This window comes from Pelmatolapia mariae, linkage group LG7 (genome assembly GCF_036321145.2).
Source record: "Pelmatolapia mariae isolate MD_Pm_ZW linkage group LG7, Pm_UMD_F_2, whole genome shotgun sequence".
NCBI classification, from domain to species: domain Eukaryota; kingdom Metazoa; phylum Chordata; class Actinopteri; order Cichliformes; family Cichlidae; genus Pelmatolapia; species Pelmatolapia mariae.
Window position 1 is genome coordinate 13,219,690 of NC_086233.1, and position 65,101 is coordinate 13,284,790.

A 65,101-nucleotide genomic window follows, 5' to 3' on the forward strand; every position below is an offset into this window, starting at 1 on the left:
TTAAAGTTTTGAGTTACAGCCCAAAATATGTTTTTTTAAGTTACAGGGGCCTTGACCTTTGACCAACAAATTCCCTCTAGTTGTGATAACTGGACAGATGAATGGACGGACAGACAGCCAGGTAAGAAAATACTTCCAGCCATGGATGTTGCGACCACAAACATATAAAACCATACTTCTAAAATTGTTATTTGTCACTTATACCATGTACAGAGGGGGTTTTTTTGTGGTTTTTTTAATGCCAAAGCATATAAAAACTTAAGAGCGTATTTTTCCTCCTTATTTTTCAGTATGGTAAACTGAATATTTGAGTTAGAAACTGTTACTCAGACAAAAATAAGTAACTTAAAAAAAAACTAGTTATTAAATGATTCCGCCAAGTGATATCAACTAGCATGGCTCCAAGGATGGTCAATGTCCCCCATGTGTTAGTTTAATATTCTAAACCCCTCTAACTTTAGTTAGTTAGCAACATTCGTTATTACATATAAGAACATAAAATTAAAATAAAATTAAAATAATAAAAAATCTGCAATGTTACCATACTTAGAACGTTAACTAGAGCCTGACCAAGCCAATATTACCAGACTATATTACCTAAAGGTTGCAAACATCTTGTTGTCACTGTCACTGAATTGCTCTTAACAAGAGCCTGGCCACAGGAAGGCCTTGGGGTGGCACACACCACCTAAACAGTAATTGCCCAATCGCCACCTCCAAACCTCTCCCTACACCCAATGCGACCCCACCTATGACTGTTATTCTGCAGTGCCAACGGCACTGCATGCGACCTTCAATAGAACAAGTGGCCCTGTCAGGGTTCATTTGTGGAATTGTTGTCTTTTTTTAAGTATATTTTTTTGCCTTTTTTTTTAAAAGGTACAGTGAAGAAATGACAGGAAAGAGAGAGAGAGAGGGAAGACATGCAGCAAAGGGCTGAGGGTCAGATTCAAACCTGGGCCGGCTATTCTCATCCTTGTTGCATATGGTTGCCTGCTCATCCCAGTGAGCTAAACCAGCAACCAGGAATTTCTGGTGTTCTTCATGGGGTTGAGACCATCAGTTGTGCTATGCAGAAGTGAGGTTGGTACACAACTGATGGTGCTATGCTGGTGACACTGTTGGGGATTTATTCAAAACTGAAGGCACACTGAACCAGCATGGCTACCACAGCATCCTGTAGCAACATGCCATCCCATCCAGTTTACGTTTAGTTGGACCATCATTTACTTTCCAACATGACAAGGACCCCACACAAACCTCTAGGCTGTGTAAGGACTATCTGACCAAGAAGGAGAGTGATGGAGTGCTCCACCAGATGGCCTGGCATCCATAGCCACCTGACCTAAACCCAGTCGAGATAGTTCAGGATGAGATGGATCGCAGAGTGAAGGCAAAAGGGCCAACAAATGTTGAGCATCTCTGGGAACTCCTGCAAGACTGTTGGAAAACCATTTCAGGTGACTATGTCATCAAGCTTATCAAGAGAATGCCAAGAGTGTGCAAAGTAGTAATCAAGGCAAAGGATGGCTATTTTGAAGAATCTAAACTAGTTAGGCATGTTTTAAGTTATTTCACACTTTTTAGTTTACTACATAATTACATATGTGTTCAGTCTACAATGTAAATAGTCATGAAAATAAAGAAAAAACATTAAATGAGAAGGTGTGTCCAAACTTTTGACTGGTAGTCTTATTATTATAGATCAATCTACCCAGCTGTTTATAAGTAATTAAAACATTTTCCAGCTGCAACATTAGTTTTAATTAATAAATCAATAGTTCATTACTATGATGTGTATAATACAGCATAGTCTATTTTGACTTTTCTTTCTGCTTTTGTGAAATAGTTATTCAGCACAAACACAAAATGAGTTAACAATTTAAAGCTGTTCTACAGCCATGGAGGTTGATCCAGCCTTGAAAGCTCGTGCTACTAATTCCTACAGGTGTTCCAACTTTTCTGAATTACTTCCAACCCCCTCTGTCTGTATAAAAGCAGTGATGGAACACACTGTGGTACCATAGCCTCGTGAGCATCAGTTGTACTGTACTGCAGAAAGTAGTGCGTTGCTACAAAAATGGTGAAAAAGGGCAATTAACAATGGAAGAAAGACAGACCATCATAATACTTAAAAACATAGGTCTTTCCCACAGATAAATTGTTAAGAAAGTCAAGGTGTGAGTGAGTACAGTTTCCTTCACCATCAAAAGGCACTCAGAAGCTCAAGCAAACTCTGACAGGAAGAGGTCTGGCAGACCCAAATCCACAACTGAATCAGAGGACAAGTTTCTGAGAGTTAACAGCTAGCATGATAAGCTGCTCACAGAAGAACAGCTTCAAGCACAGCCTAATTGTGGTCGTAGTAAACAAATCCCAGTTTCAACTGTGAAGAGAAGACTTCGAGCTGCAGATTTGACAGAACGAGTTAAAGCAAGAAAACCATTGCTAAGATGTCAGAATAAGAGAAACAGGTTTGCCTGGGCCATAAAACACCGCCAATGCTTTCATTGTGCAATGAGATATTAAACTGCATAATTTTCAATAAAAATCTGGAAAAATTGGGGTGTTCTGTAACTTTTGACTGGTAGTGTAGGTATATTATATTTACCTACACTACTTATATTTAAACTCAAATATGCAAATATGCTGTGTGCCAAACATGCCTGACATATAGACTTTAAATTACAAAAGAATACAACAATAAACACAACTAACTTTGTGTGACTTGTTTAATAGGTTTCTCTTGAAATTTCTGCTGTAATTTCTGTGTTTAAATAGTGACGGAATTATTTTACTAACTAAAACTGCTATACATAATTCTTACTAATGGTTTGTATGTTTTTATAAGCACTGTAAATGTTTGTATTTATTTAGTTAGTTAGTTAGTCAGTCAGTAAAGTTAATAACTAACATTAATGACGGTGTGTGAATGTGTGGATGGATGGGTGGATGACTGGATGTGTAAAGCGCTTTGGGGTCCTTAGGGACTAGTAAAGCGCTATACAAATACAGGCCATTTACCATTTACCATTTACGGTGTCCTTTCCTAACTTTTACTAAGTAATTCTTGTGAATGATGGTGTAACTTTTCATACCTAAAAATACTCACCATTTAATAGTGTTGCATATTATTATAAGTATAGTTGAGCAACTGCCAGTTTTAAGACAAAACCAGAAGCTAATTATTTTATAAGTATATTTAAATGTAAACGTGTATGTACTGAGTACAAAGGAGACACAGCTTCGAATGAAAATACTTTTTAAGTATAATTAGGACATAACACTTCATTTTAAGCGCAAAAAATTTAAACCTAAATTCATCAAAATTACCTGGTGGGATATTCCACCATAAGTTACAGGTTGTATCATGAAGGATGTCTAATTACCTTCTGAATTCCTGATAGCTAGAGTTTTGGGAGGGAAAATAAAGAAACACTGAGCAAGACTCATGACACCGTGTATGTGTGGTGAGGACTTTTTAAAGGGACTCAAGAAAGACAGAAATGAAAGAGCAAAGAAAATTGACGGTTTTTCACGCTAAAAGCGCGTTTACCGTGGGACGCACCTGCTGCTTCTCAATAGCATCCTTGCTGATGGCGGACACTTTGGACGCCGGTGCCCTCTCGCATGTGCATCCCTCCAGCAGGTATATACCTGAGGGCCGTGCGCTCTGGTCGTTCTCGAAGTAGAAGAGCACATTCTGGTAGAGGGCGAAGTACTTCTCAGCCCAGCGACTGTTCTCTGTGGTCTTCTTGCTCAGGTAGCCGCGCTTGGTCCCCTCTTTGCGCGCAACCACTGACAGATACAGAGCGTGGCCCTCATTGTACCGCACGCTCTTCTGCATTATGTTTACACTGAGTCCTGTCCTTATTTTGGTCCCAACTTCAAAGAGCAAACATATGTATCACATCACGCATCCTCGATATCGCTACCGTTATCTCTACCGGATGGATACTGAAGAGAAAGTGGCTAACATCTCATCTGCAGAAAAAGGTAATCCGGGTTTACGATGGCATAAAAAAGTTGGAGAGTGCATCACTCTTACCAGACTGTCAAATACAGGCTCCAGTGTGATCTGCCCCGTCAAGCTGAACCGTTGAAAAGCAGCACCGCTTCAACACATCTCCATGCTGCAAAGTTCGGACATGACCTAGAAAGCCAGTGTGTTTCTGTCCTGGTGGTTAAAAAAATGAGGAAAACGACGGAGTGTGTAGTACCGCCAACAACAGCACATAGAAATAGACTCAGTGAACAGACGGTGAAAACAGAATCACGACGGACATCAGCGCTAATCGGCTTTGACACCAACTTAAAGAGACAGATCGCCGCAGCCCGCGCGCTGCTCTCTGAGCGCGGAGCCTCGCAAAAACGCCCCGAGCCGGCAGGACGCGTGCACCAAAGTTTACACACCCACAGTTTTACACAGCACACGTTTCGCTGTAAAAAAAAAAAAAAAAAAAAAGTCCCTGCTGAGGAGGGCTGGTTCCCGCTTTGCTCAGGTCCAGTTTGTTGGTTCTCTCAGGTGGATAGTGATATTTTTCATGAAATCTGCCTCCTTTAGAGGTTTGGTATAAAATGTTCGCAGGTTTGTTGACATCAGCTGACAGGTTTGTTGTTTAGAGGAAACTTGGGGAATTTTTTTTACTCAGCAGTTTGGACATTGGTGCCCATATTAAACCGGATAAATCTTGTACTTTTTTTTCCAAATGCCTCTTTTTGGTTTTTGATGACCAACAGCAAGCAATTTTATTAAAACAAGCTAACAAAATATATGTAAGGTGTATTGCTATTAATTGTGTGTGTGTGTGTGTGTGTGTGTGTGTGTGTGTGTGTGTGTGTGTGTGTGTGTGTGTGTGTGTGTGTGTGTGTGTTGGGGGGGAGGTGGGGGTCCATTACCAGCAATTTCAGCCTAATTGTGTTACGTTTACATGAGCATTATTCCCTGACCTCTGAAATCAGCAAAGCATTTTTGCTCTAACCCTAGCGTTGGTTGTGCAAAAAGATTCCAGCAGATCAACAGTTTCAAACCAGGCTGTATTGGGGTTTTTGAGACAAACAGCACATGTTAAAAACCCATGTCAGTTTGAACTTCAGTTCATTTTGACCATGTCTGTGGTTCCTACCTAAACTAGTGCCATGTGTGGCTGATTGATATTTATGTTAGGAGCAGTTGATCAGGTATACCTAACAAAGTGGCCAGAGAAATGGATATGTGCAAATCACAATAGCATGACAGGCCTTCTTAAACAACTCTGGTGATTTATTTCAACTTAGTCATGTGGCTCTATGAGTAATGTTAATTGCAGTCCTCCAAAACATTTGGTGAAATTTGTTCCATGAAATAGCAAATATTGCTGTGACTTTTCAAAGGTCTGACTGATAGTCTGACTGATATACATTTCAGACTCCAAATCACCTAAATCAAAACCAAACCTACTTACTTATTTCTCAGATTATTTATTTTACAAAATAAGTTGTTATGCTAAGTGATGTCTAAGCATAAGTGTATTTGTATCAAGATTTGACCTTTAAAATCAACATATAACATTGAGCACTTGTGTTCTCAAGGAGTCTTAAAATATAACAAAAAAAATATTTATCACACTTATGGTAGTTCCCTTTAGAGTAGATATGCCTTCAGCACTAATAAGTGTGTGTGTGTCTCTGTGTGTCCATTTCTAACACACATTTGTAAGGTGGACAAAAGCAGAAGTTTCTATTTTTATAAAGTGGTTATTTGCATCAAAAGATGGCTGTTGAAAGTCCCATCCAGCCTGAAACAGATGTTGTAATGCTTTAGTAGTCAGTGTTTGTGTTTGTATGTGTCGCACACATGCAGAGACAAATGACTGACAGAGCTCAAGTGCCACAAACTTTGCATTTCACTTGTGTGCGTAGATCTCTGTTCAAAACCTCTTAGGAAACCTCTTTTTTATGTCAGACTGACAAAAAGTAAAAAGCAGTTCCTGTATTTTATTTTTTTATTTCTTTTATTTAGGATAGTTTTGTAACCACACTGTATAATTTCAGCTAGCTCTTGTCTATTTTTTATTTTTATTTCATCCATCTTCTTCTGGTTTCAGGGGTGCTGGTGCCATGGGGCAAGAGGCAGGGTACACCCAGGACAGGGCTAACACAGAGAGACAGACAACCATTCGCACTAACATTCATACCTAAACCCAATTTAAAATCACAAATTTACCTTACTCCACTTACTGCATATCTCAGGACTGTGGGAGCAGTCACAGTACCTGTAGAGAACCCACACAGACATAAAAAGAACATGCAAACTCCATGCAGAAAGGCCCCCCAGAAAAGAAAGAAAGAAAGAAAGGCCCCAGTCAGATTGTAAATTTGGACCCAAGACATAGTTGCTGTAAGGGAAAAGTGCCAAACACTGCACCACCTCCGCCCTTGTTAGCTTGATTTGTTTGTTAGTTTAAAGTTAAATAATATACTTTTTATACCTAGTTTTAGTTTAATCATCTATGTCTACTTTCAGTTATTACAGATTATTTTACCAAAAGGCACAGTGAAACAGAGCCAATGCCTGTGTAATCTGTTAGGCAGCTTAGTATCAGTTACCATGATGAAGTCTAACTCCACTCCACTCTGCATTGACCTGTTAAAAAAGGTTATATTCTGAGAGCTGGGGGTCAAAATAGTACTGTAATATAATAGAAATTTGAATAACATCATGGAGCAGCTATGGTTAGCACTGTTGCCTCACAGCAAGGTCCTGACTTCAATTTTACCATCAGATCAGGGACTTTCTATGTGGAGTTTGCATGTTCTCCCGTGGTCCCCGTGTTCTCTCTGGGTACTTCAGCTTCCTCCCACAGTCCAAAGACATGGAGTGGGGGGGAGGTGAGGTTAGGTTAATTGATAATTCTAAATCGTCCATAGGTGTGAATGTGAGTGTGAAAAGTAGAAAAACACTGCCACTGTTTGATTTTTTTTATTAAAAATCTAATTTAATCCATATTTGTTCTATTAAAATTACATACAACCCACATAAACTGTCAGCAAGACTCTGTTCAAGGTGCTTTATATTATAAAGCTAAGACCTTACAATATTAGAAAGAAACTCCATCAAGCACATGGAACCCCACAACCAAGCTACTGGCAATAGAATGAATGAAAAACTCCCTTTTAACAGAGAAAAAATCTCAGGCAGAAGCAGCCTCACAAAGGGGCGGCCATTCCCCACAACCAGTCAGGGGTGAGGGGAAAGAGAGAGAGAGCAGAAAGAAACAGGACAAAAGACACACTATGGAAGAAATAGCTTAGTTTAATAGTTTAATAAGTATTTATGATTAAATATAGTAGAGGTTTATAAATACATAGAAGCGAAAAGAAATGAATGAAAAAGAAACAGTATATCATGGGAGGCCTCCCAACAGCCTAAGCTCAATGCAGCATAACTGAGTGAGGGTTTTGAAAATTCTAGTAACCACAAGTAAACCTACAATGTGAGAATGAAGTCCTCTTTTAGGATAGTAAGATACTACAAGGTCTTTAAGATATAATGGGTCCTGATTATTCAAGATATAGTATATGAGGAGATGGATTGTAAATGCAGTTCTGAATGAAGCCAATAATGAGAAGCTAATAAGGGAAAAATGTAACTGGAAAAACTGTAGAAAGTATTTTCTATGTATTTGCACCTGTGTGTGTATGTGTTTGTGTAATTTCTCCTAGTTGTATTGCCTTTTAACTCTTTCTTAAATCTAAGTTTATAATGATCAACTGGTAATGCTGAAGTGTTTTAGTAAGCACTTTGTAAGCACATTCTTTTCCTCCTAAAAAGGTAAAAAGTGAGAATTAATGAATGTGTTAAGACTGAAAGTAAGGCATTGATATTGCACATACATAATCCCCGCTTTTGTAAACAGCCTACTATGAAGTCCTGGTGAGCTAGCCCATTAACTCCTGAGGTAGATTAACCTCATCCTGTCATGTCTGATCAGTTTCAGAGCATTAAAAGGCACATCTGACCACTGTGTCCACAGGCAGACAGTGGCAATGCTGACAATTGGGGGAAAAAGTCCCTTTGCAGCTTAATATCAAGAGCAGAGCTACAAGGGGAGGAGCAAATAGAAAAACAAACCCTGTGAGGTTAAAGGAGTGGACAAGGACACGCACATGTTGCATCAGCGCCTGCCGTTAGACACATAGTGCTCAGTTTAAATTGTATTTAGCTTGGAGGGGAACGCTGCTTATTCTGAGAATTTGTAAGCTTAAAAGCAGTATAATCATCCCACCAACTGTCAGCACACACCTTTGTTATACACTGTAGCAGTATACTGTAATAAATGTACAATTTTGAATGTACATCAGTGAAGCTTTTCCTCTACTAAATGCCTAAGAACCTGTATCATTTAGAATGAAAAGCTAAACATTATACAGCAAAGACTATGTGGACAAGCTAACAAATTATTTTTATGCACTGTGTGTACCTTAATAACTAACAAATGTACTGAAAGTGTTCTTTTATCTTTACACAACATCTGCTGTTGGATAATTCATATTGTACATTGTTTACACCTTCCATCAGCAAAGGAGAGTGAAACAGGTAGCAAGACTGTATAATCCATTGCATGTCTCTTTGTGTTCATGTACAATGTAAACAGAGGCATTTATGTACTCATAAAGACAAGGTTTTACAGCGTTATCTTAAAATAATAAAACAGTAATAATTGTTTACTTTTATTATGGCTGTTTTGTTTGGGGGTTTATGCATGGAAGTTGTTCATTGTTAGAAAAGAGTTACTTTATTACACATCTAACAGATGTCTAGAGTTCAGAGGTGGGTTTTTGTAGTGATGATAATAATGATGATGACAAACAGAAAAAAATAAAGCTGTTAAAGTGCTGTTAAAATAGTCTTCACCACAAGTAACTCTCTTTTTAATTTCTCTTTTGAAGTTATGAAAACTGTTGAGTATGTATACAGAGCCATGTGTAGGCTCATTTGTGGTAAAAATGAGTCAGCCAAAATTATTTCTTAATTTCAGCTTTCCCTTCATCAAAACTGTAAGAGCACTGTAAAGACCCTCTGCATGCACCTCCTTCACTATATCCATAAATCTTCTGTGTGCCATTCCTTCTTTCCTTCTGCCTGTCAAAATAAAGTAAAATATTTTTTACATTTTAGGCAGTAAAATAGATGAAGTACTTTAGCATTTTAAACTGAATCTTGTTTTATTTGTTGTGCAAGCAGCAGTGCATGGTGGGTGGTCCTTAGTGGGGCCATACAGAGTTTTAATACTCTCTGTAGATCTCCATCTGACAACTTTAGATATAGCCAGCAAAGGATTAAGGAGGATTACTATTTACTACATGCCTACCACTATGCCTGAAACATATACTATACATCTCTAAACATTACTGACCATAATCTGTATCATATGTTATTGGGAAAAAGTGTAATAACTTCCAGTTTTGCAGAATATATATTACTGTTTTCTTATTTCATAGCTAAACTTAGCACAGAAGTTAGGAAATTTATGCTTGATCAATGTATTAAGTGTTGTAACAGTGCTTCTTGGCAATAAATCATATACTGTTGGAAAGCCTGTTTACTTTCCCTTAAATGGTGCCACATTTGTAATGAAAATGCATTTGTGTGTTGAGCAGCAGAAGGGTGGTTTGTACCCATGAAAAAACTGCCAACTGTTCCCTGCCAATGCCAAACAACTTATTCTGTTATTCACTCTTGTTTTGAGCTGCTGACACCCAGATACAGCCAATCTAGCTGTGTACCCAGGCAATCCAGAACAGACTGCACACAACTAGTCTCACAGGACTGCTAGTTAGTAGGCCTGCTATTAGTGCCTTTCACAATCAAGAATGTTTGGACTGGTGTCAACAACTTGTGCACTGGAATCTGAAGGTTGTTTTCAGCGATGAGTCCAGGTTCTGCCTATAGCAGTTGGATCATAGGGTCGATGGATGGAGAAGAGGGTGAGAAGGCTATTCTGACTGCTGGACCATTAGGGTAAAAGGTTTTTGTTTAGACAGTGTGATGATGTGGAGCAGCGTCTCCTTTCTGGAAAAACAAGTCTCATTATCATCAAAGGCAATCATAAGCCAAACAGATATTAAGATAAGATTCTTCCACCAGTGTAATATTATGTAATGAATTAACTCCATAGTTTGGGACTGATCCATCAACAGTTTCTGACCAAGCTGACAATGATTTATATGGCTCATTCTTATACTACATAACACAAACAAAGGGAATCAGTGAAAGAGAGGTTCTGGTGTTGAGCCTTGTTAGCCACATGAATTGGATATCCTCACCTTTTTTTGTCTCTGAATATGTAATATGTAATTTTGTAATGCATTTTAATTACAAATGAACAAGCGAGTTGCGCTAATGTAAAAAGATACATGTACACCTCCATAATTTCTTTGTTCTTTTCTCTTCCAAAGCAGAGTGTCAGTAATAGACCTGCTATTCAGTGAACTGCTTGAAAGTTAGCTATAAAAAAAATCTCAAAAGTGTGTTCTTTCCCTTAAAGGGAAATCAAGCAGGTGCCTGGTTAGTCATGATGGCTAAACATACAGTGCTGTGGGTGTCTCTTGCTTCCAGCTGAGAGTACTTGTTCAGAGTGGTGATTTTCATCAGAACAGGGTAGAGAAAGAGCAGGTAATAGGCACTTGTTTTTGCTGCTGTGCAGGGCTCAAACACTCCATATGGCTATATCAGGCAGCAGTTTTGTGGTTTTTGAACCACAGAGGATCCTCGCATAGGCATGCATGATAAACAGCATTTACTACTGATACTGTAGAGTTAGACTGAAATAAAATAAAAAAAAATGACACATTGATAAAAGAATATAAATCATGTGTTTCCTAAACACTAGTTTGGCCCAGATGAAAAAAACACTTTTACACCAATGATAAAGGAAGAGAGGGTATTATTTCCTTTATCTTAACTGTTCACATCAGAGGGGGGCACAAAGAAGTACTTTTCTTTCTTATTCTCATTTAAAATATCTAGCTTTTAAAAAATAATTATCTGAATCTTACAACAAACAATTTATAGATTGATACATATATACAATCAAAACAGTGTACATCACTGTCACACCAGTGTTTGTTTTCATTCAAAGGCTTTATGATTTTTCCTATAATAGTGGGCCGGTCTCTAGTCAAAATGCCCGGGCCAATTTTTTTTGTCCCAGTCCAGCCCTGTATGCAGCTCATCTGCAGTCTGGAGTTACCTACATCTTCCTATTCGGGAGGCAGAATTTCCGAGTTCTGAGTACAATCGAAAGCACCACGACTGCAGTTTTCGTGTTGGATGTAAAAAGCGTACATGACGCTGTGACGTGGGCTAGAATCATGGTGGCAGTCAACGATGGTCCAGGCGTGGGATTTCTGTCGTGGAAATATGTACATTATTTTTTCCTTTCTGTTGGTAGGTGGCACAGTGCACTTGTGGCAAGTAAGCAAGCTAGAAGACTGGCAATCCTGCTGGGGAAGTTAGGGAAGCAACACATTAACAAGAGAATTCTGAGTAAAACCAAAGTTACTTTCCCTAGTAACTAGTTACTTTGAAAGTAACGAGTAACTTGAAGTAACTGAGTTACTTTTGATAGAAGTAACTAGTAATTTAACTAAGTTACTAATTTAAAGTAACTTACCCAACACTGATGACCAGTATGGATTTCATACAAAAGTCTGCTGTTAAAATATCTAATGCAGTTGTTGTCGCTGGGATAACACAGGTATCTGAAAAAGATGAACAGTTCATTGACTTTCTGAAACAGTATGGTAAAATTGGAAGAGTCCTTTTTGTTGATGATTCACTGTCCGACTTCTACCAAAACCTGATCGTTGAATATTCTAGCAGTTCAGCCTTAGAAGGTTTAGAACCTTGCTTACCTTACACGTACACAGCACAAGCTGACCCCAGCATTGTCTATGAAATTAAGACACTTAGCAGCGTGTACACTACCAAGGTTGGGAGTAATGTTACGAAGACCTACTTAGCTGAGCTCAAGGAACTAGCTAAGCTGAGTAGCAAAGACTATGGTGAGGTGCTGAAGGAGATGATGTGTCATATTGGGGGGGATGTGGAAGCCATGCCACCAACCACTGAAGATCCTTCCCCCACATATGTCGAGACCACTGTCGTATCTCTGCCTGCTCCTAAAGTGCAACAGTGTCACACCTCCCATTCAGATGTTACACCAAGTGATATTGGTGCCACTGATCATGCTCCCCTCACTAATGGAAGGAGAGCAGCGTCCCTTTTAGTAAGTGACTTGAACCCACCTGACATTCAGAAGGTCGTGGTAGAGCATATCGTACGAAGGCAAGATGTCCCACACATCCAGTCCCAGGTGAGACTCCATTCCTTCTCCGGTAAGGTTCCCAGACCTAACAATGAAACTGATTATGACACATGGCGCACACACATTGAACTGCTCCAAAATGATCCCAGCATGTCCCCTCTGCAAATATCCAGAAAGATCCATGAGAGCTTTCTCCCACCAGCAGCTGATATAGTTAAGAGCTTACGGCCTGAGTCACCGCCTGCGACCTACTTACAGCTTTTAGATTCAGCCTTTGGTACTGTAGAAGATGGGGAGGAATGTTTTGCTCAATTCCTGAACACCCTCCAAGATCCAGGTGAGAAATCATCCACTTACCTTCACCGGCCACAGCTAGCATTAAACAGAGCCACGAAGAGGGGGGGAGTCGCACGTGAAGAAGTGGACAAACATCTCCTTAAACAGTTCTGCAGGGGATGTTGGGACAACACCATACTCAGCGCCCTGCAACTGAACAAAAGAAGAGCAGCACACCCCAATTCTCAGACTTCTTGTTAGTGATTCACACTGAGGAAGATCAACTGCAAGCAAAAACTAGTCGTATGAGAAAACACATTGGCACCACAAAGCAAAGAACTCAGTTACAGTTCCAGGGTGCACAAGTTTTTTAACCAGAGGAGAAACATGAGAGTAGCATTATTGCTATTGAGGATCTGAGAAACCACGTGGCGAGGCTGCACAGTCAACTAACTACATTCATGTCACAGAAAAAAAAAACAAAGTTGGCTAACAGCAAGGGATCTGCAGGGAAGCCGCAGAGTAATATGTCAAAGCCACGTGATGTAGATGGACGTATGCAAAGACAGACTACAAAGAAACTGACCCAAGCCCTGGAATTGTTTCAACTGCGGTGAAGATGGGCACATCGTCCCATGCTGTGTTGACCCTGCTAACCCCAACCTAGTGGCAGAAAAAAAGAAGCAGTTGGAGGCAAAACAGTGCCAGTGGGAAGCGCAAGATGGTTCAGACTCACCTTTAAATAGCTAACAGTTCCTGTTGTGGGACAAACAGGAGCTGAGGAGAGTCAACAACGTCCTTCAGACATAAACAATGAAGACAAAATCACAGCTGAGGTTAACAAAGTAAGTACACCAGCAAAGAACGTCAAAGCACAAGCATGTTCTGGCTTAAAACATTCAGAGCAGAAACAATCTTTCCAACTCCCTAAACAGTTGATTTGTGCCAAGATTACAGCTCAAGTGACTGTGAGAGGTGAAGAAGTCAACTGCCTTCTTGACTCAGGCTCCCAAGTTACCACCGTTCCTGAGTCATTTTACAAGCAGCACCTTTCAGAGCAGAAGATCAAGCCACTACATGACCTCTTAGAAGTGGAAGGTGCTAATGGCCAGCTAGTGACCTACTTTGGCTATATAGAAATGACCATAACTTTTCCAAAGGACTTTATAGGTGTTCCAGTAGATGTAAACACAGTTGCTTTAATCGTCCCTGACACTTCACAATCCCTCGTGCTCATAGGCACAAACACTCTAGATTACTGTTCGACATCTACTGAGAGACTGACTTAGCCGGTCATCAACCCCTTCCACATGGCTACAAAGTAGTCTTTAAAATCATGGAGTTGAGACGGAAGCAGACAAGTGACAACCATCAGGGGGTAGTGAAGCTGCAAGGCAAGATGCCTCAAGTCATTCCAGCTGGTTCAACCGTAGTGGTGGAGGGAGTCGCCCTTGGCAGGGGCTTTCAGGATGAAAATTCCGTTGTCATTGAGTATCCATTGTCGTCCCCCTTGCCTGGTGGCCTGCTACTTAAAGCCTGTCTGGTTGACTTCCCCCAACGAGTCTGACCACGAGATTGTCATCCCTGCCAAGTGTACTATTGCAGAGGTTAGTGCTTATCAGACCATCCTATTAAAGGAGCACAACAAGACCAAGTAGTCAGAACCACCACAGAGAACGCCAGAGACTCCATCCTCCCAAGAGCCCACTATAACTTTCAATTTTGGTGACTCCACTGTTCCACTGGAATGGAAACAATGCATCACACAGCAACTCAACAGCATGCCTGAGGTGTTTGCACAGCATGACCTGAATTTTGGCCGGACAGACCAGGTGCAACATCGTATAAAACTTTCGGATGACATGCTCGATGCAGGAGTTATCAGAGAGTCAGAGTCTCCATTTGCGTCACCTATAGTGGTAGTGCGGAAAAAGAACGGCCAAGTCCGGTTGTGCATTGATTATAGGCGTCTAAACCTCTAGACTATAAAGGATGCGTACAGCCTTCCAAAGCTAGAGGACAGCCCTCAATGGTTCTCAGTGGTTCTCTGTTCTTGATCTTAAATCAGGATACTATCAGATCGAGGTCGAAGAAGCAGACAACTGAAGACAACCTTCGTGTGTCCTCAGGGTGTGACAAACGCCCCCAGCACATTCCAGAGGTTAATGGAGCGGTGCATGGGGGATATGCATTTGAAGGATGCGTTGGTCTTCCTTGATGACGTGATAGTATTCTCCCGAACCCTTGAGGAACACGAAGAAAGACTCATGAAAGTTCTCACTCTTCTGAAAGAGTTTCGGTTAAAGCTGTCACCAGAGAAATGTGTCTTCTTCCAGACTTAAGTCCGTTATCTGGGACATGTGGTCTCCAGAAATGGTGTTCAGACTGACCCTGAGAAGATTTCGGCTCTTAAAACATGGCCTGTCCCCCAGACTCTGCGAGCGTTAAAGTCGTTTCTTGGTTTTGGTGGGTACTATAGAAGGTTTGTTAAGGGGTATTCCAACATATTGAAACCTCTCCACAACTTAACCTCGGGGTACCCACCTAGCCACAAGAAATTAAAAGCAAACTCAAGACAAAATGCACATCAGTACCATGACCCAAAGGAGTCCTTTGGAGGTCGCTGGACGCCAGCTTGCCAGCAAGCCTTCAAGTCAGTCATCAAAAGTCTCACCACAGCCCCTGTACTTGCCTTCGCTGATCCCCAGAAACCCTATATACTGCACACCGACGCCAGTACCACCGGGCTCAGTGCTGTGTTGTATCAGGAGCAAGAAGGCCAACTTAGAGTCATAGGCTACGGAAGTAGAGGGCTACCACGGAGCGAAAATCGCTATCCAGCGCACAAGTTGGAGTTTTTGGCGCTCAAGTTGTCAGTTACAGAAAAGTTCAGTCACTATCTCTACGGCAACCACTTCACCGTGGTAACGGATAGTAATCCGCTGACTTACATTCTGACTTCAGCAAAACTTGGCGCAACTAGCTATAGGTGGCTAGCACCACTGTCCACATTCTCTTTCAAACTCCTCTATCGTCCAGGGAAGCAGAATGGAGATGCAGATGGATTATCACGCAGACCACATGGAGGGCTAGCAGATGATCTGAAATCACAAAAAGAGATTGAACGCATACAGCAGTTCACTCAAGATCACCTTTGTGATCCAGACAACATCAATGCAGTCAATCAGTCTGTTGTGAAAGCAATCTGTGAGAGGCAGTTCACCTACAGCATCAGTCATGACGATGAAAGAGGGGCAGATGCAGATTGTGTTGCCTTGGTGGAGGTTCTTGCAATGTCTCCTAGCGCTGTACCTGATAGCTATGGGCAAGAGGAACAGTTTGGAGGTCTGCCAACCATTCCCCATCTAACTGAGGCAGAGCTGGCAGACGCGCAAAGTGCCGATCAGTGTATAAAGCATGTTATTTCCCAGATCCAACATGGGGACACACCACCTCCAACCATGCGTACACAGCTCCCCGAACTTCCACTCCTCCTCTGAGAGCTAACCGTCTCGAGCTCCGCAACAATGTCTTGTACAGGCAACGCCAAGAAGGGTCCCAGACAACCTACCAGCTTGTACTTCCAGCTGAGCTTCGCAACATAGTCCTCACCAGCCTGCATGACCATATCGGTCACACTGGACCTTGTAAGGACCAGATTTTATTGGCCAAGGATGGCTTTGGACGTGGAAAGGAAAGTGAAGACATGTGGCAGGTGCGTGCGGAGGAAGGCACAACCTGAAAGAGCGGCTCCCTTGGTCAACATTACCACAACACGACCTCTTGAACTCTTGTGCATGGACTTCTTGTCCCTGGAAGCTGAAAAAAGTGTAACCAAGGATATATTGGTGATCACAGATCACTTCAATAAATTTGCCGTTGCTATCCCAATACCTAATAAAAAGGCCCGCACAGTGGCAAAGTGTCTGTGGGAGAACTTTATGTTGCACTATGGCATCCCAGAAAAGTTGCATAGTGACCAGGGCAGTGGCGGAGCGGGGGGGTGAGCTTCCTTGAGCTCTTACTGGGCTTAAGCCCGGGTTGTTTTTTCAGAAGCCCGGGGTCTTTTGGAGTGTAATTTTTTCATAGTTAGATGCCTGGCTGACAACTGTATAAAACAAAAACTACACACAATATTCGAAGCACATAGTGCACACTGTGGGAATTTACGACTGTGCGTAAATCCCCCCTAATATTGGTATGATCCGAGCTCAGACACTAAGCGACTGAGCGAGGGGGCGGGGGGAGCTGCTGCCTGCGAGTGCGCTGTTGGAGAAGCGCAGCCAGGCAGACAGAGGAGAACTGAAGTTTGACCAGGTACCAAAGCAAATCATTCGTACTGCACAAATAATGTAAATATGACGGTGTATCACGAAAGATTGATATCAAACTGATCACTTGACCCATATTACGTTACTTGTTCTTCAAGTGAATCAACAAATGGCGAAATGAAAAGCCGAACAACAATCCTGTTTCTTTAGAGAGTCTTAGCTTACATGTATGTTTATTTCATATTTTCAGTTGTTACCCTCCACGGCTAAATAAATCCGTTTCAGTAATGTACTGATATACAAGAATGGACATAATGGGCTTCTTTCAAAGAAAAAACTCAGGTAGATGTTATTTTATATATTATACTTTGTATGTTGTTCAGTATATTTCTATGCAAAACAAGAGGAATTTCAATACACAGCAGTATATTCACAGTTTAAACCAGATATTTACATACACTTTATAGAAAACACAAGAACATTTTTTTACTGTACAACATCAATTTGGAGTAAACTTGTTTTGTTTTGGATAAATAAATATTGAAATATCTTTTGAATTAGTTAAATGTCAGAATAAAGAGAGACAGAGCTGTCTATTTTTTATTACTTTCATCAAATGTAGGAGTACATATACACTAAGTTTATTGTTAATTAATAAGAAAACTCCAGACGATTCCATTCTGAGCTGAAGAAGCTTCTGATAGGTTAGTAGAGTCCATGTGAGTAAATTAGTGGCACACCTGTGGATGCATATAAGGCAAAACACAGTATGGAACGCAAGGACTGCAATAATGAATTAATTAAATACACCATTAAATAATTAATTAAATGTGGCAATAATTAATTAAAATTGGAAATAATTAATTACATAAATATTTATGACACATGTAATTAATTAATTATTGCCACATTTAATTAATTATTTAATGGTGTATTTAATTAATTCATTATGGCAGTCCTGGCTTTCCATAACACAGAGCCTGTTTCTTTGAAATGGGAAAATCAAGAGATATCAACCAAAACACCAGGAAAAGAATTGTGGAGCTCCATAAGTGTGGCTCAATTTTGAATACAATTTGGTGCCATTTGCAATTAAGAAATACAGATAGTTTCTCTCTTTACTCTCAAAGTTAACAAATATGTTTTTTTTTATATTTATCAACCTAAAAAAATAAACATTTAGTCTGATTTGATGTTACAATTAAAAAAGTGTTTGTGTTTTTATCTGAAGAGTTTGTAAATATCTGGTTTCAACTGTATATTTGATGATGTTGGTGTTTGGCTTGATTGTCAGCACAAAGAGGGAGAGAGAGGAACAGAGATGGAGATGGAGAATGAGGACAGAACAGAGATGGAACAAGAGCCAGGTGAGACAGACATGTTAGTCAAATGGTTGTTTACCAAAAGTATCACCGTATCATAGGTACTCATGTATCTAGTACCTAGTGTTTCTTTTTAGGTTTGTTATTTTTCAAATTCTATATTTATTAAGTTATGCAGGCTTGTTTGCACAACAAGGCTAAATAATTATATAAACTTTTCTCAATCTAAATAGTGTACTTTGGTAGAATTAAAAAATGCGTGTAGTGCAGGTCTATGATGATTTTTAGTGCAACTATCATCTAGTTCTGATTCTGGTTCTGTCTTGGTTAAATCCTAAGTAGTCCTGATTTTGAATTGTTGTAGTCCTGTTTTAATTCCGGATCAGTTCTGGGTTTGGTTGAATTGGGGTTTAGTCCTCGTGTCTTGATACAGCCCTGATTTTGTTCTGCCTTGCTGCTTAATTAAAAAACTAGTTTAAGGTGTCCCGCATATGTGATATATATTTTTCCCTATTCCCCCCCCCCCCAAATCCCACATGCATACTACCCTTTAGGGCTAAGCCCCAGGTGTATCAAATGTCTGCCTCCGCCTCTGGACCAGGGTCCAGATTTCGAGTCCCACACAATCAAGGAACTCTGTCAGGTGGCTGGTATCCACAAGATGAGGACAACCCAATGCCATCCTAGGGGCAACCCTGTGGAACGATTTAATCGTACCTTGCTTGACATGTTGGGCACTCTCCGTGATCAAAATAAGTCCTGTTGACATGACCATGTAAGACCCCTGGTCCACGCTTATAACTGCACCAGGAATGAGGTGACTGGTTTCACCCCATACGAACTGATGTTCGGACGCCAACATTGGTTACCAGTTGACCTTGCGTTCAAGAGGAACAGCACTCGTCTCACTCTGAATATGTGCAAAAACTCAAGTCACGTCTCAAAGAAAGCTACAGGCTAGCTATGGACATGGCTGCAAAGATAGCTCACAAGAACAAAATGAGGTTTGACAGATATGTAACTGCCTCAGACTTGGAGCTGGAGATCGGGTATTGGTCAGGAATGTCCGCATCTGGGGGAAACATAAGATTTCAGACAAATGGGAACACACTGTGCATGTAGTGGTGGGTAGAGCAGGCAACCTCCCAGTATACAGTGGCTTGCAAAAGTATTCGGCCCCCTTGAACTTTTCCATATTTTGTCACATTACAGCCACAAACATGAATCAATTTTATTGGAATTCCACGTGAAAGACCAATACAAAGTGGTGTACACGTGAGAAGTGGAACGAAAATCAGACATGATTCCAAACATTTTTTACAAATAAATAACTGCAAAGTGGGGTGTGCGTAATTATTCAGCCCCCTGAGTCAATACTTTGTAGAACCACCTTTTGCTGCAATTACAGCTGCCAGTCTTTTAGGGTCTGTCTCTACCAGCTTTGCACATCTAGAGACTGAAATCCTTGCCCATTCTTCTTTGCAAAACAGCTCCAGCTCAGTCAGATTAGATGGACAGCGTTTGTGAACAGCAGTTTTCAGATCTTGCCACAGATTCTTGATTGGATTTAGACACCAGACAGGTCAGGGATAAAGTTATTGAGAAATTTAAAGCAGGCTTAGGCTACAAAAAGATTTCCCAAGCCTTGAATATCCCACAGAGCACTGTTCAAGTGATCATTCAGAAATGGAAGGAGTATGGCACAACTGTAAACCTACCAAGACAAGGCCGTCCACCTAAACTCACAGGCCGAACAAGGAGAGCGCTGATCAGAAATGCAGCCAAGAGGCCCATGGTGACTCTGGACGAGCTGCAGAGATCTACAGCTCAGGTGGGGGAATCTGTCCATAGGACAACTATTAGTGGTGCACTGCACAAAGTTGGCCTTTATGGAAGAGTGGCAAGAAGAAAGCCATTGTTAACAGAAAACCATAAGAAGTCCTGTTCACAGTTTGCCACAAGCCATGTGGGGGACACAGCAAACATGTGGAAGAAGGTGCTCTGGTCAGATGAGACCAAAATGGAACTTTTTGGCCAAAATGCAAAACGCTATGTGTGGTGGAAACTAACACTGCACATCACTCTGAACACACCATCCCCACTGTCAAATATGGTGGTGGCAGCATCATGCTCTGGGGGTGCTTCTCTTCAGCAGGGACAGAGAAGCTGGTCAGAGTTGATGGGAAGATGGATGGAGCCAAATACAGGGCAATCTTGGAAGAAAACCTCTTGGAGTCTGCAAAAGACTTGAGACTGGGGCGGAGGTTCACCTTCCAGCAGGACAACGAGCCTAAACATAAAGCCAGGGCAACAATGGAATGGTTTAAAACAAAACATATCCATGTGTTAGAATGGCCCAGTCAAAGTCCAGATCTAAATCCAATCCAGAATCTGTGGCAAGATCTGAAAACTGCTGTTCACAAACGCCGTCCATCTAATCTGACTGAGCTGGAGCTGTTTTGCAAAGAAGAATGGGCAAGGATTTCAGTCTCTAGATGTGCAAAGCTGGTAGAGACATACCCTAAAAGACTGGCAGCTGTAATTGCAGCAACAGGTGGTTCTACAAAGTATTGACTCAGGGGGCTGAATAATTACGCACACCCCACTTTGCAGTTATTTATTTGTAAAAAATGTTTGGAATCATGTATGATTTTCGTTCCACTTCTCACGTGTACACCACTTTGTATTGGTCTTTCACGTGGAATTCCAATAAAACTGATTCATGTTTGTGGCTGTAATGTGACAAAATGTGGAAAAGTTCAAGGGGGCCGAATACTTTTGCAAGCCACTGTATACAGTTAAGCCTGAAAGCAAAGATGGTCCCCTAAGGACACTACACCGGGATCTGTTGCTATCATGTGGCTACCTACCTGTGGAGGAAACCAGTGAGCATGTACAGAAACCAGTGTCAGCAGGCCAAGAACCCATGCAAGTCCCGTGCTAGAGGAAGAGAACTCCTCAGATGAAAAAGATGATCTGCTCATCCCAGTTTGGTTGAGCCCCCCTGTCCCCACGGTCAGTGAGAGTCCTCTAAATGTCCCTGATATTGACAACCCACCTGATTTTGACAGCCAATCTCATTTTGGCAACATACCTGATATGCCAGCCAGTACTACAGATAATACTGAGTACTTACCCACCGATGGAGTCACATCAATCGAACAAGTGGATGAAACAGCCTCGACTGAAAATGACTCACCCGTTGATGATCCAGACGTCTAAGAAAAGCAACTTCCAGTTCAGGAGGCTGGCACCAGAGGTGCGAATCCTGAGGAGAGAATGGAGGAAAGGGTCCCAATGGATACAGGGGAAACCACAGATACAAATGATTCTGTCAGGAGATCTGAGAGAAACCGTCGGCCGCCACGACAGCTTGATTATACAGAGTTAGGCAATCCCCTGATCACAGCAGCAAAATCATTCTTGCAAGGACTGTCTTTAGCTTGGGCAGAGGTCATCAGTGATGGTGAAGAGCCTGTTCCCACCCCCTTCCTTGACCCCCTGAATAATCATCATTTAACACAGGGACGTGCATGAGTTCAGGAGGGGAGGGTGTAGCCCAGATGAAAAAAAAAACACATTTACACCAATGATAAAGGAAGAGGAGGTATTATTTCCTTTATCTTAACTGTTCACATCAACAAAGCATCATAAGTCCTATGACAATTAAATGCACCTCTCAGTTCACCCCACGTGGGGGTACCTAGCACTTGGGGACCAATCAGAGCCTATGCAGGCCGCATTCACCTTGTCAGCCAGGAAGTGAGGTGAAGGTGCATGGTCCTCCCGGGTTTTTCTCATCTCAGGAACAGGAGTGGAGGCATCTGCTACTTAAACTGAGAAACGCAGGGACGAAAGAGAGCAAAAACCCAGAATTGAGAGGAAGGAAAGCAAGAATACTTACCTGCTGGAAGTCCACAGTTGAGTGGCTGGATGAAGGAGAGAAGCAACGTTGGTAAGACGAGTGTTATTCTGAAGAAAAAAACTTGTAGAAACACGCTAATGCTAGCTCGGTCTCTCACAGGCTAACCACTCACCTTTCATCCGGAGAGCTGCTGCAATTCCGACATCAGTGTGTGTCCGGCTTTGTGAAACAGAGCAACTGTGAGCAACATGTTTCTTAGCTGCTCTGAAGCTAATTTTTGTTGTCAGTTCCCTGGGAGTTTAAAGTAACCTAGAGGGTAATTTTTGGTGCATTTCTCTCTCACAAATAGGCCTACAGTGTGGAGAAATTAAGCACACTGCTTTAATACCTCTGAACTGAACTCACATGTGTATTCTGTTGCTTATTTGCGCATAGTTCTGACATTGTTATGGTGTACTGTATTTTGAATGTCAATGGTTACTTACCATAAATATTTTTTAATTAATGTTTACATGAATGGAGAAATATTTGAGTGACGTAGATGTGTAGTTCTCGTATTTGATACACTTGAAAATTTAATGTTGTACAACAAGAATTGTTTGATTTGATAAGATTTAAGATGTTGATGCAATGAAGACGAGGTTGATGCAATATTTTGATTTTACATTTAAACCTTAAGCAATGCATCTGGAAAAAACTGATTAGGATTTACATTTTATGACCTGGGTTATAGGTCAGGTTTTTTGGAGAGGACAGGAAAGTCAGAGGACCAGGACGAGATTCCGGTCGTGATAGATGGCGAGTAGGGCTGGGCCATATCATACCGTTCACAGTAATACCGGTATAATGTTGGGCAATGATAAGAAAATGAAATATTGCGATAGAATATGGATAAAACGCGCATGCGCAGTGCCTTTGTTTTCATACGCACATGGCGGAAAAAGTATGGCGGCAACGGAGAATGAGAAGGGCGAAAGCGGATCGTTGAATGAAACGGATGAACCAGAATTGGTTTGTAAAAATGCTGCAACTTCAGTGGTGTGGAACTGGTTTAGCTTTCGTCTGTCAGATACACAACAAAGCACTATTTTTGGTAGAGCATGCTAGCGGGCCGTCGTTATTACCGTGTTTTTTGGAAAATACGGCACAAATACGTCACATTTTCAGAAAAATCCTTTGATTTTTCTGAAAATCGACAGTGCCCCTTATAATCCCGTGTGCCTTATGTATGAATTCTGGTTGTGTTTACTGACCTCGAAACGATTTTATGTGGTACACGGCGCTCGAAAATCTGTCAAATGTTTTAGTACGACTTTGCTAAGCTACGAACCCGCACCGCTTGATGGATTGTCGGAGCATTACGGCTATCGTAGGCAGGAGCCTCGCAGAGTGATACGTACTGTGCTTCAACATAATATTACTGTATTGTGTGTGTATAACCTCTTTTTAAGTTTTGTGGATATTATACATGGTTATGCTGAGGATATGTTGGCCAATTTCCACTGAAAATACCTTTTGGTTAAACTGTCAGCAAGGAATTTGCATTTGCACTGTTAAATTTTTATATAACTTTAATGCACATAAAAAACAGCTGCTTGTTTAAGTGAAAATACATTGATGGGTGTTTTTGGGGTTTATTTTGCACTGATAAAGTTGTAAAGTATTTTGTCAAGTGTCAATTATATCGTCAGTTATATCGTTATCGCAAATTTTCAAATGTATATCGTGATAAATATTTTTGGTCATATCGCCCTGCTCTAATGGCTAGCCAACCATTTTGAGGACAATTCACCCCGAAGAAGATACACACCCACACACTCATACTTATATTCCAATTACACTCAAAAGGACCTTTGAAGTTGGCTGTTGTCAACATAACTTGAATTGTTAAAGGGCCCCAACAAGTACTTTTATTTTGTTTAAGTGTGCACACTATTTATTGTATTTTATACTCTTTTTTTTCCCCCCTGTACAAATTGGACACTGTTTTTTTACACTTTGTAACAATACAAGAGTGGCTACTCAAAAGTTAATTCTGTGTCCGAGTCATTATTGCTGCTCAATACTTTGGCCCCTCACGAATTTGGTGTCTTCTGATTCTGGCCAGGGTTTTATTACGAGTCCAAGTAGTTATTGCGCTGTAATTCACCTTTACATCTCTAAAGTTGGTTACACTAGGATTTACTGGTTAAACTTGGGAATGCAACATAATTCATACTCGGGTGCCCAGTACTACTGCTTTCAAGCAGATAGGGCAAAGGTTGTCGAAAAACAAAGAACAGTCACACTCACATACACACCAAAAACGCTGGGTGAAAAATAACCCAATTTGTAACAGGGCTGGGTTATTGGTTTGACCCAGCACACTGGGGTAGGATATTTATCCAAAAATGGGTTAAACTGACCAAAAATTGGGTTGAAACTCATAACCCTCCACGAGGGTTAATCTTCTATTTGCTGGGTGCCGGTTTAGCTCAGTTGGATGAGCAGCTAACCATATGCTGCATGGCTGAAAGCAGTTCGGCCTGGGTTCAAGTCCAACCTGTTCCCCTTTGCCGCATGTCTCCCCCTCTTACTTTTCTGTCAGTCTTCACTGTATCTGTCTAATAAGGCCAAGAAAAAAAATTCAGCATACAAAAACTAGATTCAAAGCAGATTGTTTTTTTGTTACCCCAACGCGCATGACTTTGAAATTGTTAGAATTCACTTTGCGTTTACCATGTTTTATTTCATAGTAGAGGAGAAGTCCAGTGATATCTGATCAGGTCACAGTGTAGTTGAAAATGGCAGTTTGTGAAGAATGATGTTGCTTCTTCTGAGGATTCTCTTCAATGCAAACAATTGGGTAAAATTTTAACCCAATACTTGATCAAAGCTGCCCAACTTAATTATTCAAACCGGGGAGTTAATTAAAGAACCCAGCATATTGCCAACCCAACTCCTGAGTCATGACTTTTGAACCAATATTTTGTCAAACTAACCCAACTTACCCATGACTTTTCCCCAGAAGTTGAGTTATGAAAATAACTCAGCATTTTTTAGTGTGTATATACACACATACAAAGATCTCAAGATTTTATAGAAATTTCTGTTTCAAGTACAATAAAAAATATCAATAACTTACAAGTGTGTATTTATCATTTTCTTTTAATCATGGGTGGAATGTTTAATCTTTTACTAACTAAAACGAGAAAAAAAAGCAATTAAAAAATAATAAATATGAGCTGCATGAGTTAATATAAAGTGCTCGTTTAAGGATTCTTTTTACATATACTTTGAATTTTTTTTTTAGTTTTTTTAAACTAAATATAAGTATTTTAAAGGACCATAATTTGACATAACCTTTACAAGAGACTTAGTAGCACAGAAAGAAAATTGCATTTTACTCGAATAATTTGCTTTATTTATATTCTTATTTCTTATTTTTATGTGGGTGGCTGTAGCTCAGGTGGCAGAGCAGGTCAGCCGCTAATCAGAAGGTCGGTGGTTCGATCCCAGGCTGCCTCCTGGCTGCATGCCAAATATCCTTGGGCAAGATACTAACCCCATGTTTGTCAGAGGGCCCGGTGGCGCCAGTGTCCGGCAGCCTCGCCTCTGTCAGTGCGCCCCAGGGCACCTGTGGCTACAATGTAGCTTGCCATTGCTGGTGTGTGAATGACTGAATGTGGTGTGAAGTGCTTTGGGGTCCTTAGGGACTGAGTAAAGCGCTATACAAATGCAGGCCATTTACCGTTCTTAGTCAAAAACTGAATAATAAAAGTATTTGATTTACCATACAAACAAAAGGCGTGTTTACATTTTTTGCTTTTATTACGGATAAATAAAATCCAAATGACCATAAAATATCAATAAGACCTCATATGGAAAAACGCTGTCCGATGCTAACATCTTGTGGAGGGATTATATATTGCACTCTTAGTTGCACTCTTAGTTCCTCTTTCCGAGTTCCCACTTGGGATTTCAAACTGGAATACCCCTTTACAGCCTACCTAACAATCCAAGATATAAGACTGGGCTTGCAAATATAAGTAAAACTTGCAATGGATACTGTCACTAATGTGTGGGTGTGGCTTGCTAAATAACAATAGAATTAAAAAAGAAAGGTAGAGGAAAAAATACCTATTACGAGTAATCCATGAATGGCTCTACACTGTTACTGTAAGCAGCAAAACCCTGTTTTCTTTGCTCAACTCAGAAGTGACATCACTTCTAGCTCAGACTTCAGAGGTGACCTCACACTTGTTTCTATGACTACAGCAAAGTGATAAAAACCATGTACCATTGTTTGGACAATTACTGTAACAGCTGGGTTACAAACAGCCTTAGCAGAATGTGCAAAGAATATAAAAAAGTCAGAAGCATGGCAGTTTTTATAAATACTGCGCTCTAATGGTTTTGCATTTATTTATGGCCATTCATTTCATTATAATCTGTTAATTTTTTCCCCATCTCTGGCATGATGTTTATTGAACCATTTAAAACTATTGTTTTTGATTAAAAGTAGCCAGTGAGTGAATTAAGGATGATCCAACCCAGTCACCTTGAAATGGCATATTTATCTGCACTTGCTGATTTGTTTAAGTGTGCATAGACTGTATATGTAAGATGGACGTGGCCACAGTGATATCACCTGATGGTTTTTGGACTTCACATTTTCAAGCCTCAAACTCATTCTGGCCACCTTCATGGTATTTTTTGGAGCCAGAAGTGACTATATTTGGCAGTAGCGGCACTGGGCAGGGGTGGACAATCTCAGTCCACGAGGGCCGGTGTCCCTGCAGGTTTTAGATGTGTCCTCGAACCAACACAGCTGATTTAAATGGCTAAATTAGCTCCTCAACATGTCCTGAAGTTCTCCAGAGGCCTGGTAACGAACTAATCATGTGATTCAGGTGTGTTGACCCAGGGTGAGATCTAAAACCTGCAGGGACACCGGCCCTCGTGGACTGAGATTGCCCACCCCTGGGCACTGGGTCACAGACCCAGTGCCATGACATCCCACAGTCGTAACTTTAGGCTTTAAAAACTAAACTAAAAGAAAGAACGAAAGAAAGTATGTTATAAAACCAATTTATAATTTGTAAATTAGTTTTAAATGAGGGAACTATTCACTGACACTGAAACAATTTTTTTCTACCAGCATTTAAAGCTTTTAACCCGGAGAACCCATGGGGTCAAATTTGACCCCATGGTTTCCCTAGAAAACCCATGGGGTCAGAGCCGACCCCATGGGTTTTCTAGGGTTAATTAGTTAATTTAGCTTTAGCATTTTACTATGAGAGTTCTGGAGCCAGCCTAAGGTAGCCACAAGAGAAACTGCAGCTTTTGAAAACTGTTATGAGGCTACTGACAGCTTCCTGCTGAGCATATTTTCCTACTGGGTGGATCACAGTAAAATAGATATAAAACATACACAACCACAAACAGCTTTTACATACTATATGGAGAACTGAACATTTGGTCCAGCTGGGCTGGACAGCACAAAGTAAATATGATCTATAGAGCCACATTAGTTGCATTAATGGGAAACACATCAGACTTAAAATAATAAGGATAATTATTTGTTAAGAACTACAAGTCTTTTTATGGTGAATAAATTGTAAGTAATCCTTGTCTTTCTTGAGTCCCTGTTACAAGCCTTCACATTCAAGCATTCATATTACAAAAAATAAGGTACATGCAAAGAATCTGGTTCTCACAGAGGTGTGTACACACTCTCCCCCCACACACATTCATACAGACAAAGAACAGTTCCTCCAGCACAATTACAATGTGTGCCGTCATTCAGCCTTCTTGATGGTTGTCATGGAGATGTCATTGATAAGGTGGAGAAAATGCAGTTTCCTTTCTGCACATAAGTAAAAAAAAAAAAAACGTCCTCTGTGGCTAATTTCACAATTAATAAGCCTTTGCTGAATCAGACCCCCTTTGATGAAAGAACATGCTGTTGCTATAGTGCTTCACCTTGTGCGTTCATCTTTGTCAACCTTCCTTGTTTTCTCTCTCTCTGCAACTGCTGCTGCTCCTGTAGCGATGGATTAACCATTTCTTAGACCTCCCTGAAATCAAGTCTGTATCACTCGCGCTCATAACACATTTTGTCTGAGAAGCAGACTCATTCTGGAAAACCTTGGTTGCTGCAGTTTCTTTCTCCTCTCAGTTATTGTGACACAATCCTTCCAGCATTACGCCAGTCGCAGCTCTGCAACAGGAGAGTGAATGTCTGCAGGAGAGGACTAATCTTAACTGACTGGAGGCTGGTGAGTCACACAGATACACAGTAGCGATTCTTCAACTTTGCAACTTAATTTTATTATTTTGCTTATCTTACAACCAGTTGATAACTCTGAATGGAATTTAATGCACAAAAGATGTTAATCTTTGAAGTAACAAAGATAGCATTGTAATTATATGGCTCTAGGATCCTCACCATGAACAACACACTTGCAGTAAACATATATCTACACACACAAACACACACACAGTGGTCTTCCACAGGATAAATGTTGAGCTAATACTGTTCAGGTGAGGTGGATTTTTTTGATATTCAATGTGCAGAACTGTTAGAGATCTGCAGAGAGGAAGACAAAAGGTGTAATGTTTGCACTGCAGTTAGTAAGCATTTGAAGGGAAAATAAGGACGCATAAGGGTAGAGTGAAGATTTTAAGCTACATTGTAGATTGTCATCCCAAATTGTTATCCCAAAGCTGTTGTATGCTAGTTTCATGCTACATTAGACATCCACATTAATAATGTGCACACTATAAATTATATATGTCAGTGTCACATCTGGGCTTGTGAGATACTTCTCATATTCCTCTGCTAATACTGTAATAATGTGGCTGAAAAGGTTATGAAGACACAAATGCCAGAGGCCAGAACCCAAGAGATGCATGTATAGTTCAGTAACCAAGTGATTGACCTGGGCACCAGCAAAGAGGTTTTGACCAAATACGGAACAAGTTAACTGAATGCATACCACCTACACCTCATCTGTCAAACATGGTGCAGGTGGTGTTTTTTTTTCTGATGGGTAATAGCTGCCAGCAGACAGACTTTACTGCTGACAGCAGTTGCAAGATGAAAACATGTTGCCTGCTCATATTAAAGGTAATGCAATCAAGAAGTAAGGTTCATTATATGCATAAGTGGCACAACATCTCTGATTCCCACCCAGCACAGCTGATGTCTGTTTTCTCATGCAAAACCACAATAACTATATTCTGTAGTTCAAATCCAGAAAAACTAGACAACAGCAGTAATGTTTTCCTGTGATATGTGTGTGTGTGTGTGTGTGTGTGTGTGTGTGTGTGTGTGTGTGTGTGTGTGTGTGTGTGTGTGTGTGTGTACGGGTTCGTACTATCCTGGTGGGGACCAAAATCTGACTTTTACTATCCTGGTGGGGACTTTCTGCACCGTGGGGACCAAAATCCAGGTCCCCTCGGGGTTGAAAGCAATTTTCACACTCAAAATGCGGTTTTACTGTCAGGGTTACAATTAGGTTATGGTTAGGTTTAGGGTAAGGGTTAGGGTTAGGCATTCATTTTTAATGGTTAGGGTTAGGGTAAGGGGCTAGGGAAAGCATTATGTCAATGGGATGTCCCCACGAGGATAGCAAACCAGACATGCATGTGTGTGTGTGTGTGTGTGCGTGTTTTCACTGTCATCACAGCTCTAATATGACTGGTAAAGCAGGTATCTATATGTCCCACATAAACACCCACTGTTGCTACTTTACATACAAAAAGCAGAAAAATTACCAAAAAAAACAGTCTAGGAATGTTTTTCATTGTAGTGTTTTGGTTTCTGTGACTAACTGAAGAAAATGTTGTGTTACTGTCTGAGACGTTGCTAACTGCAGCCTTTTCTGGCCTGATAGAAAAAGGCAAGGACAAATAGCACAAAGGCGGATAGAAAGAGGCTGGCTCTGCTTGTGCTGAAGACATAGAACTGGGGAAAATGAAGATGACAATTATCAGTTTCTTGCTTTTCCTGACTATTTGTTTCACACTTTGGTAAAGAAACTGTAATATATGCAATTCATTTGAAATTATCACTTATAAACAGAATAGATTAAATTAAAAATTAATTAATTAAAAAGCAAATTGTAAAGTAAGACTAAAGATAACAAATACATTAGCACATACATATAATATTATAACATGCGACACCTGGCAATTTTTTTTTTCAACTTTTCTAACAACAGCCAGAAGACTGGAATTTTAACCCACACCATGACACTTATCTAGGCTCTAACTGTGTCCTTTTGCACCTTGACGTAACTAAACAAGAATCATATTGGTATCAAATTAAGGAAGATTTCTAGAGTTGCATGTGTGGGTTGCTACTGTTTTTTGACAGGTTTCCTGTTGATATCGTCATCATGGCAAGTGCGGCAAGTGTTGCACTGATAAATACAGTGTACTGGATTTGTATTTAAAATCCAGAACATTTTAGTACATTTAACACGGAAAATGTGTACTCTATATGTATTTGACTTGAGAATACTACTTATTTCTATTAAAATTGCTTGTGTGCAACTGCTCTTCTTCTGCAGAACCTTAAATAGTTTTGTTATTTTCCACAGAAATCTGTCTTTCTACATCTTCAAAATCACCATCTGTGACCAAGAAGCATGGAGGCAGAAGGCTGTAATCCTGGTGTAACCATAGATTCAGGTAATCCACTACTAAAAGCAGTGTTTCTCCGTCGCCTGCGGCTCACACGACTGCTCCTGGAAGGGGGAGCCTACATTAATGAGAGTGACAGCCAAGGCCAGACCCCACTGATGGTGGCCTGCCGTACCCAGCATGTTGATGCCCAGAGTGCCAGTCGAGTCAAGCTGATCCAGTTTCTTCTAGAGAAGGGAGCAGACCCCAACATCCAGGACAAAGAAGGTTGCTCTGCACTGATGCATGCCTGCCGGGAGCAGGCTGGCCCAGAGGTGGTTTCTCTGCTTTTGGCCAGTGGGGCAGACATCAGTCTGGAGGATCAGTCTGGGACATCAGCATTGGTTTACGCAGTCATGACTGGAGACCTAAAGGTGCTGAACTTGTTGCTTGATGCATGCAAAGACAAGGGAAAGGAGGTGATCATCATAACAACTGACAAATTCCCATGTGGTAAACTGCAAACCAAGCAGTACCTCAGCATGCCTCCCCTTCGTCCTCTTGACCAGGCAGAAAAAATGACATTACCAGCTCCTGCATCTCCATCTGAAATCCAGCTCATCACATCTCCCCAGTGCACCTCCTCTACCTTGTGCCCTCCAAAACCAGTCTTTTCTTTTAAAGAAGCACAGATCTGTGGCATAAGCTCCCATCCGTGCTCCCCGTCAAGATTTCGCGGGCTTTGCCAAGCACCTCTAAATGGACTGCAGCAGCCTCTACTGAGGCTGAATTCTGAACCCTGGCTGAAGATCCCAGCATCTCTGCTCACCCAGCAACCTCCTGAAGCTTCAGTCTCAGAAAAAGCCCAGGATTTAAGTCTGACTGATAACTTCTCATTCAGAGTTCCTAGACTGGATGAGGATAACAGCCCAAACTCTGACAGCTACAAATGGTGTGAAGCAAGTAATAAAAAAGCGAGAGATGGAAAGAATGATAGTGCCAAACAAGTTGGACAAAAGATACCACTACCAGGTCTCATTTCATCTCACTCTGCCTCCCATCCTAATCTGCATTCTGAAAACCTTGGTACAGATTCAGTCTCCTCCTCGCTCTCCACTGGTAAAATTCTTGTAACACAACTGCAACCTTGCATGGCTTCATCAAGCCTTCATAATGTCATTCAAAGACGCAAGCTAGGTGCAGACATATACAACTCTGACCCACAAATAGCTGTAAACATTCAAAATGTCCCTGAAGAGCAGAAAGCTAGAGACCTGACAGATGGCAAGAGGCTGGCGCCTTTGCATTCCTCTAGCACAATGGGTTCCAGGGAGTTGATGTCAGGAACGAGTCAGAGAATCCTTTCTGGATATGAGCGCAGAGGTTCTGGTGCCTTCTTGCTGGATCTTAACTCACAGGCCAGACCAAGATCTCTGCCACCTCTTACTAACACCCCCATCCTTAATGTTTGTAACCTCAGCAATGGAAGTAGTTTTTCTGAGAAAGAGCCTGGCCAAAAGCAATTTTTTCCCTCTGCTCCTCCTGGGCCCCGGAAAGAGCTTACTAGGCGGATGCTTCTAAGAAGACACTCAATGCAGACTGAACAGTTCAAGGCCACAGCTTGAAATCTAGCCAGGATGCAAGAAAAGTGCAAGCGTGTTCCGACGTGAATTCTGTTCTCCTGTGAGCCATGGTGTGTGCATATTAATTGAGGAAAACCAAAGAGTGTATGCAAAATTATTGGATCCTCAGACATTCATGGATTTAACAACATATAAACTATAGATTTTTCTGTGCTTTGGTGTGCTGTCTTGTCAAATAGCTTTAGTGTGCAGTTCTTAAATATAGATCTTCTCTCAAATTATATTTAGACATTTTGGTCACTCGGATGACAGAAAGTCCAGCTAAAAACCTGCTTCTTTGACTTTAATAAATTGTTCTGGTGGAAGAAAGTTAGTAGAAAGTATATCCAGAAATGTTAGCTTTAATTTGCAGGCATGCCTCTGGTTACTTAACAATTTTAAGTTTAATATTCAGTTCTTTTTAGTTTAGCTTTTTCTTTCACCAACAGCTGAAACAAAAAAATGCCGGACATTCCACTCTCTTAATTTAATTACTTGTTAACTTTGCAAATCATCTTTTTATTGCTGTAGGCTATTACACACCAGAACTTCTTTCCACAAGACATGGATAAGAGTATGTGAGTTCAAAATCGAACGAAATGCTTAACTACACTCAAGAGCTGAGTTAATGCAGCTTTAAAATCTTTATGTGCAGAAATGTGCTAACAAAACTTTCAGCTTTCATTGAAAAGGTGTAACAAAAATATTACATTAACAGTTTAGGAATTACACCAACTTTTATACACAGTACCATTTTCAGAGGGTCTAAAGTAATCAGACAAATAAATGTATTTTTAAATATCAGTATTGTTTTTTATTCAATTCATTTCAATTCAATTTTATTTATACAGCGCCAAATTACAACAATAGTCACCTCAAGGCGCTTTATATATTGTAAGGTAGACCCTACAATAATACATACAGAGTAAAACCCAACAATCATATAACCCCCTGTGAGCAAGCACTTGGCAATAGTGGGAAGGGAAAACTCTCTTTAACAGGAAGAAACCTCCAGCAGAACCAGGCTCAGGGAGGGGCGGCCATCTGCTGCGACCGAAAGACAGGATAAAAGACATGCTGTGGAAGAGAGCCAGAGATTAATAACACGTATGATTCAATGCAGAGAGGTCTATTAACACATAGCGAGTGAGAAAGGTGACTGAAGAGTAAATACTCAATGCATCATGGGAATCCCGAGCAGCCTGCACCAAAAGTGTAACTAAAAGAGGATTCAGGGTCACCTGTTCCAGCCCTAACTATATGCTTTAGCAAAAAGGAAAATTTTAAGCCTAATCTTAAAAGTAGAGATAGTGTCCATCTCCTGAATACAAACTGGAAGCTGTTTCCACATAAGAGGGGCCTGAAAACTGAAGGTTCTGCCTCCCATTCTACTTTTAAATACTCTAGGAACAAGTAAACCTGCAGTCGGAGAGCAAAGTGCTCTGAAAAGCATGCTCCCTTTCAGTTGAGTTGAAGTGACTGGCATGGCCACTGCAGAATATATCATTTCTTTATCATGAGGAATTCTTAGGTTGATTTTACTGTAATGCTTTGGGTTGCATTGTATTTGCACCGTAAAGTGCTGGCAAATGTGTTTTGCTGCATTTGGCTGAATCTAAGCAGAGTATAGTCAATGCAGTGTTGTGGCATGTGTATGTTAGCACATACCATAACATTGCCTTCACAATCTTTGGCAGATAATGTGGTATCCTTCAGACAGTACAGTGACAAAGTCCTTCTCCATAGTTTTCTTTTCAGATCATTCTTGTAAAAAAAAACAAAAAAACAACTAAAATATAACACTTACATAAGTATTCACAGCCTTTGCTCAATATTTGTCGAATCACCTTTGGCAGCAATTACAGCCTCAAGCGTTTTTGACTGTGATGGTGCAAGTTTGGCACTTTTGCTTTTGGGCAGTTTCTCCTATTCTTCTTTACAGAACCTCTCAAGCCACATCAGGTTAGGTAGAGATTTCTAGACTCAAAGGATTCAGCCCCAAGCCACTCCTTTGTTATTTTGCCTGTGTGCTTAGGGTTGTTGTCCTTTTGGAAAATGGAAGTTCATCCCAGTCCCAGGCCCAGAGCACTCTGGTGCATGCTTTGGTCAGGTATGTCTCTGTACATTGTTGTATCCATCTTCCCCTCAACCCTGACTAGTTCCTTGTGCTGAAAACCATCTCCACAGTATGAAGCTGCCACCACCATGCTTCACTATAGGGATGGAATTAGCCAGGTGATCAGCAGTGTCTGGTTTCCTCCACACATGACGCTTGGCATTATGATCAATCCATGCTTCATTGGAGAAGAGAATTTTGCTACTTATGATCTGAGAGTCCTTCAGATGACTTTTGACAAACTCCAGGCAAGCTGTCATGTGCCTTTTACTGAGGAGTGATTGTCTTTCTGGAAGGTTCTCCTCTGTGCGCGCAGAGCTAGAGCTCTGTAGAGTCTGATTATCGGGCTCTTGGTCACCTCCCTGACTGAAGGCTTTTCTACTCCGATGCAGACTAGGAAGAGTCCGGGTGGTTCCAAATTTCTTGCAATTACAGATGATTGAGGCTACTGTGCTCATTAAGAGCCTCCATTTTTCTACACCCTTCTCCAGATCTGTGCCTTGATACAATCATGTCTCCGAGGTCTACAGACAATTCCTTGGCTTTATCAAAGGCTGTAGATACATATGTACATGTTATATGTTTTTGTTTTTTATTCTTAAGAAATTTGCAAAAAAAAATTCAAGCAATTGTTTTCATGTTGTCATAATGGGGTACTGTGTGTAGAATCTTGAAATAAAAATACATTTAATGCATTTTGGAATAAGGCTGTAACATGACAAACTGTGGACCAAGTGAAGCACTGTGAATACTTTCTAGATATACTGTAATTTTAATTTGGGCTGTTAAAGAAAACAACTATGTTAAATCTTGAGTAATTGAAGTCATTTTTAGACACAGTCCTTACATTCAGGGGCTCAATTGGAATTGAATGATTCCAGTACAGTACTATTGAATACTAAAAACAAGCACACTAAATTGAATGATTTAGTATGCTTTTTTTTTTTTTTTTAGAATAGCTCATGTCCAATTTGTACCTTGTTGTTAACCCTCTACATTTTCTCCCATAATGTCTTTTTGGGTAGAAGTAAGGTTATAATATGTTGACCTTCCTTTTCAGGGTGTTTAGAAACATTATTTTATACCATGGAAATGATCCTGTAGATCAGGGGTGCCCAATCCCAGTCCTCGAGAGCTACTGTCCTGCAGCTTTTAGATGCATCCCTACTCCAACACAGCTGAATCAAATGGTTTGATTGCCTCTTCAGCATGCCATCAAGTTTGGCAAATGCCTGATAACAAGCCATTCATTTGATTCAGGTGTGTCGGAACAAAGATCCATCTAAAAGCTGCAGGACGGTAGCTCTCGAGGACTGGGATTGGGCACCCCTGCTGTAGATCCTGCAGAATTTGCAAGAACAGTTGTTTTCTTCATTCTCTATGTTCTATGCTAATGATTTGCTATTTTTTTGGTTTTAGGTTAAAGGATTGTCTGTTAGGTTTGCAGCAGCAGCTCATGTCGTGTGTTAAAAGAAATGGATTCAAAATGCAAACTGAACTCCAGAATAAACACTTTGGAGTTCAACTGTGGAATTGATTAGAATAACGAAACAATACCCTGCAATTGTCCACCAATGGCTTTTTAAAAAGTGTTGCAGTTCATTTGTACTCTTGAAATTAGGGTATTGTGTATAAAAATGGCTGTAACAAACAGTTAATACAATCTCCTCGATCGTCCTCTTAAAGCTAAAATCTGGATCGTTTCAGTTCAAATTTGTTGTTAAGTACAGAATCAAAACTGTCACTGTTCAAATAATTCCAGATCTATGTACGAATTAAATCAGGTAATCATAGGATTATAGTTTAACTTTTATTTCATTACATTTCACAAAAAAGTCCAATGAAATGATCCAACATTCTTCTCAGCTGCAATGTGTTCATGTGCTGCAGATGGTGCATTATGTACAGGGTGGGCCATTTATATGGATACACCGTAATAAAATGGGAATGGTTGGTGATATTAATGTCCTGTTTGTGGCACATTAGTATATGTGAGGGGGCAAACTCCTCAAGATGGGTGGTGACCATGGTGGCCATTTAGAAGTCGGCCATCTTGGATACAACTTTTGTTTTTTCAATAGGAAGACGGCCATGTGACACATCAAACTTATTGGTAATGTCACAAGAAAAACAATGGTGTGCATTTTATTCTTTCATGAGTTATTTACACGTTTCTCACCACTTATAAAATGTGTTCAATGTGCTGCCCATTGTGTTGGATTGTCAATGCAACCCTCTTCTCCCACTCTTCACACACTGATAGCAACACCGCAGGAGAAATGCCAGCACAGGCATCCAGTATCCATAGTTTCAGGTGCTGCACATCTCGTATCTTCACACCATAGACAATTGCCTTCAGATGACCCCAAAGATAAAAGTCTAAGGGGGTCAGATCGGGAGACCTTGGGGGCCATTCAACTGGCCCACGACGACCAATCCACTTTCCAGGAAACTGTTCATCTAGGAATGCTCGGACCTGGCACCCATAATGTGGTGGTGCACCATCTTGCTGGAAAAACTCAGGGAACGTGCCAGCTTCAGTGCATAAAGAGGGAAACACATCATCATGTAGCAATTTCAAATATCCAGTGGCCTTGAGGTTTCCATTGATGAAGAATGGACCCACTATCGTTGTACCCCATACACCACACCAAACCATCACTTTTGTTGTTCCAACAGTCTTGGAGGGATCCATCCAATGTGGGTTAGTGTCAGACCAATAGCAGTGGTTTTGTTTGTTAACTTCACCATTCACATAAAAGTTTGCCTCATCACTGAACAAAACTTCTGCGTGAACTGAGGGTCCTGTTCCAATTTTTGTTTTGCCCATTCTGCAAATTCTGTGCGCCGATCTGGGTCATCCTCGTTGAGATGCTGCAGTAGCTGGAGTTTGTAAGGGTGCCATTTGTGAGTAGCTAATATCCGCCGAAGGGATGTTCGACTAATGCCACTCTCCAGTGACATGCGGCGAGTGCTACGCTGTGGGCTCTTGCTGAATGAAGCTAGGACAGCCACTGATGTTTCTTCATTAGTGACAGTTTTCTTACGTCCACATTTTGGCAAATCCAACACTGAACCAGTTTCATGAAACTTAGCAAGCAGTTTGCTAACTGTAGCATGGGAGATGGGTGGTCTCGTAGGGTGTCTTGCATTGAAATCTGCTGCAATGACCCGGTTACTGCATTCACCAGATATCAACACAATTTCGATCCGCTCCTCACGTGTTAACCTCTTCGACATGTCAATGGCTGTGAACAAAGAGAAACTTGTAAATAACTCATGAAAGAATAAAGTTACGTTGAAACCAAGCACACCATTGTTTTTCTTGTGACATTACCAATAAGTTTGATGTGTCACATGGCAATTGTATCCAAGATGGCCGACTTCTAAATGGCCACCATGGTCACCACCCATCTTGAGGAGTTTGCCCCCTCACATATACTAATGTGCCACAAACAGGACTTTAATATCACCAACCATTCCCATTTTATTACGGTGTATCCATATAAATGGCCCACCCTGTAGATCAGAATTGGAGACACACTGTTTTATAGGTTGTGTGATGGGACAATTTTCTAACAGCACCAAGCATTATTTATATTATGCTTGGTTTATTATGCAAAACATATTTATTGGCAAACGTAAGGTAACATATGTTTATATAAGGTATCTGTGACAGGCCAAATTAGCTGATAGTTCCCTGCAGGTAAATCAACCACTTTGAATGTTACGCTTGTTTCAATTATACTCTTCGCGTCTCAAGTATATGTACATCAGTTAAAAAACTGTCAGCTGGAAAGGACACTGAGTTGGAAGGAAAAAAAATGATTTTATTATGTTAAAAATGTACCACAAACCACTGTTAAAAACACATCATTATGCATTAAACATGCTTAGTCAAAATGTCTATTCTGTCATCAATTAACAGACTTTAACACGTAAGGTCACTTATTACCACAAACTGCTAAAAACATTGTTTGCTACATATTTACATGTTTTTGTTTATCGTGTAAAAGTAGAATGGACTTAAAACTTAAGAGACAGTAAAAGCAAGTTACTGTGAGCAAAAAACATTCAAACTTGGAATTGTGTGTGATTTTGTGCTCAACAGTCTATAGCCACGTAGTAGGACTGATCAAATGGGGCTAAATAAACACATACAATAGAATCTATGAAAGTTCCTTACTTATACCAATATAAACAGTAGCACAGAATACAAGACAGAAATACAATTTGGGGTTTTTGTTGTTGTTGTTTTTTTCTGCTAAAATATGAACAGCTAGGCAGTTGTATCTCTTTCAGTGTAAGTCACTGTAGATTTATCCAGCCGTTAATCCCAGAGTGACTCGATCCAGTCTCAGACAGGCGTACAGTCCTCACACATTTTTATTTCAGGTCCTGCGGTCGTAATCACTGACCATCTTCTTGATATGGTTCAGTTTGGACTTCAGATATTTACACCTGCGCTTCTTCACCTGATAATCTGAAGACTGTGGATAAAAAAGGTGAAGCTTGTAAATTATACATACAGCAGAAGGCACCTATATATCTTACGTCTATCCAACTATTTTCTTTTCCTTATCCAATTCAGGATGGGTATGGGCAGGTGGGGGTGGGGCCTATTCCAGATGTCATAGGGTAGAGGCAGTGTGCACCCTGGACAGATGACCAATCTTACTACTTATTCCTGCGTCTTTAGGGATCTTATAAAGCTTCAAACGACGCGATTTTGATAGTCGACATAATCGTGACTAGTCGACTAATCGTGGCAGCCCTACTATGCATCAGCGCTGAGTTATTACAAGAATGTGTCTACAGCTGATATGGATTCTAACAAGACACCAGCATAATAAATTAATGTCCAGTCACATGTATCACAGTGACAGGACATAAATAAAAAAATAAATGAAAACTGACAAGTATAGGTTAAATATTCCCCACATACCTTTTTCATATTCTTTATCTTGTTGTACTCATCCAAAGCATCCTGTTGAAAGGGCAGACAAACATTTCAAAGTTTAGTCAGATTACTAAAGTCTCACATTTAACTTTCATTGATTGGGTGACAGGTGGTAGAGCGGGCGTCTACCAACTGGAAGGCTCAGCCTCTTGTATCTCCTTCCATGTGTTGAAGCATCCTTGATACTGATACAAAATACTTGCACCCAATGCATTTATCGGAGTGCGAGTGTGTGAATGTTAGATAAAAGTACTGCATGACTGTGTGTGTGTGTGTGTGTGTGTGTGTGTGTGTGTGTGTGTGTGTGTGTGTGTGTGTGTGTGTGTGAGAGTAACACCATGGACATCATGGGTGAATGACACTTGCAGTAGAAAATGCTTTGAGTGCTAAAAACTGAGAAGAATGGTGCTACATAAGTAGCAGTCAATTTATTACTGATTTATTATTTTCCTTCTTTTTTGTTTAGAAAAGCTTTAATTTAGTGAAAAAGCACTTTTTCATCATCGCGCATCCAATATCCAACATTTATCCATCAACATAACTGCAACTTGGGTTTTCAGATTATCAATGTCAGAAATACTAGAAATATTTTAAAATCTCACCAGGTACTGTGGGCTTCCCTCCTCCAGTTCATCCAGCTCTCTGTCCACTGCTGAAAGGCTCTGGTTAATGGCATCAAGCTCTGCCTGCAGATCTTTGTACTCCCGATGGTCGTGGTCAAATTCACGCTTGTAGTCATTGCGTTCTTGCTCATTTGCTATTGGAGGAAATTCACTGGAGGAAGGAAATGAGAAGAAAGAGAAGAAAAAAGAATGAAAATAATGATAATAATATTAGAAGATCATATGTGAAAACATTCTTAAAAAATTAAAAGAAAAAAAGACCGATATATGATAGACTTGACTTGAGGGGTAATAATGTTTCAAAGATGATCAGTTCCAGCGGTCTGGTTATGAGGATTAAAACTTATGTCTTACCTGTCAAAGTCGTTGTCATCCAGCTCGTCTCCAGATGAGTTGTAATCTGTGTCGTAGTCCTGTCCGTCTACGTGGCGAGGCCGACCTGGTCGTCTCGTTCTGGAATATCCGGCTGAACTTGCCACTTCTGAGATACTGCTGTAGGGAGGCCTGCTTTGCAGTGGCAGTTCCTGGACAACAGGCCTGTGTGACAATACAATAATACAATAATTACTTTAAAAATCGATGACAAAGGTTAGTACATTAATAGAAGATTTTGACAATGGAAGATTTTATGTAAGGCGAGTGTCAGGAAACTTCTACTAATGTAGGAGGAAGTAAAACACAGCCATAAATAACCTGCAAATTCATACTGTATGAGACAACCTTTAATAACTTCCTGATTCCTTATAGCTTGGTGTGTTACCACATCAATACCAGGCCAGCACTCACATGTTTTCTTTATATTCTGTATAATAATATAATAATCAGCTCATTCTGCTTAGGTCTGGGTCATGAGAAAAAGTTCCAATCAGTTTCGAGGAGCAAAACAAGGTTGCATAAACAAGGCTCAAGCTGAGTCTGCAATACACTGCAGCAGACCAATGTCATACAGATTGTACTGATAGCACTGTGACCTAGGAGCAGGGCCAGTTTCCCCACAGACATCTACACAACTGGAAATCTTTTGGAGCCAGAGGAATCATAACCGCAGGCCGTTATGAAGAAAGCAGGTTTCCTGCTTTCTTCCTCACTGGCTTCACTTTTCAAACCCAGACATTATGTCCAATTTTTTATATACTCTACGGTTATATGCAGTAACCGCAGTGACTGCTAGCATGGCTGCAAACACATGGATAATTAGACTCAGAATCAGACTTCAGTACTGATTCTGGGAGGAAAACTGATGTGTATCTGTGACATCTCAGTGGTCTTGGGGTGCTGTCCTCAGTCTTACAAAATGAGATTCAGTGTTGAATTAGGATTGAGAAATAAACACCTGCACTTGTATCAGGGCGCATACTCACTGAGGGCTGTAGCTGTATGGTGGTTTGTCATAGTTTGTGCTTTCATCATCCAGATGACTCCTGGAGCTCCTTAGTTTTTCTGGGTAGTCTGAAATGGGAACTTCTCCAGGCGCAGCAGACACATTGTTCACCTTCACAAAAATGTAAACAAATTAGCAACATATTTTTAAATAATATATAAAACCCACATCCAAAACTTTTACTGCACATCAGCAAGTAGCTACTTTCATGCTTGATTTGGCACATTTACGCCAGATGCTTTTCCTGGTGTGACCCCAAAGGGGACTAGTGTCTCTGGCAGGAAAGCAGCAACCTTTCATTTGTCAAGTTAATGTTACAGTGTTACAATGTTACAGTGCCAACATCTAGCCAAAACTCACTGGTCATTTGCAAGTTTGAGCAAAATCATTAACTATTAAACCCCATCACTTTTTCCATTCACCAGCTAGCTTTAGTTTAGCCAACTATTCATTTTCTTCTTTCAGATACTTCCTCTTACCATTTGATATGCATTTTAGTTAGCTAAATCTAACTATATATCACAAATGAGATACACTTTAACTGTCTACATGTACTGTGTGTGCTGCACTCACACTGCCTCAGCACTTTCAGGCAGGTTCCCATAAGCTCCAGTAAAGTAAATACTTTCTAAGAATCAACTTGTTTATGTGGAGTTACGCATGGGCCAACTGATGATTTTTTCTTTCTTTCTTTTTTTTTTAAATACAATTCAAAGTACCAGTAGAACCTGCTTTTCCTGTTCACTACTGTAAAGTGAAGTGTACAGCAAGGACTTGGCTGTGGTGAATATCATCATGACTTTCAAAATGACTCACTGTCTCGTTGCTATTCACTAGGATATATTGCAAAACCCCAATGAAACTCGTTTTACATCATTCATTGTGAAATGTAAATACCTTTGTTTTAATGCTTGAACATAGTAACAATAATAAGCTCTGGTTCATGCTGTGTAAATTCCTTCCTTACTACATGACATGCCAGCATGTGACTAAAGACATGCCAGAGTGAGACTGAAACTGTTATCTGAGAGCACGCCACACCTTGAAACCAAAAATACAGTGCTAGACAGAAAGAGCACATTGGTCCACATTTCACCTTCTCTGCTGATAAACAAGTGACTACCATCAAACTGGTTTTACCAGTCCTCTACTGCTGCATGACATCAGATCACAAAGACAGTTCTGGGCTATAACTTCTCTTCTCAGAAAATGGCAAAAATGCTCCAATCCCCAGCAGTCTTTATCATATGTGTTCATATGTGATACCACAAAACAATTATTGTAAACTAAATGCTTTGGACTGCTGGGTGGAATTAACAGGAAACATAAAGGCCTAACAATGGAATTTAAGAAATTGAACTGATTACTCAATGAAAAATTGGAAAATAATGAAATAAAGGCTTCAAATGCACTGCCCTTGTCAAAAAAAATAGCTGTTTTTATGTCATTGCAAACTAATTGTTGTTTTTTTTTTTATGTCATTGCAATAACAAATGTTTTTGCGAAAATGTATCTTTACAAAAGCCCATATAAAGCTGTCACTCACCCATGCCTCTACATCCTGAGGTGGTGCCAAGTCATCGATGACTTTCACTTTCTTCCACAAAATGTTGCTTTTGCCAAAATTTTGGATTTTCTGCCGCGTCTTCAGTGCAAAGACCAGCATGATAATCAGAGCTGCTGTCACCAGGAAGCCAAACACAACGGCAATGGCCTGGAATGGAAAATAAACCATCATATTAGAAACAGAAAAAAATTAAAGACAGAAATGGACATAAATCAAATCTCTGCCCTCACCTCTTGTGGCTCAAACACACAGTAACGGTAAAGGTATTCATTAACAAATAGTGCTGAGGTCTGCGGTTGTTGGTAGGGAGCACACAATGCAGTAAGGGTGTTGCCTTGAAGAGTTCCATATGACTGTGCCGATGGGTTCACTGCCACCAAGTATACTATGGTGGCTATAAGCATAAACAGGGCTAGGATGGCAGAGATGATCACCACAGCCAGGTAGAACCTCCTGCTCTCTGATAGGCTTTGACGGGATACAATGACGATGAAGACCGTGAGTACGAAGATGAACACAATGGCTGCCATGGCGATCATAAACCCTTTGCCTGAACGTGGTTCAACATAACTGTAACCATATCCTCCATATCCATAGCCACTGCCATAGCCACCGCCAAAGCCGCCGCCATAGCCGCCACCATAGCCGCCACCATAGCCGCCACCATAGCCGCCACCATAGCCGCCGCCAATGCCTCCAAAACCAGACAATGCTCCCTGAGAGTCATAAGCCAGTGTGGAGGCAACACAAGCAAATATAAGCAAGCACAAAAAAGTGCAAATGACAGCCATGATTTTGAGGACGCCTGGTGGAGACGTCAAGCGGTAGAAATGCTGGAACTCATCATCTGGGTAGTAAGAATAGGCAGGCTGCGGAATGATTTTACTGTGTGGGGGGGAGAGACAAAAGAGATAGTGTTTATGGTGTGTATATATATATATATATATATATATATATATACACACACACACACACACACACATATTTATAGTGATAGTTGATCAATAAAGTTCTAGTATGTGCCTGTGACAAGTACATATCTACTACATCTGCTACTGCAATGCAAACCATGGCTGAATTAAAAAATTTAAAAAAAAAACCCAATTTAACAGTAAAATTTCATTTTTTCCACGAGATTATTTAATAACATAAACAACATTTCTACCTAGATTTGTCAAAGTTAATTCGTTTTCATTTTTAATTATATACCTTTTTTATTTGCATGCAAGGTAAATGAAAGCTACAACAAAAATCTTAACAAAACTGATTTCAACCCACATGAAGACAAACTAAAAAAAAATGACAAAGTCAGAAAGAAAAAAGTAATACTCTATACTATTATCTTGAACATTCTGATGAACACTTACAATACAAAACGATCAGCAGTAGAAATATTAATCGAAAGACACTCACTGGTCATTATCTGCCTCGTAAGGAGGAGGGCTTCCTACGGGACTGGAAGACATAACTTCTGATCCACTTGGTGCTGATCTGTAAAAAACAAGAACATTTATGGTTAAAACAGATCTCATTTAGGGTTCATAAGTGTTGTCATAGCTATTAAGTATCATCATTGTTAAATGGTGATAACTGAAGTCTTCCTAAGGTCCATGGACTGCTGACTTTATTATGACATTCACCAAGAAAAAAAAGGCAGCATTTCAACTAAAAAGTGGAACCGAACATTTCTTTTATTTACAATTATTGACTCTATTAATTACTCTGCTGCAAACATCAGACCTACATAGTAAGATATTTGTAAGACATTTTCAGAGACTTATTCCCCACAGCATAACCGTGCTAGTATGCAGCGACAAAAACCCAAGATTACAATTTCTAGCATGACAAACCACCTAGCAATTTTGCTTCATAGAAGGGATCTTGTTAATAGGATAATTGATTTGAGGAGTATCCAACGACACACTTATCTTTAGATCGTTATTTTAAAATGAAAGAAGCCTCTGCTGATAGTCCCACAATTTCAAATCGATACACTAACCTGCTACTTTGTAAGAGTCCTCAGCTGAAACAGCTCAAGTGAAACTGCGGCTTCCGATAAAAACATCCTGACCACACCTAGACAGGTTCGTCTCTCGCTCGGTAACAGCACGCCCCGCCTCACAGATGTCACATTACGGAAGTCAGCCTTTTCCCTCTGAATTAAAAAACAAAACGTTTCTATAAATACTTTTTTAAAGTTGGTTGTGCATGTCTCTTACAAATGTTAAACCAATGTATTTTAACAAACGTGTACAACAACTTACGTGCAAACCTATTTCGCCTGGCAAAGAAGGAAACTAATATGAGTGACATTAAAAAGAAGTTCGCCAATCTTTGAGTGTCACTCCAACAAACGTATCCCTCGTACACAAGTAAGCAAGAGAAGACTAATTAACACGAACTGAATAAAATGACAAGAAACAAGTTTGAATGTATTCTGAGCTTTGATTTTCTGTTAACGTTCGCACATAACCCAGTGCAAAATGTTTTTAATAATGGTAAATGGACTGGTTCTTATATAGCGCTTTTCTACTCAAAACACTTAACACAACTTTCCTCATTCACATCAGAGCTTTTGTCATTCTGACAGTTACATACATGGATGCACCTTGTCTATGGATATTTGGCATGCAGAGAGGAGGAGATGGGATCGAACCACCTACATTCTCATTGGTAGGTGACCAGATGTTGATCTACCTAATTGGTTAAACATTTAACTTTAGAGTCAGGATTTTCATGTTATGATTAAGTCCAGATTTGCATCAACTAATATTTTTACAATTAATTAAAGAATTGTCTTATTTTTGTCTATAAAATGTTTTTTTAAGTTAATACTACATCTAAAGCAAGAGCTTCTTTAATATTTAAATATTAAAAAAAAAAAAAAAAAAAAAAAAAAAAAGGTATTTCAATGGACTCATTTGCACTATAAAAGTCCAAAAGCCAGAAAAAGTATTACTGGGAAAGCAACTCAAAAGATAAAATTTGTTTAATCAGTTGATTGCTCAGTCACTTCTTTCATCTCTCATCCAGCCTTTTGTTTTCTTTGGTGTTCTGGCCCATCAATATTTTATTACTTTTTGCCACAAAGCAAAATGGCTGGCTGCTGATTAACAAAGAATATAACTACACCATTGTCCAATAAGCAGAACTGTATTTGGAGAACAGAAAGCATGAAATTATGAAAAATTATGCACATTTACAGCAATAAAGAGAAAATAAACTTGGAAAATATTTTCTGTTCAGTGAAAAGGTTCACAGTGTTATAAAGTAAATAAATTGAGATTTTTAGGCAGTTACGTGACTATAATGTACAAAATGTTTTTTTTTCACTCAAAGTCTGTGCAAGTTGCATCCAAAGTACACATAGCAAACAGCTACAATTCTACCAGGTGACATCCTTATTTTCAGATTCAGACACCGCAACATAAAAATGTATCCTAATGTAATGTATCCTAATTTCCCCTTGGGGATAAATAAAGACTCTCTGATTCTGAAAATGTGCACTTAAAAGAGCTATATAAACAGTGGTTTTCATGAGGTTAAAAGTAAGAAAAAACAAATTACACAGACAACTGACAAAAAAAACAACGGATTAAACCCTGACAGAAATAATGCAGCATTATCAATAATTATACACAGACATTCACTTGAAACTATTGTCAGATATGAAATTAAATGGACAGCCTCAGCTACATTTTTTAGTCACAGCATCACACACACATATTATGTGTATTTATTCATTTTAAATTTTAATTTTTTGGTTTGCATTCAATCAAATTATAAAGCTACAGCAAAGTGACAGCCAGCTTAAAGGGTGGTACATAGACAGAACTGTGGTCTGGCTGGGGAGAGGGGTATTTGGGTTTTTTATTAAAGTCAGGGATTTATTAAAGTTAGCCGTGCTATTTATCCTAGTTCCTTAATATCCAGCTAAGCTAATCACCCAAATTTAAGAGTGTAGCCTAGGGAGTGGTGAGCACTCATATAGCAATGTGAGACTAATTGGCATGGGTGATGAAGATTGCTGGCAGTCACTGTGAAATCAACTGCTAAAGAATTATTCACTAAGGCCTAAAGACATGTTAATGACACACTGTCAACCTCTATTCACTAGGGAAAAGTGTACACTCTTAACCGGTTGGAAAGTAGTTGCTAGAAATTGCTGACAATTGTTAGCATGACATTGGTTGCATAAGGGTATATGGTGCAGCACCGGAAAACTTGCAATTGCTTCAGTTGCTAGCATTGATCTAAGTGTGCTAGTAGTTTACATTGAAGACGCTAACTTGTCTGCAATCGCTCACAAAACTACTCACTAAGCAGTAGCAAACCAGAAATGTAGACAATTCACCTTCAAAGTATAAATTGCAGATTTTGAAATGTGTTGGTTGTAGAAGTCAGGGACAACTTTCACTCTGAGAGCAAACATTCTCCATTTCCAGTTTGCATCACATTTTTTTACTATAGCTCAGCAAATTGCAAGTCTGTATCATCCACGCAAACCCACCCCTCAAAAAACAAGCTAACATACATATATATATATCTATATATATCTATCTATCGATATATATATATCTATATATATCGATATAGATATATATAGATATCTCTATCTCTATCTCTATATATCTATCTATCTATATATCTATCTATATATATCTATATATCTATATCTATATATCTATATATATCTATATCTATCTATATCTATATCTATCTATATCTATCTATATCTATATCTATCTATATCTATATCTATATCTATCTATATCTATCTATATCTATATCTATATATATATATATATCTATATATATATATCTATATCTATATATCTATATATATATCTATATCTATATATATATCTATATATATATATCTATATATATATATATATATATATATATATATATATATATATATCTATATATATATCTATATATATATCTATATCTATATATATATATCTATATATATATATAGATATATATATATACACACACACATATTGTGCTATTTCTTACTTTGTGTATTGTCTGTCTTTTTTACTGTTTGTACTGGAGCACTGTAACCAAAATAATTTCCCCTAGGGATCAATAAAGTATTCTGATTCTGATTAGTGACACCTAGCAACAGCCAGTAACTTCCAGCAAACCAGTTGCTAACTGGTTAGGGAATACACTTTTTTTTTTTGGTGACCGGACTCTGGGCCGCGTGACCAAGGATTTAGGTAACTGAATACACCAGTGAGATAACATTTTAATCTAACTCCCCCTTACAAAATGAAATAAGGTATTCCTGTTAAAGATGAAACATTGTGGTCATTTGCTTTGGACTTTAAAGCTTTAAGAAACCACACATTCAAAAGAGAAACTGTTGACAGATGTTTTTTTCTTCCAGTTATTGTCGCTGAACAGATTTCAAAAGGCGGGGAAAACTTGATAAGCTCATGGTTTTGACTGTATTCAACATCAACTTGCAACATCAAGTGCTCATTTTCAGCACTGGTGATGTAGAGATGGTGACTGCAGTTCAGTATTTGTGCTGCAGTACAGGAATTTCTCAGAGGTTTTCAGCTGTAGCCGTCATTCCATTCCATGACTTTATCATATTCTTGGATCTTCTGTTTGATGTGTGATAGCTTGTTCTTCAGATACTCACAACGCTCTTTTTTTTCTAGGAAAGTGGGATCCTGTAAAGGTAAGGCAGAAACAGCAATCAGATTATAGTCTACTGTTCTTTAACCACCAAAAGACAAAGCCAAATGATAAACTCCTAAATCTGACATTGCTGTCCATCAAAAACATTGTGCAACACTGTTGCAATAGGCAAATGTTGCTTCATTACAACACTGTGGTTTTCGATGACTCCATAGATAGTCCTGCTATCCCAAATACTCAACACAACAATAACTACATTCTAAAATTACACAATATCCGTGGAGATTAGTAGACCTTTTCATAACAGACCTCTTGACTTATAAATGCAAAAAAAAGCACATGTGGAATTAATGATGGCTGAAGTTACAATATACTATGTCAGTGGATCATCTCCCAAAAGGAATCAGGGCAGCATTAACACCTGATACATTACAGCAGAGACAGCAAAATCTTTTTGATTTTGATTATAAATTTGACAGGTTATCATATCCCAGTGAACATTGAAACTAAAGTTAATTCAGCTTCAAAAAAACTGAACAAAAAAATTAGTTGCAGAGGGTCACTTTTTGAAGGAATGATAAGAATCCTGTGCTTTTCCTGCAAACCCTTAAAAAAGTTCTTCTGTCTACAGCTTTTGGCTCACTTTTGTTTCTCTGGACTTTTTTCCAGCTGTATTTGACATAGAAAGAGCTTCCAGTTTTTTTCCGAGGTATATGCACAGGACCTTTGTCGACCTTTAGCCCTTCAAAGCTCCGTTAAACCTGATCATTTATGGAGCAATAAAAAAATATGGAAGAGCAATAAAAGATATGTCTGTAAAAATTACACCATGTTTAATCAATAAAGGCTTTATAAAAGGTATAAAAAAAATTACCCAGCATAAAAAAGTATCAGAGGGCTGTGGACCTGAGAACATTTCCATTCAGTTTAATTAAACTTTATTTATATAGCACCTAATCAAGAAAAGTCACCTCAAGGTGTTTCATAAAAACCCTACAATGTAAGAGTGAAAACCCTTGAGAAAACAAAAAAAAGCACATAGCAGCAGTGGGAAGGAAAGATTGTCTACATGTTGCAACTGTTTACTGTCACCAGGAGGCAGTGTCACAAACAAACTGTCTTTGTCATGCAATCCTTGTTGATGATCTGTGATGTTTTCTTTGGGGTTTTTTTTTTTTGCTCCTCCCTTGTTTATGGTTAATGTTGCTGTTGCACAGTTTCCTGTTCTGGCCAAATGGCCAATCTGCACACTTTCAAAGAAAGGAAAAGCGTTTTATGGTAATTAAATTTTTATGGAAAGTTTCGGGTCACTATCCTGCTAAAAGACCCATCTATGACTATGGTTCTCATCCATTTTAAAGCACATAGCTGCTCCCCATGTAAGTTAAGCCATCACCATTAGCAGAAAGTGGACAGGTGTGCTATCTACACATGATGAGTTCAGATCAGGAATATCTTTAAATGACTGACTGACTGTAATCAATGCGAAAGAGGGACACTATTAATATGTGAGCGCCAAAATTTTGGCTGGATTGTAGGAGATTCAATATTTAGTTCACTCAGTGACAAGGAAATCAATTTGTAACTTCTGTAATGTGTTTTTATGGAATTTTTTGGTCGACAATCTGTCTCTTCTCCATTAAAATGAAATTAAGAAGAAGTAGAGACTGTTTATACTTTTGTAAGTGAAGAAAATCACAAATTTAGTAGGGAAATAATTACTTCCCCCATTGTATAAAACCATAACAAGACAATAAGCTCACATTTTTCTTCCTCTGGTACTCCTGGAGGATTCTGTTAATGCGATCCACCTCCTACAAGAACAGAAAGAGAGGCATAGTTAACTCAAACACTGAAACTCAGTATGAAAATGAGTTGCAGTGACGCAGTACCAGCAGCTTTCTGATGAGAGTGAGGAATTTCAGGGTGGAGGGGAAATGCAGAGGGAACAGGAAGTCCAAACAGGGGAAGTTACGGGATGAGGAAATGAGGTACAATTTCAAAACAAAAAGACAGAGTGTAATATTCCAAACATGCAATCAAAATGCATCCTTATTCCATTTAGTTTCATTTGATTCCTGAGTGGGTTTGCTTGTTTTAGTTTAGCTTTTATAGTTTAAAATGTTTAATTTTAGTTTCATTTTATTAGTTTCAGTGTAACCTATTAGTGCCTTTTATTTTTAAAATAATTACTGTATTTATGCCAAATTCAACAGGCAAAATTTAAGGGAGTCAATGTAGATATAACAGTACAAACAGAACTTTTTGACGGTGGCTAACTCAGTCTTGTAGACATCTAAACACATCCAAAAAGACCTCATTGGGTAGTTTAAGCTTAATGTGAAGCTGCGCTAAGCAAAGCAACATCAGATCTTGTTAAATTAAATTTAAGAGGTGTATATAAGCAATCACCATCTGGTTGGTAGGGTGCTGAGGTAAACTGCCCATCATAGCGTCCATCTCATTAAACTTCTTGAGGGTTGCCTGCACCTCTGAGTGGAGCTCTTTGTACTCTGCGTACTGGTCGTTAAACACGGCCCGGTACTGGTCCCGCTCCTCATCTGACCGGATCACTGGGTACTTACTGTAGGAAACAGGAATACAAAGAGCACAGTTTTAATGTCACAAGATGTTTTATCTTTTCCTAACCATATTTAAGTTATACATGGCGATAGTGGAGATAAAGATCCAATATGCTATCAAGGTTGTGTTTACTATTTATAGTGTTTTACTATTTATTTATTTCATTAAATGAAATAAGTATTTTTTTTTGTCTGAAATATGAGAAAGATTTAAAGTTTCATAAGTGTTTAAAAAATGGTAAATAGTTAGACAAATTAGAAAAGCTTTTAATGTGATTTACAAACTGGTGCATTCCCAACACAAATGAAAACAGCTAAAGTAATACCACTGTTTAAAAATGGAGATAGACACCAATTCACAAATTACAGGCCTGTTTCTCTACTTTCACAATTTTCAAAAATACTGGAAAAAGTTTTCATTAATAGACTTGACAAATTTATAGATAAACATAAAATAATAACGGACAGACAGTATGGTTTCAGACCAAATAGATCAACATCTATGGCATTAATGGAACTAATTGAAAATATCACCAACAATATAGATCAAAGACAATGCACAGTTGGTGTTTTCATTGACCTAAAAAAAGCCTTTGACACAATTAATCATGAAATATTACTTGATAAACTGGAGTACTATGGCATTAGAGGAGTGGTACTAGAGTGGGTAAGGAGTTACTTGAGAGACAGGCAACAATTTGTGAAGATTGGTGAATATCAATCAGAGTGCCTGGACATTGTTTGTGGAGTTCCACAGGGGTCAGTATTGGGACCAAAGCTGTTTATCCTGTACATCAATGATATATGTAAAACATCTGATATATTACAGTTTATTTTATTTGCAGATGACACAAATATTTTTTGTGCTGGAGAGAATTCACAGCAGCTTTTGGAAATTGTCACACAAGAAATGATTAAACTGAAAACATGGTTTGACAGAAACAAGTTATCACTAAATTTGAAAAAAACTACATTTATGTTATTTGGAAATTGTAAAAAAGATGCTGGAACAAAATTGTTAATAAATAATGTTGAAGTAGAGCAAGTTTCTCATACAAAATTTCTGGGTGTGATAATAGATAACAAAATCTGCTGGAAACCTCACATAAAGCATATACAAGCTAAACTGTCAAGAAGCATCTCTGTACTGAGTAAAGCTAAACATTTTTTGCCTTCCAAATCACTCCGGGTACTTTACTGTTCACTTATATTGCCATATTTGGAATACTGTGTGGAAATCTGGGGAAATACATACAAAACTTCACTTCAACCATTATGTAAAATTCAGAAAAAAGCAATCAGGATGATTACTAAAGCAGGATTTAGAGACCACACTAACATCATGTTCTTGAAATTAAAAATTCTGAAGTTTATGGATCTTATAAAATATAAAACTGCAAAAATTATGTACAAAGCCAGATACAATATGTTACCAGGAAATGTACAGAGGATGTTTGTTGACAGAGAAGGGGACTATGAATTGAGGGGAAAATTAAATCTGAAGACTCTTAAAGCACGGACAAAGGTTAAAACCTTTTGTCTTACTATTTGTGTGACCTACAGCAATGTTCAGGCATTAGTCAGTTCATAAAGATGTTTCGAAAACTACTTTTGGAAGAATATGAAACTGATAAAGTTGATCACCCATTGTATATATAACTATGCTAAATTGTATCTAAATTATATCTATCACTGTAGCTATGTTTACACATGTCGTCCTTGTTTATTGTGTGGGGTAAGTGATGATGGGAATTAGGGGTAACAATGAATGGTGGGATTCAATAGAATGTTGAGCATGGGGTAGGGATTAATAAGTATGTTATACTTCTTCCTACTCCATTTCAGACTTAATAATTGTCATTTCATGTCATTTAGACTCTGTTTTATTTTATTTGTTTGTTTTTTTTTGTTTTGTTTTTTTTATCTGAGCACATACGTGTGTGTATTTACATATATATTCGTATTTGTAAATGCAAGTATGTGTACTTGTGTATATATTGTTTTTTTTTCTGTATATGTCTGAAATAAAGATACAATAAATAAATAATTTATTTTCATGGAGTTTTAATTGCCTTGTACATATATGTAAGTGTATGTGTGTATATTGCTTTATCAGTTTTCTTTGTATTTACAAATGTGTTCTGAGTAAACAGCTGTATTTAATGCACGCTGTGAAAGGAAAAACTTCAGTGTTAATCAAAAATTGCTGTTCGGTTGCTGGAGGACAAGATGCGGTGGACAAACTGATATTCATCTACTACTGAAACACCTATATTACAAATAATACACTTCATGGTAACTGACAAAATGATTGCCAGTTTATATTAAAACCATTTGCTAGTGTTTCAGTGTGTTTGACTTTGTAAAAGCAAAATCAGTGCAAACAAAAAAGAAAACTCACAGAAAACATTTACTATTAGAAAAGCATTATACATGCTTCCCCTAGGCAGTATCATTAGAAGACATAGCATACATTTTCACTGCTATGCAGATGACACCCAGCTCTTTCTATCCATGAAGCCAGATAACACACACCAATCAGTTAAACTGCAGGAATGTCTTAAAGACATAAAGACCTGGATGGCCGCTTACTTTCTGCTTCTTAATTCAAATAAAACTGAGCTTATTGTACTCAGCCCTGAAAATCTTAGAAATATGGTATCTAACCAGATTCTTACTCTGGATGGCATTACCTTGGCCTCCAGTAATGCTGTGAGGAACCTTGGAGTCATTTTTGACCAAGACATGTCCTTCAACGTACATATTAAACAAATATGTAAGACTGCTTTCTTCCATTTGCGCAACATCTCTAAAGTTAGAAATATCCTGTCTCAGAGTGACGCTGAAAAACTAGTTCATGCATTTATTACTTCCAGGCTGGACTACTGTAATTCATTTTTATCAGGATGTCCTAAAAACTCACTAAAAAGCCTTCAGTTAATCCAAAATGCTGCAGCAAGAGTACTGACAGGGACTAGAAAAAGAGAGCAGATTTCTCCTGTATTGGCTTCCCTTCATTGGCTTCCTGTTAAATCCAGAATTGAATTCAAAATCCTGCTCCTCACATACAAGGTCTTAAATAATCAGGCCCCATCTTATCTTAATGACCTTGTAGTACCATATCACCCTATTAGAGCACTTCGCTCTCGCACTGCAGGCTTACTTGTTGTTCCTAGAGTATTTAAAAGTAGAATGGGAGGGAGAGCCTTCAGTTTTCAGGCCCCTCTTCTGTGGAACCAGCTTCCAGTTTGGATTCGGGAGACAGACACTATCTCTACTTTTAAGATTAGGCTTAAAACTTTCCTTTTTGCTAAAGCATATAGTTAGGGCTGGACCAGGTGACCCTGAATCCTCCCTTAGTTATGCTGCGATAGACGTAGGCTGCCGGGGATTCCCATGATGCATTGAGTTTTTCCTTTCCAGTCACCTTTCTCACTCACTATGTGTTAATAGACCTCTCTGCATTGAATCATATCTGTTATTAATCTCTGTCTCTCTTCCACATCATGTCTTTATCCTGTTTCCCTTCTCTCACCCTAATCGGTCGCAGCAGATGGTCGCCCCTCCCTGAGCCTGGTTCTGTCGGAGGTTTCTTCCTGTTAAAAGGGAGTTTTTCCTTCCCACTGTCGCCAAAGTGCTTGCTCATAGGGGGTCATATGATTGTTGGGTTTTTCTCTGTATCTACTGTACAATATAAAGCGCCTTGAGGCGACTTTTGTTGTGATTTGGCGCTATATAAATAAAATTGAATTGAATTGAATAGATATGTTTATGTTTAAGTGTGTGCAGGTGTGATTTTCCCTCGTCTTCTGTGATGTCTAACTGAGCCTTTTTATTTAACATTTTTAGTTGAAAGGAACAACTGCAGAATGACTGTGTACTGTATCTACTTTTGTCTGACTCTCTTGACTTTTTTTTCTATTTTCTAGGTAACACTTACGCAATGTAGTCTGGCACTATAACAGGTTTAGGAATGTGCCCTGAAGGTATAGCTCCCTGCAAAACCTTTGCAGGAACTGCTTTTGGTGCAGTATGGATGGGAACCACTGAAGAGCCCTGGACCTTTTCTGGAATTCTGGGAGCAGGAGCAGAATCTGTTACCATCTGCAGAGACACAGCAACATGTTTACTGGATTACTGTAATACTTACAGAGAAATCATCAAACAAGCTTTTATTCTTTCTGCATTCCATCTTTAATGTGTGAAGTCTTTTCTTACAGAATCCTTACCAATGACTGCACAGCTCGTATGTTTGATGGCTGCATCTGCACATGTAAAATATATAAAAATATAATTCATTAACATGTGATTTATATTTTTTACATCTATATGTTTTACTTTTGAGCTGCCATTAAACCCTACAATAACAATAGGAGTTTGTAAATTTTGTTTTTGCTCTGTTATTTTTAAAATGTTGTCTTGTGTGCCTACTGAGTTCATATGTCTTGAATTGACGCCAAATATGTTTATTTTATTTTTATATAAACCCCTCAAATGGACCACAAGCCCACTGGCTTAGTGTGAAAAGCAGGACTATAGATCCAGCACACATGTATTTAACCCTCATTCAGGGTTTTGCAAGCAAGGATACTAAAGCTACAATTATAAGCTAGCTAATCTGTACTATTAACCAACTGTTGCCATTAGCCATTACAAAAATACCATAAAGAAACAGGGCAGGACTGGCAGACCCCACCCACTCACTCACTCCCCTGGAGCTTGTGCGCAAATTATGTGGTTTGTTGTTGCAGTGCAGTCTGCGTCTGCATATGTGGACATGTTTGAGACTGTTTTTAAGTTATCGAAGTGAAGAAGAACTCTTGACTGAATGTAAGGAATCCCTAGACCCAATTTCATAAACAGAGCAAACCTAAACAAAACAAGCTTACCTCCTGGCCGTACCTCTCCCGGTATTTACGTGCAGCTTCGTGTCTCCACAGCTTGAGGCACACAATGGCTCCAATCAGATACACAAGCATTGTGACAAAGAGGAAGATAATGGCAGCAATCTGGCCTGCTTCCGTTCTGCAGAACGCTCCGTTAATACCATTGTTAAACACTGGGTAGGAGCAGAGACCTCCACGATTTGTGTCTCGAACATAGACAATGCCTGGAGAATAAAAATATTCTATTATATATGCAGTTCAAAAACTGATTTAAAAAGAGACTGAATATTTAATTCATTTTAATTTTAAAATCATTACATTATACCACCAGACAAAGTTATGCACTGGAATTACCTCAGTTTTACCTGAATCTATTTTTTTTACTTGATACTTCAATCCCTGCAATACTGTATTTCTAAGCACAGCAAATTAATCAGAGTTGTAGTTAATATTAACATATCTGACTTTTTATATTTGCAATTCAGTGTCTGGTTCTATAGAGGGTATGAGAAGTATATGACATGACCCAGAACCCCAAATCACAGCCTTTATAGCCGTAGATAAAATGGTGTGCTTCTCTTTCCTTTGTCAATTTTCACACACCCTTGGGTTAGTGATTAACTCAGACTGGCTCCACATATATATTGAGAACCAAGTTGTCATTAACCCAAGTATACCTAATAGCTTCACTTCAACCTTGCTACAATGGCAAAATAGTGGAACTGAAAATTGTTTTCTCTTTTACATTTTTAACTGCATTCCACCAATAACTGGGTTTGAAATACAGGACTTGCCTGTTAATGAGTTTTCTATCATGCATCATAACCTCTTAAGCTTTAATTAAGAGGGAGTACTGTGCCAATTTCTAGCTTGATATTGTTTATTTCTGGACTCTATTAAAGAAGATTTCCATGATTCACAGTTTAAAATAATCATTCATACTGGGCCATGGTGCATTTCTCAGTTCACTGTCTGCACAAAACAAGATGTTTTAGGTCCCCTGAACAACTTTCATATACTGTATATAAAAGATGAATGTAGGCATTGAAAAGTGACCCACTGACTTCTGGACTATGCACTTTGAAATTAATGCATAATTTTTAAGTCCTTAGTTGTCTAAGGAGTCTTGGAAAACTTGGTTAGCAAGCCACAGAACACACTGTAAAGAGTTCAACTTTCTTCTAATTTCAAGAGCATACAGCTGTCTGGGTAAAAATCCAAGTAACTACACCTATAATTGCTTTAACAAAATTTATCTGGTTGAGTAAAAACAAACAAAACAGTAAAATTCTAAGATTTTAGCACGGCAGTCTATGGTGATGTCTGGGTACTTTCTATAACCCTTGCTGTAAAGTGTTCAATGAAATTACATTGATGGTGTCTACCACGCTGAAAAAAACGATTTAAAAATATTCTTTTAAACAACAGATTCTCTGAATAATCCACTGAACTGTCTTCACTGACAAGATGCAGCTATGTTTCCTACCTGCTGCCATATACAGCAATGCCAAGGCCAAGTTTATGATAAACTCAGTCAAAGGCCACCAGGAGGAGTCCAGCAGGATGGTGCGGTAGTACATGGTCATCCCGAGCACTAACATGATCACAGTTACCACCCATGCCAGCCCTGCCACTACCAACACAAAAGGGGTTTTGGGGCCTGTGTAGTAGGAGGTCCCGTCTATGCTGCCACCATAGTAACCTGCTCCATAAGCTCCACCAGGAGACGAATATCCAAACATGTTGAACCACTCATTGTCTTTGTGGATATAAGCACAGACACAGGCAAATACACCTGCTCCCAGCAGCAGCTCCACACAGCCCAGAATCCTCAGCAGTCCAGCCCAGGACTTCATATAGGCATAGCGCTGATGGTACTCCTGCACTCGCTCACTGTAGGTCAGACCTGTATGGTAGGTGTGGCCAGACAGAGAGTCATGGCCATCCCTTGCTTCCAGAAGCTCTTTGCGTGAATTGTAGCTGCCGCCTGATCCGCCATATTTATCTCGGAATGACGCAGGAAGAGAGGGGGAGTGTGGGGGGGAGCAGCGAACTCCGTCTGTTGTGCTGTTGTTATTGCTTGACGACGTAGGCATGGACCACGTCTTTTTACTACTGCGATTGCTTCCTCTGAAGAAGTTCTTCCATGAGTTGGGGATAAAGCGGTGGACTGGTTTGATGTCAATGGCAGGATCAGGCTCTGGATCAGCGTTGTCTTCACTTCCACTGGGGTCAAACTCAGGGCCAACAGGAGGCTGAGCAGGCAAAGGCGGAGGTGGAAGAGGGTCGGTGCTCTGAGCAAGATGAGGAGCTCTCTGCTCTCTCAGGGGCTGTAGATCATAGGAGTCTGATCGGGGTAAAGAGCTGGGTACCTGGTCATAGTGGGGCGCCTGGCGGACACGCTCAGTGCGTCCATAAGAGCCTCCTCCATAGGACATGAGGATGGTGATGGTCCCTAAACGCACAGACATGTTTATAAGTTATTATAACTAAGTATTTGGTGTACTGTGAGATATATATATATATACACACGTACATACATACACACACACACATACACATATATATATATATATATATATATATATATATATATATATATATATATATATATATATATATATATATGTGTGTGTGTGTGTGTGTGTGTGTGTGTGTATACATACATACATATATTAGGGGTGCAACGATACACAAAATTCACGGTTCGGTTCGATACTTTGGTGTCACGGTTCGATATTTTTTCGATACAAAAAAATGTTCATGCCTTTTTAATTTGTCATTTATTAAAATTATAAATATATATTTTAACTCAAAAGTACAGTTTTTAAATTTAATGTTGCTGAAACAACAAAATAATTAAAAAAATAAATCTATCTGATCGAGAAATCACTCATCTTTGGAAAAAGAGTTTATTACAGAGAAATGGCTCTTTCCAAAATAAAAGCTATACTATACGCTTCTTCTGGGCTATATTCTCAGCAGCATATTAAACATATCAGGTCCCCATAAGGAGAATCACGTGCTAAGGGCTGTCTAAATGACTCGGGTAAAGTTTGTAGCATTGATGATGATGATCTCATAAATGATACTCAAGCCCAACACTCACGAGGAGGAAAAAGTACACCAAACTAAAAAAGATAAGCCCCAGAGTACCAGATGTCACCAGCGAAAACCCTCTTCATACAAAAAGCCCTTGTGATTGAAGATGTTATCCAAGCCTCCTCCATGCAAGCTGAATAAAGACTGTATTTTTGTGCTGCAAACAAGTATGGAGCATGAATTCCCCTGTTGCCTCAATAAGCTATTCAGGAATGCTTTACTTACTGCAAGCTGCTGCTGCAGACAGCACAAAAATACATTCTTACTAACTAATGAGCCTTTGAAAGACAGTTTCTTGTGGCAGATTTGATCTTGAGAGGTTAAAAAAAGTATGCTTGAATACCTCGTTTACACGCAGTCACTCAACACGACTTACATTGGCTTGCAGGTCAGAATGCAAACCTTGTATGACTATACAGTGTACAGATGAATCACCTGTAGAGACAGACAAGGGAAGATATGAAGATGAGTTGTAAACTCCATGCTTTGATCAACTGTCTTATCATTTAATGCATTGTACTTAGGCTGAAGCTAAACTGGCGAAAGCTGGTAATGTTTCTCACACAAGCACATTAACCTTACCTTAGTTTGAAAGTTCAGTCTCTGCTAACCAGCTACCTCTGTTCCCTCTCGCCTCTCCAGCCAAAACTAAGGCTACGTTCACACTGCAGGTCTTAATGCTCAATTCCGATTTTTTGATCAAATCCGATTTTTTTGTCTGCTTGTTGACACTACAAATAAAATGCGACAGCAAACGCGCTCTAGTGTGAACCCTCAAAGCGGCCCGCATGCGCAAAAGAAGACGTCACACACAACGCGCTCTGTTTAGACCCAGAGCAAACAATATTGTTTGACTGATGGCCCTTAATATAAAGACTTCGGACTTTACGTTTCCCAATTTTTGCTTTAAGTTATTTTGTTATTTATATAATATTGTAAATAACCTAATAATTATCCTTATTGCTGTTTTAGAGAGGAGCGGTGCTTCAAAGGATAGTTGCAGATTTCTGTCAGAATCTGCAGATTATACAGTACAAATAAAATGTTCACGTTGTCTTCCCAACAGTTTCACTAACATCTACACTGGATGGCCAGGAAGCGTTCACGATGTCTTCTCGGGCGCTTCTCCGGCGCTGATAATTGGCGTCTGTCTTGTGTCAGTGACGTAAAAGACGGATTTAATGCGACATGAACATTCAAACAGCAGTCGCTTTCTAAAACATCGGATATGTATCGGATTCAGTACCACATACGAAAGTGACCCAGATCGGATTTGAAAATATCGGATTTGTGCCGTTCACACTGTCATACCATGATCGGATATGGGTCGCATAGGGTCAAAAAAATCGGATTTGATGCGCTTTCGCCTGCAGTGTGAACGTAGCCTAACATAAATTGAGTTGCCAGTCAGTGAGTGCCTTCCACCTGACCCTCTCAGAATCGGCTGTTTTTTGTATGACCTAATTATGCTTAATGAAGCTATCAAACAATCAAAATTTTACTGTTATACTATGAGAACTATCCAAGGTACAGGACCTTAAAGTACACTGGGGTGGACATAGCTCTAGAGTTGTCACATCAGTAGAATTTCAAACTCTATACCCATACCCAGAATATTACTTGTTATTCGATACCATTTTCAATATCACTGGGAAGATGTTGGCCCCGCCCTGCAACAACAGAAGTAATGGGGAAGAAGTCACATTAACTAGTTAATGTTCAACTAATTTCACCATTGTGACAAAGTATAATGAAAAAGATGTAAAATAAAAAGTGTAACAGGTCCACTTTAAGCTTTCTCAGAGTATTGACCAATCAAACGTCTCCTTTGGTTCAGGCTTATCACAACTGGTCAATACAAGGAGAAATTTTCTTTTAATATCACATAAAGGGTCAATAATGAAAATAACCATCTTATTAATTTATTTAACAGATTATTATCATCAGCCGTAGAGTAGTATTTTAAATTCTAGTATGGTATTAATAGCTGGAGTAAAGGACCTGAATTCTTGAGCTGTGACTAAACTGTAGAGTAGCGGCTCACGACGAGGACTGTTAGTTCACTTTTGATTTTATCACCAGTTCAAGTCAGACAGACGCCTGCTACTGTTATCATGAAGCTGTTCCTAAGCTCTACTTGCTTTAATAATAAACAGGTAACGAGAAAATAGGATCACTTTGTAGTCCGTATCAAATGATATCACTGCGCGCATGGAAGGAGGCCTGGACCTGTGGACTTCATAGCTTGAGCTGGCACACAGCCAGAGGGTTCGGGCAAGAGAACAGGTCAGCCCAATACTCTGGTCTGACTCTATGTTAAGCTAATATCGTTTTCAACATAGTTTGGAGACCGCGATATGAGTTTTTCTTCACAGCTGTTTTCACATGTTTGGCTGAGTGAACAGGAGGTAAACTTCACTCGAGGACTCAACAACTTGACTCAGCCTTCTGTTTACCGCCTACTTTTCGACATAAAAACTTCTATTCCGACACACCAACCGACTCCTTCTATTAATCTGCGAAACACATAACTCCGCGCTCTGTGTAGTGGAACCATCGCGTTGGAGGTCGCTTACCTTATTCGCTTTCCTTCCTTTTCCCGTTCTTCTCTCTCCCATTTCAGTAACGTTAACCACAGGTTTCACTCGAAGGCAAGCACGTGACTCGCCCATCCCTTTGACGTCACTACACAGAGGAGCAGTTTACCTGGTTGGAAAAAAGAGAAGTTCAGCAGCAGCTCACCTGACGCCACCACAAACTGACGCTGGCTCATTTAGATCTTCATCCATGTAGACGCTACCACTTTAATCTGCAATATAATAATAAAGTGTCACTGCTGCTGCTGTCTGGACAGTAATCAAATATAAGACATACTGTGCTTTCACTAAGGTCACTGAATACCACGCTAATAACACAACAATAACAGAGAGAACTGGTCCTAGCTGGCAGCTTTATGAACTGCGCGGAATTTAAACTGTTGACATTTCTCCTTAGATGTACAAAGAAAAGTAAATAATCAAGGACAAAGTATGACAAAGTTCTCAAAGACAGCTAAAAAGACACGTATGACAACAGAGAGATCCAGTATACCTACACAGAGACATAATTTTCACAACGAGACAGAATGGTTAATAGAACACGTCAGTGACAAAACAACGACACAATGACACACACTTAAATGTTTATTTTATTTTATTTATTTTGTACTGTAAAATTAATATTTTGTCGAGGGAGTGCAAACCTAGAATTAAATATAGCACATTATTAATTCGTAAAGATAAAGGCGGCTTCTCTCTCACAAGTCTCCGAGATTGCTACTTTGCTGCTCAACTCAAAATAGTTATACAATGGTGTGATGATACTTGTGAGGCCCAATGAAAAAAAATATAGAATATGTGTGGGGTCATTCCAATACAAGTCCTGATAGGAGATCAGAAACTGACAACAGCTTGTCAGAAAGAACTGAACCCCTTGGCATCTTTTACATTGCTTATTTGGTTTGAGTGAGTAAAAGAACTAAACCTAAGGAACCACATTTTCAAGTACTTAAGTGGGTGGCTTATGACTCTGAGTTTAAACCAAACCAAATGGATTTAAAATTTAAAAACTGGTCACATATAGGGATTAATGTATATTGTAAAATTATGGATAAGAATGGCCTTCAAAGTTTTCAAATATTAAAAAAAAAAAAGAGCTAGGAAAAAGTGACTTTTTCAGATTCCTACAACTACAGCAATATTTGTCCTCAAAAGTGACTAAAGAAATTAATACACAACCTAATGAAATAATGAATCTGATTTTGCAAACATACTTTAAGGGATGTAAGTCAATAATCTCTAAACTCTACCAGAGTATATTAAAAAGTAGGGGAACATCAACAGATTATATTAAAAAAAGATGGGAGAAAGAGTTGTCCACTGTTATATCTTCTGAACAATGGGACAATATGTGTGAGACTGCTACTTCAACCTCATCTTCTGCCAACTGGCGAGAATTTAGTTGGAAAAACTTGGTATGATTTTTCATAACACCAAAACAACAAACAGGGGGAAATTCCTCATGCTGGAGGAGCTGTGGGAAACTGTTGCAAACCATACCAACACATTCTGGTCTTGTCGAAAACTCTCTAAATTTTGGGGAGATGTCAAAGATAGAATAGACTATAGGCTTTAAATCAAAACAACGGTCCGTCATAACATTTTATTTAGGAGACTTACCCGAAGAATTAATTAATTAATGTACTGACCCCACTGTTCTGGATGACTGGTTGAGCGTTGTTGAGGAGATTCATAAAATGGAAAAACTTACCTTTTGGTTAAGGTTGCAAGCTAATATTTATACCACAAGATGGTGTAATCTATCCGAAATTAGTATGGGTCTCTCTCTCTCTCTCTCTCTCTCTCTCTCTCTCTCTCTCCCCCCCCCCCCCCCTCACACACACACACCCTTTTTTTTTCTTTCCTGTTTGTGCCTACTCACAGCTATATAAACTTCTGCAGGCCTCTCCTAGGCTGCTCATACATCTGTATATGTGTTGTCAATTCATGAATATAATGTCATGTTCTCATTGCCAGAATTGCTTTGTAGGGAAAAAGCTGTGTTTTTCAGTCGACTGCTTGTTTTGTTGTTTGTTTGTTGTTTTCCTTTTCTGTTATAAAAATATTTAAAACCTTTATATTAAAAACTAAGTAATAAAAACATTTTATATTCTGTTTTGTCTTGTTTGTTTTTTAATGGAAGAACTGTGCAGACTGCTTAAAGCTGCTTGAGAGTTTGAAGAGTGCAAGATATTGTTAAAGGCACCAAATGAGGGGACTTCATCTGGCGCAGCCAAACTAAAGAGGTAAAAATAAACAGAATATTCAGCAAAATGGAAACCCAAACACCAGAGGATGAAGCCTGGGACCCAATCGGGGGCTTTGGCAACAATGTTGGCCCAATCCACACTTTATACCCAGTGAAGGGCCTTGGCAGCAGGAGCCCAATGCCTAATTTATACCCAGTGATAGCAGACCACCATTTAATATGAGAGATAGGTTGCTGCACTAAGATTCCAACTGCAGGAATCTCAGCACATTCTGCCAACAACTCATTACAAAATGGTAGCTGCAAATCACAAAGCTGCCAAGTGCAAAACCCATAATGATTGGCTTCGCTTGCAGTTAAAGTGCTGCAGAGAAAATGCAGAAAAATACATTCTCGAGCTCCAAGAACAGCTGGAAGAGGCTCACAGAAACAGGCCTGAGTCCAGCACAGAGGAGAACTCTCTGAGGAGAGTGATGCTCCAGTTGAAGAGAGCAACACAGCTAACACTGCTGTGGAGCTGAGTGTGAAGGCTTCAACACAAACCACAGAGGCTCCACACAAAGACTCTCCACAGAGCTGAAAACAACTGGAGGGAGAAGCTGAATTGGAATCCAATGTAAGAAACAGCAGGAGGAGATTGAACAGCTCCGTGAGCAACTCCTCAAAATAAAAAAAGATATAGAAGAGGAAGTTGCAGAATGCAAGAATAAGAACAACAAGCCCACTGTGAGTTCACAGACCTCAAAATCAAACTCTGCACCAGTAAAGCCCTTTGTGAAAAAAATCAATTGAAGGCGCAAAACTTTTAACAAGAACTGGAAAAGACTGAAGCTTCCTACCTGGAAACTGTAGATAAGCAAAACCAGGAGAACACAAACATAAAAAACAAACTCCAGGAAGCAGAAGAAGAAAAGATAATACTGCAGCAGACTGTGCAGTCTCTGGAAGAGACAATGAAAAAACAAGAAGAGTCCAACGTTACCAAACCAGATAATTGGCAACATGATCCCAATTCAATCAATGTATCCAATGATGAGTCTGTGAAGGTTCTCAGTCATCCAGGTCATCGTAGTCAAAGGAGTTTGCAAAGAAAAGCGTCTGGACTTCTTTAAGTTGCTTGAAGACGTTTCACCTCTCATC

The 65,101-nt window shown here is 39.4% G+C and overlaps 3 protein-coding genes and 1 long non-coding RNA gene across 9 annotated transcripts in view; 1 reads left to right on the forward strand and 3 right to left on the reverse strand.

Moving 5' to 3' along the window:
- Nucleotides 1–4,319, reverse strand: part of rasgrf2a (Ras protein-specific guanine nucleotide-releasing factor 2a) — a 51,483-nt gene extending 47,164 nt beyond the window's left edge. For 4 of the 6 annotated variants that reach the window (XM_063477961.1, XM_063477958.1, XM_063477962.1 and 1 more), the window contains exon 1: nt 3,569–4,319. In XM_063477961.1, coding sequence (XP_063334031.1) covers nt 3,569–3,847 — 279 coding nt within the window. In that variant the 5' untranslated portion in view covers nt 3,848–4,319. The remainder of the gene's footprint in view (nt 1–3,568) is intronic. The other 2 variants (XM_063477963.1, XM_063477960.1) reach the window with 1 other exon arrangement.
- A 2,776-nt stretch (nt 4,320–7,095) lies between these two features.
- Nucleotides 7,096–12,465, reverse strand: LOC134631967 (uncharacterized). The gene is made up of 3 exons (XR_010094431.1): nt 12,292–12,465; nt 11,658–11,745; nt 7,096–11,487 (listed from the first exon to the last, which is right to left on the reverse strand). It is a non-coding gene; the product is annotated as an uncharacterized LOC134631967 (long non-coding RNA).
- An 18,216-nt stretch (nt 12,466–30,681) lies between these two features.
- Nucleotides 30,682–32,280, forward strand: ankrd34ba (ankyrin repeat domain 34Ba). The gene has a single exon (XM_063481052.1). The coding sequence runs from the start codon at nt 30,682–30,684 to the stop codon at nt 32,278–32,280; it is 1,599 nt and encodes a 532-aa protein (XP_063337122.1).
- Nucleotides 32,281–38,784: 6,504 nt separating this feature from the next.
- Nucleotides 38,785–60,735, reverse strand: marveld2a (MARVEL domain containing 2a). The gene is made up of 17 exons (XM_065471471.1): nt 59,532–60,735; nt 57,540–58,508; nt 56,057–56,277; nt 55,397–55,432; nt 55,108–55,271; nt 50,998–51,169; nt 50,349–50,399; nt 48,509–48,617; nt 44,646–44,664; nt 44,338–44,415; nt 43,155–43,809; nt 42,904–43,071; nt 41,338–41,468; nt 40,331–40,513; nt 39,956–40,127; nt 39,339–39,380; nt 38,785–38,883 (listed from the first exon to the last, which is right to left on the reverse strand). Exons 2-17 carry the CDS (start codon nt 58,489–58,491, stop codon nt 38,785–38,787), a joined length of 3,252 nt encoding a protein of 1,083 aa, XP_065327543.1. The 5' UTR covers nt 58,492–58,508; nt 59,532–60,735.
- Between the last annotated feature and the right edge of the window lie 4,366 nt (nt 60,736–65,101).

What these genes read in the sequence shown, in the direction of transcription:
- marveld2a (XM_065471471.1), bottom strand. Translation starts at nt 58,491, where the DNA reads ATGTCCTATGGAGGAGGCTCTTATGGACGCACTGAGCGTGTCCGCCAG. An exon ending in ATTGCTGTATATGGCAGCAG is followed by an intron (nt 56,278 to 57,539) that starts GTAGGAAACATA and finishes TTTATTCTCCAG; the next exon opens with GCATTGTCTATGTTCGAGAC. An exon ending in TACGAGCTGTGCAGTCATTG is followed by an intron (nt 55,272 to 55,396) that starts GTAAGGATTCTG and finishes GTGTCTCTGCAG; the next exon opens with ATGGTAACAGATTCTGCTCC.
- ankrd34ba (XM_063481052.1), top strand. Translation starts at nt 30,682, where the DNA reads ATGGAGGCAGAAGGCTGTAATCCTGGTGTAACCATAGATTCAGGTAAT.